Below are 72,089 nucleotides of genomic sequence, written 5' to 3'. Positions count from 1 at the left end.
TGCAACTACAAAGGAGATTCTCTCTACAATTACGCGCTAGCAATAAACAAAATCTACACTAATTACACAAACTACAAGAAAAAAATCAGAAGATTCCAGTGAGGTATCCTCGGCTAAGGGTCGACATATGAAACTTCCCCTTAGAACAATTGTACACGACTGTGGTTAAACTGACACAATATTTTTTAGCTCAACGCAATCTGACTTTCAATAATCCCTACAAAACAATGGCCCTGACTAACATTAACCTATACCTTTCACAAATCACTTACCTCACATAAATCTTCATTACTCGAACTACTGCAATACAACGAGCGCCACTACTGCCAGCTAAATAAATGATTCAAACTACGGAAGGCAGTAACTACTGATAGGGATAGTTAGCAAATGAAAGATATTAATAGAGAACAAACAATGTATTTACCTTAATAGTCATAATATATATAGCAGTTCATGACAAATTACAAAACTCCGCCATCTCTCTCCTCACATCCACCACTGCTGGCGGCTCACCTCCAACTGCGCAACGCTATGCGCTGTTCACATCCAGCTGCCGCTGCCCAACACTACAATTGCAGACAACAATGCAAACTAGCCACAGGCTGCACACAGCACAGCCAGTGATTTTCATATAGGGCGCTACGTAACTTTGCCAATAAGAAAACATAAACAGCCTACTTACATAAAGAAAACATAAACAGCCTAACAGCCTACTTACATAAAGAAAACATAAACAGCCTAACAGCCTACTTACAACCTGAAGTCGCAAGTGTATCGTGACGACCGACATCTCTGGGGATGCTGAAAGACAACATCCTACGCCAATGCCTCACCATAACTGCGGACATGCTTTACAGTGCTGTTCACAACATTATTCCTCGACTACAGCTATTGTTGAGGAATGATACTGGGCATATTGAGCATTTCCTATAAAGAACATCATCTTCGCTTTGTCTTACTTTGTTATGCTAATTATTGCTATTTTGATCAGATGAAGCGCCATCTGTCGGACATTTTTAAACTCTTGTATGTTTTTGTTTCTAATAAAACCTCACGTCATTCGAAACATGTGTGTCAATTTGTACATCTCTATCTACATTATTCCGTGATTTATTGAGTTTTCAAATTTATACTGACTTTTTGATCACTCGGTATATACACACCCCATGCTGAGCCGTTGACGGTGGCCCTCACCGTTCCTTACGCTGAGCATCTTAGAAATCCTCATGGCCGGCCGCAGTGGCCATGCGGCTCTAGGCGCTACAGTCTGGAACCGAGCGACCGCTACGGTCGCAGGTTCGAATCCTGCCTCGGGCATGGATGTGTGTGATGTCCTTAGGCTAGTTAGGTTTCATTAGTTCTAAGTTCTAGGCGACTGATGACCTCAGAAGTTAAGTCGCATAGTGCTCAGAGCCATTTGAAACATTTTGAAATCCTCATGCCTGACTCACCCGCCCCACATTCTTCCAGCATTATCTCAGATTTCCACCTACTTCGCTGAACTTAAGTCATGTATACGAATCTCTTATAAGTTATTGTTGGCGTACACCGCAATACGTTGGAGGCACAATGCCCGGACGTCGAGTGGTCGACGATGTGGATGACTGTCCACTGTATCGTTACCTCCTTTCTGCGTAATTATTGTGGTGTTGAATGAATTTGGTTATTCCGTACAAATCAGTGCAGACTGCTACGTGCGGTTTGAAATATGCGCGCAGGCGTTAGTCGCTACCTACAGCGATGATAACGTAACGTAGCAGTTTAATGTCTAAATATTATTTTTGGAACACCACATATATTTTGAGCGCTAGTAAATGCGTCTTAAATATACGTAGTGTGACTTAATCTCTATACCCAAGCAAAGAGTTATTTATTATTAGAGGAAATGCTACACACTCTTTCAATGAATTAAAACTTAACGTTACCTGCAACTGACCCAGCGATAATATAGAGGATGAACTGATTTATTTTCCCAGCAAATTAAACTAATGTTACACAGAAATGAGGAATGGTAAAAACACCTGCCTATTTTAAAATAATTGTAAGGACTTTCCTTAACTTAATTTCTTTAAGAACTAAATTAACTTTTATTCCTTTGAATTAACTGAAAATATTTTAAACCAGTGGTGAAGCCTCACATAAACCTCTGAATACATTTCGTAATCAAAAACATGTAGTAACTTTAATCTCAAGAACTGACTGTAAAATTTCATAAACCACTTAGAATTATTTTCCTTTGCGAGGGAAGCTCGCAAACACTGATATATTTTTTAGTACACGTAATGGCGGACTCAGCGCCACAAAAACAGTCGAAGCCAGATGAGCAATCGACAGCAGTGTTATTATCTTTAGATAAATTTCCCGTGGAGGGAGAGGTATTTTTGAACGGAAACATAAGATTCTGTCAATTAACAATGTATTGTATCCTTCGAGCTTCCGCCCCGGTAGCTGAGTGGTCAGCGCGACAGAATGTCAGACCTAAGGGCCCGGGTTCGATTCCCGGCTCGATCCGAGATTTTCTCCGCTCAGGACTCGACATACAAGTCGCCGAAGTGGCGTGAAATCGAAAGACTTGCACCCGGCGAACGGTCTATCTGACAGGAGGCCTTAGAGTACAGACAGTGAGTTATACACTCCTGGAAATGGAAAAAAGAACACATTGACACCGGTGTGTCAGACCCACCATACTTGCTCCGGACACTGCGAGAGGGCTGTACAAGCAATGATCACACGCACGGCACAGCGCACACTCCAGGAACCGCGGTGTTGGCCGTCGAATGGCGCTAGCTACGCAGCATTTGTGCACCGCCGCCGTCAGTGTCAGCCAGTTTGCCGTAGCATACGGAGCTCCATCGCAGTCTTGAACACTGCTAGCATGCCGCGACAGCGTGGACGTGAACCGTATGTGCAGCTGACGGACTTTGAGCGAGGGCGTATAGTGGGCATGCGGGAGGCCGGGTGGACGTACCGCCGACTTGCTCAACACGTGGGGCGTGAGGTCTCCACAGTACATCGATGTTGTCGCCAGTGGTCGGCGGAAGGTGCACGTGCCCGTCGACCTGGGACCGGACTGCAGCGACGCACGGATGCACGCCAAGACCGTAGGATCCTACGCAGTGCCGTAGGGGACTGCTCCGCCACTTCCCAGCAAATTAGGGACACTGTTGCTCCTGGGGTATCGGCGAGGACCATTCGCAACCGTCTCCATGAAGCTGGGCTACGGTCCCGCACACCGTTAGGCCGTCTTCCGCTCACGCCCCAACATCGTGCAGCCCGCCTCCAGTGGTGTCGCGACAGGCGTGAATGGAGGGACGAATGGAGACGTGTCGTCTTCAGCGATGAGAGTCGCTTCTGCCTTGGTGCCAATGATGGTCGTATGCGTGTTTGGCGCCGTGCAGGTGAGCGCCACAATCAGAACTGCATACGACCGAGGCACACAGGGCCAACACCCGGCATCATGGTGTGGGGAGCGATCTCCTACACTGGCCGTACACCACTGGTGATCGTCGAGGGGACACTGAATAGTGCACGGTACATCCAAACCGTCATCGAACCCATCGTTCTACCATTCCTAGACCGGCGAGGGAACTTGCTGTTCCAACAGGACAATGCACGTCCGCATGTATCCCGTGCCACCCAACGTGCTCTAGAAGGTGTAAGTCAACTACCCTGGCCAGCAAGATCTCCGGATCTGTCCCCCATTGAGCATGTTTGGGACTGGATGAAGCGTCGTCTCACGCGGTCTGCACGTCCAGCACGAACGCTGGTCCAACTGAGGCGCCAGGTGGAAATGGCATGGCAAGCCGTTCATCAGGACTACATCCAGCATCTCTACGATCGTCTCCATGGGAGAATAGCAGCCTGCATTGCTGCGAAAGGTGGATATACACTGTACTAGTGCCGACATTATGCATGCTCTGTTGCCTGTGTCTATGTGCCTGTGGTTCTGTCAGTGTGATCATGTGATGTATCTGACCCCAGGAATGTGTCAATAAAGTTTCCCCTTCCTGGGACAATGAATTCACGGTGTTCTTATTTCAATTTCCAGGAGTGTACATACGTACAGGCGAGAACGAACGAACAGGTGAAAGCGGAGAAAAAACAGGCGCGAGCAACATGACTCTTGTGTACATACATTACACTTGAACTTGAGTGCTTTAATGGAACGTATTGAGATATAGTATTCTTTGCGATTCATGGAAAATATTTACAATATTCGTCACAGAATATAATCAGACTCGACAAAATAACTTATATTGCTACAAGCAACATTTCATTCGTATCAGTTGAATAAATCGCGTCATACATTAGTTAGGCTTCCAGGTGACGCCACACCACGCGCTTTCCTTTAATCTGATATCAGGGCGTTTTGGAGCCACATTGTCAATGGCAAGTTTATCAACAACCCATCACTACATTTGTATGCAGTACTCGCGTCACTATCTGTGGTAGGAAGGACAAGGGCAAAGAGAGATAGAATATCATGCGTGGTTGTGAGCTTTCTGTTTATTTTAGCAGAACACAGCAAGTCTGATTAAACTTCTATTGAAAAAACACCTCTAGTAGTATTTATTACTATGAAACTGAATAATACACAATCGTAAAACTGTACCAAATCGATTAATAACAAACATAAAATAGAATAATAAAAACTGTGCAAACAATGCAATAAAAGAGTTAAAATTTCTTACTCTAAAGAAACTTTGAGATCTACAATTCAAAACAGAAGAATACCCTGCAAATAAACACCATATTGAAAAATTACTATACCGCCGGATAGTGGAGGTGCGCAAGACGCGCAAGAAACTAACCATATAAACCAGTGTTAAATATTGCGTGCTGAATGGTACAAATAGCGAGAAACTTCATAAAGCTAACAGATCTTAAATCTCCTAGTATTGGCCAGTTCAAAAAGCCAACAGTGCGTACGAGGAGTAAGATTAATAATCAATCAGATGACCGAGCCACACTTGCACAAACACATTTAAGAAAAACAATGAAGCAATTGCTCAGGTGGTATATTACCCGGTTAACACTTTAACAGTTTACATGAGCTAGAAATAAAAAAAAATTAGTAGGTGGGTTTGCAGTAGGCACACAATGATTAAGACAGAAATAAATACGTCGACGATCTGTACAACCCCTTCTTGGCGTCCTGGGATACAGAGATAAAGTGGTGCATGACCACCAGCAGCAGGCTGGCCGTTGGGTTGGCCGCGGACTTGGCTCCGCTTTCGGATGCTGCTCTTGCTCTATCAGCCGGGCGGATTTCACCCAAGTTCCACAAAAAGAAACACAAATGATAACGTAATAGGCAGAGAAATACAGAATTTCGTGCAGGAATTTGGCCAGGCCCTTTGCTGTAGACCGAACGCAGGCGCACGGTAGTCGAAATAACAGCAAAAAGAAAAAAAAAAGCAAATAACTTTTCAGTTAGCTAAAGGAGTGAAATCAACGAAATTTGTAAGGCCAGCAAAATACAGTTACCGAAAAGAAAGTCAGGCTGACAACCACAAATTACACCAAGCTCGCGACACTTGGGATCCACCCAGCTTTCGCTCCCATACAACAAAGTTGGTCGAAAGATTGAACGGTGCACAGATAACTTAGTCATGGTACTGACTTCCTTCTTGCAGAAGAGAGTAGATCGTAACTGAGCGCTCACTGCATTAGCTTTGCTACACCTCGCTTCCAGTTCTTTCACTATGTTGCCATCCTGTGAGAATATGCATCCTAAGTACTTGAAACCGTCCACCTGTTCTAACTTTGTTCCTCCTATTTGGCACTCAATCGGTTTATATTTCTTTCCCACTGACATTACTTTCGTTTTGGAGATGCTAATCTTCATACCATAGTCCTTACATTTCTGATCTAGCTCTGAAATATTACTTTGCAAACTTTCAATCGAATCTGCCATCACAACTAAGTCATCCGCATATGCAAGACTGCTTATTTTGTGTTCACATATCTTAATCTCACCCCGCCAGTCTCTTGTTTTCAACATATGATCCACAAATAATATGAACAACAGTGGAGACTGGTTGCAGCCTTGTCTTACCCCTGAAACTACTCTGAACCATGAACTCAATTTACCGCCAACTCTAACTGCTGCCTGACTATCCATGTAAAGACCTTTAATTGCTTGCAAAAGTTTGCCTCCTAATCCACAATCTCTTAGAACAGACAATAACTTTCTCCTAGGAACCCAGTCATATGCCTTTTCTAGATCTATAAAGCATAGATACAATTCCCTGTTCCACTCATAACACTTCTCCATTATTTGCCGTAAGCTAAAGATCTGGTCCTGACAACCTCTAAGAGGCCTAAACCCACACTGATTTTCATCCAATTGGTCCTCAACTAATACTCGCACTTTCCTTTCAACAATACCTCAGAAGATTTTACCCACAACGCTGATTAAAGAGATACCTCTGTAGTTGTTACCATCTTTTCTGTTTCCATGTTTAATGATTGGTGTGATTACTGCTTTTGTCCAGTCTGGTGGATCCTGTCCCGACTCCCAACCCATTTCAATTATCCTGTGTAGCCATTTAAGACCTGACATTCCTCTGTATTTGATGAGTTCCGACTTAATTTCATCCACCCCAGCTGCTTTACTGCACTGCAATCTATTGACCATTTTCTCCACTTCCTCAAATGTGATGCTATTTCCATCATCATTCCTATCCCATTCTACCTCGAAATCTGAAACATTACTGATCGTAATTTCACCTACATTGAGCAACTCTTCAAAATATTCCCTCGATCTGCCCAAGGCATCCACAGGATTCACCAGCAGTTTTCCTGACCTGTCCAAAATACTTGTCATTTCACTGGTACAGGAAATAGCATTTATAGCTATGGTTACTACCGATGCTCGGCTCACTCGCATCCAGTAAGCCAAATCGGGAGCCCACCAGAGATATCCATAGAACTATCCACTAATAACAGCGTGGAGCCGACAAATAAATTCACCACAGCTGTGCTGCGCCGTCCGGCCGGTCACTGGAGCACACAACACAACACGCGCCCCACACGTCTACAGGTTACCAGTTGGCAGTAACCGAGGTAATAATGGTTCACAGCCCAGAATCCCGCCTGAGTGTCTCTTCCTGGTATCGTTGCTACTACCAGGGCCTCGGCCTGTTAACTACCGAACTTGTACCAGCCATCTAGTTCCGGCACACTACTCGCCTCGCCGCCCGGTTCCAACTCGATGGCCTCACCCAAAGCCAACTACTTTCGCCTTCCCGGTCTCACTACCGTCGCACATGTGATCTATGTATGTTGGCAGGTGGGGATATTCAGCAGCCGAATAACTGTGTGTGCTATTAGCTGTCAATGTGGACTTGCTTCTAAAGGAAAACCATTGTACACAGTTATAATCTTGAAAAATTTTTACGTACTGTGTTCGACTTAAAAGGCCAAATTACTTTTGTTGAAATTATGACATAACTTTCCTGCCGATTACAGCAGCTAATCTTGATAATAGTGAGTGAGTGAAACTAGTATCGAATTGCGCAAAATATGGTACAGCTGAAGGTTTAAAAATGAATCTTAACGCGCATATCTGATCTCCGCGCGAACCACGCCCTCCTGAGGCAATGGTGTTATAACAGAAACCGTGGCGCGAGATATTGTTTATACATCGTATCGGTTGACTGAAATGTCGCTTTAACCAGGTTGTCTATGTTAGTATATACACCAAGAAACGCAAAGTCCCTGATAGAATGTACATCGGCCTGCTACTTCTCTGCCCCGCTCGCAGCGGTCCACCCGAATCTCCTATTTCTCCCACACGCTTCTAATTTCACCCCCATCTCAGCACCGTGCTGTCACGTGGTTCGGAAGTCACATGATTGCATACCTCTTCCGTGATCATTCACACTCCGCACTTGATTTTTGGTGTAACGTACTGGAAGCTCATAGTACTCTCGAACATTCCCCCACGTACCATCGTATCTTTGCCAGCTATAAGCACAGTGTGGTAAACAATGCCCTCACTCCCCTGTTCCCCTCCAATCCTGCCCCTTAGTTAAGGACTACTCTCCCTCCTCCGCTCTTGACATGTGTACGATTTTTCTGAAATGATGAGGCCAGCGACCCGTTTGTGTGCAGACCGAATGCATATTATTTTTTTACTTTTTACATTTTTTTCCTGAATCTAAATTTTAATTCTTGTGTTTGTCCGCCCTTGATATCACGGATCAGGGGCCACATTATGCCTGCCCCTCCTCCCCCTCCATTGGAATGCACTGATATGCCGACCCACACTTGTCGATATATATTACAAAAATACGAAAAAATAATAAAAATTAAAGAAAATGAGTATTAAAACTAATAAAATAAAAGTATAACAATGAAATATCTATTGCTGTCGTTACGTTGACTTAATTCCTTTCCCGACAAGTTCATCGTTGTGAGTGAGGGGTGGGGACAGCGCGGCCAGGCTTCGGGTTGCGACCCCTGCCCACTTCGTCCTTCTGCCCTCCCCGTGACGACTTATTTTCAGTGGTCAGCTAAAAAATAAGATAGATAAAAAAGATCGGTAGAGCACTAGCCCTCGAAAGGCAAATGTAACGGGTTCGAGTCTCGGTCCAGCACACGGATTTAATCTGTCAGGAGGTTCATATCCGCGCATAATCCACTGCAGAGTGAAATTTCATTCTGCAGTGACCGCTTGTTTATCTATAGCTGCATTTCCCAAGACGATTATACCAGAGATCAGTACTCAGTGAATTTACCCTCGTAGTTCCTCCCTTCGTCAACACCGTGGTGGAAATAGTCAGGTGTAGAGAAGCGAGAACTGGGATTAATGGTTGACTTATCCACGTTTGCTATACATGTAACATCATCTGTTGGTGTGGCTTCGAGAAGAGTGTTGGCTGGGAATTATGATTACTGGGGATACGTTCAGTAACTCCGCATTGAAACCGTAGGTAACCCGTGGGTAACCTGCTGGACGGTCGTATGAAAATAAGTACTATCGTTAGCAGTGCGAGCGAGAGTTGTAAGATTGTAATGCTGTGTCGATGGTTTTTCTGGAAACAGTTAATTTAGGTTTGGTAGTTGGTGGCCGCATTGAAAAACTGATGTATAGTATCGGTGGGTTACCTAAAGCTTCCAGGGCAATGGATCTTGTAAGATTGGTGGGGCATCGGCATCTGCAAAATATTAAATAAATAAATATTGAAATATGCCGTACTCTTCGGCTGTATAGCAAGTGTTCACAGGAAAGGCAGAGAGAGAGAGAGAGAGAGAGAGAGAGAGAGAGAGAGAGAGAGAGGGAGAGAGAGAGACAGAGTGCTCCGTATAAGGTAAAGCCTCTCCTTCCTTGCTAAAATAAGCAAATAAAGGATAAAAGGTGTTTTAAGTTAACGCATTTCTGCTAGAAATATTGAAACGATGAACGTAGTCACCTTAGAAGTGCTGAATTGCTGTAAATAATATGCAAAGACTGGTAGTAAGGTTGAAGCTACCGCAGGTTATGTACATTAAAGTATTGTAAACTGCGATAATTCTCGCAGTCATGTTTGTGACAGATACTTATATAAAATCAATAATGAAAGGCAAGACATGCACCTGCCCATGTTAGGCATTAATTCTGCCTGACTCATGTAGTACTATCACCGTCAGAGGGTGGTACGGGACTACAAGTCCCTAAAAGGCAAGACATGGTGCTTCAGGTTGGATCCCTGTAAGTGTTATTTAATACGAGTGCGTTACCGTGTCGTATCGTTACAGTTTTACACCGCGTAACAGCGTTGGTATATAGATATTTCGGCGTTGGTGTCTTAGTAAGGATAGCTGGTAGATTTTTGGTGTGCGTAGTCCTCTAGTGCCGGGCCCCTGTCCATGTCAGGTGGACCCGAGTCTACTATGGAGAGGCTCGCGGAGCAGCCTTCGCGACCCTCCGACCCTTGTACCGCAGCCCTTCGGGGAGAACCGCGTCGGATACGCCGCTCGTCCCGGCCTCCCGTCGCGCACAATGCTCCGCCCACTTCACAACGGGCGAAGGATCGCTTGAATCGCGCCAACCGCCACAAATCGCCGGTTGATACCACCGGCACTGAAACCGATCATCATGAAGACTGTCCTCCGTCGCGTGTCAGGGTCCGTTCATCCGCGTCGTCGTCGTCGTCGTCGTCCGACGATTCACCTGACCGCCTAGTAATTGACCTCTCCCGTAGTGAGGCGGCGAACACATCAGCTCTGTCTGACCACCACCCGGCTGTACCTGCACCTCGCTCTACGCCGTCCCGCCACCGTGGCGAGCCTTCTGGTCACCCCGACCCAGTCGGAAAGTCCTCTGGCCGTCGCTCCAGACGCCCCTCCGCCCACGCGGGCTGTGGTGGCAGCGGATCGTGTTCCGATACCCCCCTGCCGGGGGACGCCGCACCGGATGGTCCTGTGGATGAGGAAATGGCTCATGCTCCCGACCATCCTTCTCAAGAGATCCCGTCAAGCCCTCTGAAGAAAGAGAAGATACCCCTAATTGTGGTATATAATGTCACTAATTATACGAAACTGAACACTGAGCTCCAGCGGCTCATTGTCGGCCAATTGAGAGCTGTTTACCAAAAAGATCATGTGAAATACCTGCTTGACAGTAGGGACGACTATCTTACCATTCTCGATCTCGTAAAATCAAAGGCGATGCCTTACTTTACACACCAGACGTCGGGTAATCGCCGCACCAAAATCGTGATCAAGGACTTGCCACCAGAGGTTACGGCAGAGGAGGTCAAGGAGGAACAGCTTCGACTCGATTTCGAAGATCCTTTGGTCCACCAGTATAGCAAGAGGAATCCAGAGACCAGGGCATTGATTCCCTGCCCTACCCACGTCGTCTCCCTTTCCCGGAGGGAGGACATAGAGCGGATTTACCAAATCCGGTATCTTCTATACACGAAAGTCCGGATTGAATCGTACGAGGGCCGCAACGGGCCAGCCATCTGTCGCAAATGCCAACGTTTACGACATACTGGGAATTACTGCTCCCTGCCGTTGCAGTGTGTTAAGTGTGCTGGCCCACATTTAGTGGAGAACTGCACACTCCCTGCTTTGGAGAAACCTACCTGTGCCAGATGTTTGGGAACGACGCACGATCCCCACCACATGGCATCCTGGAGGGGGTGCCCTGTTTACCAGAAGGCACTAAAGTCTTCTCGTCCGCCCAAAAAGAAACCGAGAACAAATCGACCTCCCCCACCGCTACGGGACATGACCAACTATCCTGTTTTGCGGGGTCAGCCTAGTGCACTGTCCTCAGCAGCCACTCTGGTACCAGCCACTCAGGCACCAGATGGCTCGGTGGCTCCTGTGCCGCTTCCTGCCCGGACTGCCACGACATCCTTTGCTGCTGCAGCCCGGTCTCCTCCTCATTGTCTGTCTTCCGTGACAGCTCCCACTACTCACCAACTACAGGAGCCAGCTGCAGCTCCCTCCAGTCCATCTGTGGCTCTATCTCTGCCCTCGGCCCCTACCTCCACTCTGCCTACTACTACACCTGCACCTGCGCGCCGTAGGGGCAAGCAGACCACCCGGGACCCTCCCCCAGTGGTGGAGACTGATGCGTCTTTTCGGGCGGACATGCGCGAAATCCTCCAGGTCATCTCCTTTTTCACGAAACCCCACATCCGGGCTGTTATTCGTGACACTGCACAAAAAATCCGTCAGTCACAGGACGGGCTCTCCAAGGTAATCGCCCTAGTGGAAGGGCTTAGTCAAATATTGTTGTAATGGCGAATGGACCTCCACACCACCACCAGCCCCCTCGGGATCTTGTCACTTGCATTTTTAATGCCAATGGCATAAAACGTATGAAGACGGAATTGAACACCTTCCTCCATGACTATCGTGTGGATGTTTTACTGGTCACAGAGACACACCTGAAACTGGCAGACGATTTCCGCCTTCGCAACATGGTATGTTACCGCTCTGACCGCCACGACCGCCGTGGTGGAGGCACAGCTGTATTCCTCAACAAAGCTCTTGTCCATACCCAAGAGCCCCTCCAGCCAATGGAACACATAGAGGCCACAGCAGTTACCATCTCCACACGCCTTGGTGTCATTACCTTTGCAGCAGCGTATTTGAGCCCAAACAAGCCGCTGCTGGAAGCAGACCTCCGCACATTGTCATCCTTCGACAGGCTCATCATTGGGGCAGATCTCAATGCCAAGCACCCAGCTTGGCATTCTCGAGTGTCTAACCCCAAAGGCCGGCTCCTCCTTGACCTGGAGGATACTTTATCACTATCAGTCTATGGCCCCCACGAACCTACCCATATCCCAGTCCGTACTAACTGCCAGCCAGACGTTCTGGATGTGGCCTTCTTCAAAAACATCACCGCTCAGTTTTCACTGGAAGTTCTCCACGAACTGGCCTCTGACCATGAGCCAGTACTCTTGCACCTCACCAATGCTGCCCTTTCATTTGATGTTCGTTCCACTGCGACCCTCACCAATTGGGACAAGTTTGCCAGGGTACTAAATAACACCACTCGACACGACCTCAATTTGACAACACCGGCCAATATAGTCCGTGCTGTGGACTACCTTACTGCCAAAATACAGAAAGCAGTGAAACTCTCCACCTCCACTGCACCTCAAAATTTAACACCCCTGGACGACTTGCCCCCTCTGTTACGAGAGCTGAAGGTGCAGAAGAACCGCTACCGCCGGAGGTGGAAGCAGTTTCGTGACCCTCAGGACAAACGCCAAATGAGACGCCTCCAACGCGAATTCAGCCACCAGCTCGCCGAATGGAGGTCTTAACAGTGGGAGGACAGGATGTCCACTTTCCTACTCCACCAAAAATCTGACTGGGCTGTCATTCGCACCCTGCGGCGATCCAAGCCAGCGACTGCCCATCCTATTCGCACAGCAGCGGGCTTGTCTTATGATACCCTGCAAATTGTGGAAACGCTGGCAGATGCGTTCGAGGCCCAAAACCGCCCTCTGGTCCAGGACCTTTCTCCGAACGAACTACAGGAAGAACATGAAGTCCTGACAGCTGTTGCTGCTTTCCGCAACCACCCACCCCAGTCTGCTCCCCGTCTTACGTCCATGGCAGAAATTCAGCGCATCCTTCGACGGAAACGTGGCCGGTCGGCCCCTGGATTGGACGGAATTTTAAATGAACATCTATGCCACCTTCCCCGCACACCACTCATCTTGTTCACCAAGATTTTAAACTGTTGTCTCACATCTGGCCTTTTCCCCCCTCAGTGGAAACAAGCCAAGCTAATTGCGATCCCCAAGAGGTTCAAGGACCCTACTGTCCCCACCAACAACAGGCCCATCAGCCTCCTAAACACTATGGCGAAGGTCCTTGAATCTGTGATCCTTCACCGACTTTCCCAACCTCTTGCAGCAGCTGGGACGATCCGTCCTGAACAGTTTGGATTCACTTCGCACCTCTCTGCTGAACTTCAGGTCCTACGGATCACTGAACATATCAGCAAAGGCTTCAACACTGCCAAGTCGACAGCTGCTGTTTTTCTGGACTTGCAAAACGCCTACGACAAAATCTGGCAAGACAACCTCGTACACAAGATGCTGACACAGACCCCTATACCGGATATTTATGTCAAGATCGTTGATGACTTCCTCCGTGGCAGGACTTTCCTAGTGGCTCAACGGGGAATGCGTTCTGGCATTCGCCAATTGTCGGCAGGCACTCCGCAAGGATCGGTGCTATCTCCCATCCTTTTTAATATCTATGTCAATGATATGCCGTTCATCCCCGAGTGCCACCTTGCACAATACGCTGACGACACAGCACTATACACCACTGGCCGCATTACTGACGCCGTCGTCGCCAGCTTCCAGCGACAGGTGGACGCCACTATCACCTGGTGCCGGACAAACAAAATAGCTCTCAATGCCGCCAAAACTACGGCAGTTTACTTCACGAAACGGCGCCCAGTCCTCCGCCGCAATATCTCGATTGCAGGTGTGCAGGTGCCCTGGTCCCCGACAACCACCTATCTCGGGGTCCAGATGGACCACAAGTTGCTCTTCCACTGTCATGCGGAGTATGTCACCAACAAGGGGCAAAAGCTAACCAGGGTTTTGTACCCGCTCTTTCGCAGTAGGGAACTTAACCTGCATACCAAACTCCGCATTTACCGAACAGTTGTCCTGCCTGCCCTCACGTATGGATCTGCTGCATGGGCCACGATTAGTGTCACCAGGATGCGGACATTGCAGCGCCTACAGAACAAGGTGCTCAGGTGGAGTCTGCACGCCCCGCCACTCACGAGAATTGTCACTCTCCACGAGGAAGCTGATATCGTCCCCCTAAAGACGACCATACGCAACAACGCGCGGCGGCTCTATGAGAAAGTGGATGCCTTGCGGGACACTGTCCATGGGTTACGCCACGTTGGGACCACACTTCCACGCCACTGGCATCGACATCCGGTTCCCCTAACCATCCTAGAGGAATCGGATTCCGACCATGGCTAACGATAGGTCTGGCACGCCCACCACGGACGCATCATTTGGCGGGACTAGCCCCCATTCTACGTCCAATACTTTCCAATCATACCTGCCCACGTTAGGCTAATTTTTTCTGCCTGACTCATGTAGTACTGTCACCGTCAGAGGGTGGTTTGGGACTACAAGTCCCACCGCCACACCTCCAAAGTGAATTGCAGTGATGCAGTCACTGCCCTGTGGATAATTTTACTGCCTCACCAACACAGTTAGACCGCAATAGACCGGTGATGCTGTATTGTAACATATCACAAAAAAAAAAGAAAAAAAAAGGCAAGACATGGTACGGGACTACAAGTCCCACCGCCACATCTCCAAAGTGTATTGCAGTGCTGTGGAAATTTACTGCAAAAGGCAACGTAGTCGCACACCTCACGGGACTACAAGTCCCACCGCCACACCTTCACCTGCCCATGTTAGGCCAAATTTCAAGTCCCACCGCCACACCTTCACCTGCAAAAAAGGCAACGTAGTCGCACACCTCACGGGACTACAAGTCCCACCGCCACACCTTCACCTGCCCATGTTAGGCGAAATTTCAAGTCCCACCGCCACACCTTCACCTGCCCATGTTAGGCAAAATTTTCTGCCTGACTCATGTAGTACTATCACCGTCAGAGGGTGGTACGGGACTACAAGTCCCACCGCCACACCTCCAGAGTGAATTGCAGTGATGGAGTCACTGCCCTGTGGAAATTTACTGCCTCACCAACACAGTTGGACCGCAATAGACCGGTGATGCTGTATTGTAACATATCACCCCGGACTACAAGTCCATTAAAAAAAAAAAAAAAATAAGGCAACGTAGTGGGTATTGTTATGTGAGCAATTTCAGAGTGGGACAGCGACTACGTCTAATTTCTGAAAATTGTGTGTTATGGTTTTAGTATTCCACAGATTATGCACTCAAATCTCGGTTTCGCCACAAGAAAATATTGTGTCTTAAGATTTTAGTATTTCAGAGATTATGCTTGATTTATGCACTCATATCTCGGTTCTGCCACTATAATGAGTCGAGTGATGAATCAATACGCAAGGACATCAGATTCCGTACTGAGAAATAGCATTACGCTTACTTCCTGAAAATCTGTGCCTTTAGTATTCCAGAGGATTTGCTTGAGTTATGCAGTCAAATCTCGATTTCGACACTATGAAAAGTCGACTGTTGAATCAATACGCAAGGACATGAGTTACCGTAGTGAGGAATAGCAATAAAGAGTAGCTCATTAGGCAGTTCAGTTGAACAGAAATACTTCAGTTGATCGACGAAAGAAGGAAGTACAAAAATGATCAGGGAAATTGAAAAATACAAGTCGCTAAGGAAATAAATCAATGGGGGGTTAAGGTAAGCAACAACAAAATGTCTGTATGAAATATATGAAGAAATCGCAAAAGAAATGATTGTTGAAAAACTGACTCAAGAGTAAAACAAAACAACCTACGTTGAAATGAAATGCAAGGATGGAAATATTAAGAGTGCAATGAGAATTCCACTGTTAATTACAGGGGAGAGAGCGGATAGGTGTAAAGAGTACACTGATGCGCTCTATGTGGTGGGAGAGTTATATGATGTGGTTGGAGATGAAACAGAAGTCGATGTAGAAGAGATGCGAAACCTAATATTAGAGTCAGAATTTGAAAGAGCTTTGGAAGAGTTACGATCAAATAATGCAGAAGTGATGGATGAAATTCGACCAGAACGTCTTTAATTATTGAGGGAAGTAAGAACAAAGCAACTATTGACGCTGGTTTGTAGAATGTGTGAGTCTGGCGATATACCATCAGGCTTTCGGAAAAAAATCATACAAGCAGTTAGGAAGACTGCGAGGGCGAGAATTATCGCACAATCAGCTGAAAAGCTCATGTATCCAAGTTACTGACAAGAATGACATATAGAAGAATAAAACACAAATTTGAGCGTGTAGTAGGTGGCACCCAGTTAGGCTTTAGGGAAGGTAAAGACGCCAGAACGGCAGTTCTGACGTTGCGACTGATAATGGAAGCAAGACTAAAGAAAAATCTAGACACGTTAATAGGGTTTGTTGAACTGGAAAAAGTGTTCGACAATGTATGATGGTGCAAGATATTCGAGATTCTGCCGGAATGTGGGGTTAAGCTATAGTGATAGATGGCTAAATACGTACAACATTTGAAAGAGCCAAGTTCACTATGAACTTGCGTTTGTAAATGATATTGTATAGAGCATGACGTATAATTAATTGTTCAAGGAGTTTTTTGCATTAAACTACACCGTTCACTAGTTCATTATCATTTCATATTTCTGGTAGAACCATCTCATTTACTTTTCTGTTAGTTCAGCTACTTTTTGTAATTATTCTCCAGAACGACATTTCCTCAGATTCGAAGCCAGCTTTCCGCTGCTTTGATGACGTCCAGGTTTCGCTTCCCTATGTCACCACACCCCTTTGAAAGGCCATTATAAACATTTTCTTAGATTGGAGTCTAATGTGCTTGTTCAGCAGAAGTTTCTTCTTAATTTGGAAGATACTCTCGCACAGAGTTCTTGTCCTCGACGCGTATATTGATTTCCTCCAGGCCGCTACCGAGATTGTGAAATTAGAGTACTTCCTCAGATTGCTCACTGCCTATTCTTAAAAAAATGGCTCTGAGCACTATGGGACTTAACATCTTAGGTCATCAGTCCCCTAGAACCTAGAACTACTTAAACCTAACTAAACTAAGGACATCGCACACATCCATGCGCGAGGCAGGATTCGAACCTGCGACCATAGCAGTCCCGCGGTTCCGGACTGCAGCGCCTAGAACCGCACGGCCACCGCCGCCGGCTGTGGTATTTAGTTGTAGTTTTCGTATCTTGATTGAATACCCTAAATACACTCTAAGGCAAAGAAAAGAAATAAAATCAAAGCAAAAATATCACCACGAAGTAGCTAGCCGGCTGGGGCGGAAATCGATAGATCAAATGGTTCAAATGGCTCTGAGCACTATGCGACTTAACATCTGAGGTCATCAGTACCCTAGAACTTAGAACTACTTAAACCTAACTAAGGACATCGCACACATCCATGCCCGAGGCACGATTCGAACCTGCGACCATAGCGGTCGCGCGGTTCCAGACTGAAGCGCCTTGAACCGCTCGGACACACCGGCTGGCAAATCGGCAGATGTGATGTACACGTTGATACTAATACATGATACAATTTCAGGAAAACGGATGATTTATTCGAGAGAAAGAACTTAACAAATTGAGCAAGTCAGTAACGCGTTGGTCCACTTTTGGCCCTTGTGCAAGAAGTTATTCAACTTGGCGTTCATTAATGGAGGTTTTGGATGTCCTCCCGAGAGATATTCCGCCAATTTCTATCCATTTGGCGCATCCAATCGCCATAATCTCGAGCCAGTTGGAGACCCTGCCCGTAACGCATCAAACGTTCCCAATTACGGAGAGATCCGGTGACCTTGCTGGCCAACGTAGTGCTTGGGAAACACGAAGACAAGCAGTGGCAACTCTCGCCTTGTGCGCTCGGACATTATTTTGCCGAAGGGGAGCCCAGGGTAACTTACCATGAACTCAGTAAAACGGGACATAGAATAATGTCGACGGAGCACTGTACTGTAAGGGTGTAGTGGATGACAATCAAACGTGGCCTGCTATGAAAAGAAATGACTCTCTAGACCGGCACGACTGGTTGTGGGGTCGTATGGCGGGCAGCATGCAGGTGAGTATCCCAGTGCTGTTTGGGGTTTCTCCAGACCCGTCTTCTGCCTGGAACCTCTTTCAGTTGAGAGGAATTGTATCCAGTGATGAGTCCCGTTTCAGAATGAGCCCCAATAACAAGTGTAGATGTGTCTGGAGACGCTCCAGACTTCAGTGGAATACCAGTCTGACTGTCGCCCACCATACGACTTAACAACCAGGAGTAACTTTCTCATGTGCCATTTATTTTCATAAGAAGACACCTTTGATCGTCATCCGTCGCACCCTTACAGTACAGCTGTACGTCGACGATACGCTGCGCCCTTGATGACAAACCAATGTGGTCTTACATTTTATCAAGATACTGCCCGCCAGCAGACGTCGAAAGTTTCAATTGCCTGTATCTCTTTTTCCCAAAGTCTACCTTTGTCAGCAAGGTCGCCGGATCCCTCTCCAGTTGAGAACATTTGGAGTGTCATAGGCAACGCCCTGCTGCCAGCTCCGGATTTTGACGATCTAACGCGCCAATGGGACATAATTTGCACGATATACATCAGGAGGACATGCAGCAACTCTATCAATCTGCGACAGGCCGAATAACTGCTTGCATATGGGCCAAAGGTGGACCAACACGTTATTGACATGCTCAATTTGTGAAGCTCTTTTTCTCGAATAAATCACCCAATTTTCTGGAAACTGTAATTCAGCCGTGGCGGTTTGTATCCGTTCCGTTGTGCATGGAGGTCATCCTCTTTAGTTTCCGGCTGTCCGAGTCCGTTAGGCTTTCGTTCGACCGCTGCTGAAACTTATTGGATGATGAAACATGGTCCGACTGCAGGGTCTGACGCTTTGGGCATATGCGTGTTTGTACCCGCCCATGTATTAGATGAAGGAAAGGAGGTTGAAAACCGTAAGCACTTTTGAGAGTTATAGTAGCACGACTCTCTGTGCCTTTCACTATTTAAATGCCGCTTATTTCAATTCCGAAGTTTGATTTCCTCTGAAAGCTAACGCTAGTTGGTAACGCTAATACTATTAGAGGTGTTTGTTTTGATTAAGTACGTTTGATTAGCACACCCTCACAGGGTGCCTAATTATCTATTGTATGAGATCGACCTCACTGGTTTATTGTGTCGCTAATGCAACAAATTTTTAAAGTGCACTGCTCTCTTATATTATCTGCTGGTAAGTATCATTAACAGCAGATTCAAGGTGCAGCCGTACCCTCACATACATTTTCTCTTAATGATTGTAGGCAGTAATTTTTAAATCTGCTTTATTTGCATTATTTGTGCTGACAAGCACGGTCCATGCATTCGTGACGTTGTCTCAATACCCGTACACGTCCATCCGGTCGACGCAATTTGCAAGGAGATTCGTCCGACCGGGCAACATGTTTCCTTTCATCAATACTCCAATGTCGGTTTTGACGGGGGAGGCAAGGTGTAAAGCCTTTTGTCGTGCAGTCATCAAGAGCAAAGCCCATATCAATGACGTTTCGTCGAATGTTTCACACGCTGACCCTTGTTGATGGTCCAGCATTGAAATCTGCACCAATTCGCGGAAGTGTTGCACTTCTGTCACGTTGAACAAATGTTTTCAGTTGGTCCTGTACTTGCAGGAACTTTTTCCACCCTCATCAGTGTCTGAGATCTGATGTTTTACTGGATTCCTGATATTCACGGTGAAATGGTCGTACGGGAAGATTCCCACATCATCGGTTCCTCGCAGATGCTGCGTCCCATCGTTCGTGCGCCGACTATAACACTACATTGGAACTCAGCCGCACGGAGTGGCCGCGTGGTTTGCGGCACCATGTCACGGATTGGGCGGCTCCTCCCACCAAAGGTTCGTCCTCCTTCGGGCATGCGTGTGTGTGTTGTTCTTAGCATCAGTTAGTTTCATTGTCTAAGGGGCTCCGGAACGCCCTATACTTGCAATGTTAAAATAACGCTTATAAATTACATCTTTCCTCACAAAGTATTTGAGGTAGGAAGTTGAACTTTTTACAGATTATTTATTGGAATATGGGATACAACTTAACACAGGGATCTTACAAAATTTTAGTTCAGATATTAAAGATGATTTTTTTTCAATTGTAATGAAAATTCACAACACTTTTTTGCAATTTTTTATTTATATATTCAAAAATATACAGTTTTTTGGAAAATGGCTGTGTTAAATTATGCAGAAGGTACTGTGTAACATTTACTGAAAGTTTGAAACAAATATGTTTGGAAGATCCTTAGAAAACATTTAATTAGTATGAGAAAATAAAAGTTTTGGGAATCGAGCGACAAAGATTTGATTAACTTTTTAGTGCATACCAGGTCCATAGGATGGATTATCTTCATCCTCTGCAAACTCCTCCTCCAGCTTCCTCTTGTTCCTCCTCCTGTTTACTCTTGCTTGTATTTCTAGACTCTTTACAGCCCTGTATGCAGCCCGAAGGCGTTCCTTGTCTAAAGCAAGCATCGCTCGTACCATGTTAGAACCTATCTTCATTCCCATATTTCTAAATACCTTGCACCTTACAATGTTGCCATCATTGAAAGTCGCAACAGCATCATACACACCAAAGTGAAGTGTTTCTATTCCAACAAATACAGTCTTGGGGATTCTCGAGCATATAACACTATTTACACTTTCATTGGGGTTTTGAGTTTTTCCGTGAATACACTTTTTCAACAGTTCAGGTGCTGCTAAGTCTCTGAAAATAGGTTAGCCACAACACATACTTTATCTCACATCACTAAAATGTACCTGATGAACACGGACGTTAATAATAACACCATTTGACAGCAGTTTAACAGCGCCACAGTGGGTCACGCCCATGTAGAACACATTTCAAAAAAAAATTAAAAATAGTTGTAGTCTTCGGAATTGAATAAATTATATATCTATTAAAAGGTAATAGTCTGCAGATTCAGAAAACGCAAAAAAGTAAAAATTGAACTTTTCATGATTTTGAGCCTTTCCGGAGCCCCTTAAGTAGTGTGTACGTCTAGGGACCCATGAGCTCAGAAGTTGGACGGTAGGAATTTACATACATTTGAACACTTGAAACCAACTTAAATCTTGATATCCCCGCCATTGTAGTAGCAGTAACCGATCTAACAAATGCTCCAGACACTTGTCTTATATGGGCGTTACCGCCTCAACGCCGTGTTATGCCTGTTTACGTATCTCTAAATTTGAATACGCATGCCTCTAGCATTCCCTCCCGCTCTTCATTATATATATACATGAAAAAAAGTTTTGCATTATCCCGGTTCCCAGGGCTCCTAAAGACAGACGTCGACTGTGGATATATTATCACACACACCGCTCCACTGAGTGTTCAGAGGTGTCACTAACCCCGCCCAAAAATGTAAACAACCATTCATGAGCAGCGCTTGTTAGTCTGAGGGGGTCCGACAGCCGATCACTTACAGTCATTCCACCAGGAAGGAGTTACACACCTCATGTTGTCTATAGTTCAACCGTGCCTAGACGGTCAGTACCGCGCTTCTTTCGCGAGTCGTGCCCTGAGGAAGGCCGTTGCAATTCGGCCGAAACGTCGGTTTTAGTTTATTATTGTTGTTAGTTTTTAGCAATGACGCGGCATAATACCCAGAAGAATTTTAATCACTGTGACACCGGCCGCGGAAGCCTACGTTCTTATAATCTGCATTGGATGTATTTTGCTGCACGCGCTAGGCGGGTAATTATAGCAGTTTAAAGATTCCATTGTGTCTAACAATGTCTGTATGTTGGTACCCAAGACGACTTAACTGTCATGTGTTCAGTTGAAAGGTGGCTACACTGAGTCACAGCGCCAGAGATTGCGCCAAAGAGTATTTTTCCGCCGCCTCCACTGGCAGTAGTAGTTCAGAGGTTACCGTGGGCAGTGCTTGTTGAGAGGATGTCGATAGCAGTACTAGTCGAGTGCATGTCGTGTGCAGTTGTTCTGTTCGGCGAGACAGCAGATGCTGTTCGATTGGGGATGTTGTAATGATCTCAGTGTATTTTTCCTCAATATATATGAAGGTAACAAAAATTTTTTTGTTTCAAATTTCCTAAATAACAATGCCTCTTAGTTACAGGTTCAGTCAACAAAGCATCTGGCTTGTGTTCATGTATTAGACTGTAATTCTGGTTTCTATATGCAATTATAGTATTTCTGATCTCTTTTTAATTACTTCATTGTAAATGGTGTTTAAAATATCTAGTGGTATAGAGGAAGAACCGTGCCAGATGCGTGTACGTTGAATCACACTTCCACACACAGAACAGTTACACTTGTGCTTTTTTGTTTCGTAGCTTTTATAGTTGCTGGGGACTTAATTAATCAACTGTGTTAACGTAAATTTCCTTTCATTCTTTATTGTTATTCTCTGCAGTCAGACTGCGTACTAATACTACTCAGGGCCAACCGGTTACGAGACTTCGTAACCGGACATACAGCTACTAAAAAATATTTTCATTTAAAATACACTCCTGGAAATTGAAATAAGAACACCGTGAATTCATTGTCCCAGGAAGGAGAAACTTTATTGACACATTCCTGGGGTCAAATACATCACATGATCACACTGGCAGAACCACAGGCACATAGACACAGGCAACAGAGCACGCACAATGTCGGCACTAGTACAGTGTATATCCACCTTTCGCAGCAATGCAGGCTGCTATTCTCCCATGGAGACGATCGTAGAGATGCTGGATGTAGTCCTGTGGAACGGCTTGCCATGCCATTTCCACCTGGCGCCTCAGTTGGACCAGCGTTCGTGCTGGACGTGCAGACCGCGTGAGACGACGCTTCATCCAGTCCCAAACATGCTCAATGGGGGACAGATCCGGAGATCTTGCTGGCCAGGGTAGTTGACTTACACCTTCTAGAGCATGTTGGGTGGCACGGGATACATGCGGACGTGCATTGTCCTGATGGAACAGCTAGTTCCCTTGCCGGTCTAGGAATGGTAGAACGATGGGTTCGATGACGGTTTGGATGTACCGTGCACTATTCAGTGTCCCCTCGACGATCACCAGTGGTGTACGGCCAGTGTAGGAGATCGCTCCCCACACCATGATGCCGGGTGTTGGCCCTGTGTGCCTCGGTCGTATGCTGTCCTGATTGTGGCGCTCACCTGCACGGCGCCAAACACGCATACGACCATCATTGGCGCCAAGGCAGAAGCGACTCTCATCGCTGAAGACGACACGTCTCCATTCGTCCCTCCATTCACGCCTGTCGCGACACCACTGGAGGCGGGCTGCACGATGTTGGGGCGTGAGCGGAAGACGGCCTAACAGTGTGCAGGACCGTAGCCCAGCTTCATGGAGACGGTTGCGAATGGTCCTCGCCGATACCCCAGGAGCAACAGTGTCCCTAATTTGCTGGGAAGTGGCGGTGCGGTCCCCTACGGCACTGCGTAGGATCCTACAGTCTTGGCGTGCATCCGTGCGTCGCTGCGGTCCGGTCCCAGGTCGACGGGCACGTGCACCTTCTGCCGACCACTGGCGACAACATCGATGTACTGTGGAGACCTCACGCCCCACGTGTTGAGCAATTCGGCGGTACGTCCACCCGGCCTCCCGCATGCCCACTATACGCCCTCGCTCAAAGTCCGTCAACTGCACATACGGTTCACGACCACGCTGTCGCGACATGCTACCAGTGTTAAAGACTGCGATGGAGCTCCATATGCCACGGCAAACTGGCTGACACTGACGGCGGCGGTGCACAAATGCTGCGCAGCTAGCGCCATTCGACGGCCAACACCGCGGTTCCTGGTGTGTCCGCTGTGCCGTGCGTGTGATCATTGCTTGTACAGCCCTCTCGCAGTGTACGGAGCAAGTATGGTGGGTCTGACACACCGGTGTCAATGTGTTCTTTTTTCTATTTCCAGGAGTGTAATTAAGCCCCCATGCACAGTGTTGTAATTAGCTTTCTCCCTCCACTGTTAGTTAAACTATTTCGTTAAGGAAGGAAAGAGCAAATCTTATGTTTATTAAAAATTGTGTAAAAACAGTAATTTTACGTATGTAATAATGCTTAGCGAAAGTCATAGTTCAGGTTAGTGCGAATTATTCCTCTGTCATTAAAGGGATTCAATATAATTTCAAAATAATTTGCTGTTCGTTTATAAAGTTATCATGAAAGTTATCATCACTGTTAGATGATATTTGTATATTACAAAACTTACAGTGACACGCCTTGATCTAGTCTGTGGGCAGTGAACCATATTTTCTGGAAGCAGAAAAAAGTTTACTTTACGAAAGTAAAATAAATTGAGATGGAGCAGTTTGCTGCATAGCGATTTACTGCAGATACATGCAATTCAGCACTTGTGCAGACATAGAGGAGTTATCCATTGCGTCGTAACAAATAATTGTAGGATATGAATGGAACTTATGAAAGAAAAATTAGAGACACTATTCATTTATAAAATTTCATATAAATTCAGTAAAACCGATTCTATAATAGGGCACATTTTTGTTAGACAGCAGTGAGACACTGTGTGTGACCGTTTTACGAGAAAGTCATTGCATTATTTATAAAGATATTACATATTCAATCGATTTAAAAGTAATCAGATGAAATTTTAATGGACTTAATACAGATGAAAATTAATTTGAACGGGTATGCAGATGTTAGAAAAAAGGGTATCAAAAACGATTCTTGATCAGAATTCGTAATCGGAATTTTAAAAGATACTTGAGGAGCTTTAAACACACACAGTTTACAGTCAACACGTTTCGCCTTTATAAGTGTTTTCTTCTTCCTTTTCTTTCATCGTAGTCTAGGCAATAGGCCTGTTCTGTCATCTACGTACCCAGCTGTCTTTTTCTTGGTCACCCTACCGATCTTGCACCTAAAGGTCTGATATTTTGGCTTGATTTGGTGGTCTTGAATCTGGCATTCTTTGCAAATACACTCCTGGAAATGGAAAAAAGAACACATTGACACCGGTGTGTCAGACCCACCATACTTGCTCCGGACACTGCGAGAGGGCTGTACAAGCAATGATCACACGCACGGCACAGCGGACACACCAGGAACCGCGGTGTTGGCCGTCGAATGGCGCTAGCTGCGCAGCATTTGTGCACCGCCGCCGTCAGTGTCAGCCAGTTTGCCGTGGCATACGGAGCTCCATCGCAGTCTGTAACACTGGTAGCATGCCGCGACAGCGTGGACGTGAACTGTATGTGCAGTTGACGGACTTTGAGCGAGGGCGTATAGTGGGCATGCGGGAGGCCGGGTGGACGTACCGCCGAATTGCTCAACACGTGGGGCGTGAGGTCTCCACAGTACATCGATGTTGTCGCCAGTGGTCGGCGGAAGGTGCACGTGCCCGTCGACCAGGGACCGGACCGCAGCGACGCACGGATGCACGCCAAGACCGTAGGATCCTACGCAGTGCCGTAGGGGACCGCACCGCCACTTCTCAGCAAATTAGGGACACTGTTGCTCCTGGGGTATCGGCGAGGACCATTCGCAACCGTCTCCATGAAGCTGGGCTACGGTCCCGCTCACCGTTAGGCCGTCTTCCGCTCACACCCCAACATCGTGCAGCCCTCCTCCAGTGGTGTCGCGACAGGCGTGAATGGAGGGACGAATGGAGACGTGTCGTCTTCAGCGATGAGAGTCGCTTCTGCCTTGGTGCCAATGATGGTCGTATGCGTGTTTGGCGCCGTGCAGGTGAGCGCCACAATCAGGACAGCATACGACCGAGGCACACAGGGCCAACACCCGGCGTCATGGTGTGGGGAGCGATCTCCTACACTGGCCGTACACCACTGGTGATCGTCGAGGGGACACTGAATAGTGCACGGTACATCCAAACCGTCATCGAACCCATTGTTCTACCATTCCTAGACCGGCAAGGGAACTTGCTGTTCCAACAGGACAATGCACGTCCGCATGTATCCCGTGCCACCCAACGTGCTCTAGAAGGTGTAAGTCAACTACCCTGGCCAGCAAGATCTCCGGATCTGTCCCCCATTGAGCATGTTTGGGACTGGATGAAGCGTCGTCTCACGCGGTCTGCACGTCCAGCACGAACACTGGTCCAACTGAGGCGCCAGGTGGAAATGGCATGGCAAGCCGTTCCACAGGACTGCATCCAGCATCTCTACGATCGTCTCCATGGGAGAATAGCAGCCTGCATTGCTGCGAAAGGTGGATATACACTGTACTAGAGCCGACATTGTGCATGCTCTGTTGCCTGTGTCTATGTGCCTGTGGTTCTGTCAGTGTGATCATGTGATGTATCTGACCCCAGGAATGTGTCAATAAAGTTTCCCCTTCCTGGGACAATGAATTCACGGTGTTCTTATTTCAATTTCCAGGAGTGTAGAACGCTCTTACTTCTGCATGTTTTACAATCTGATACAGATCCGACAACACACAAGTCTCCCTATCGAGTTATATGCTATCATTTGTAACATTTGTTTTCGAAATTATAATTTTTCCGAAATATTACATATAGAAATATGACTGATGCATGAATATAAACTTAAATTCACCGAGTTTGCATCGCGGCTATTAGCTAGCTTTATGAATGAAGTGCCTTGACAAAATGACGTCAGAGTAGAAAAAGAGCTTTTGTGTATTCGAATATGTGAGATATTACCCTTTACAACGGTGCACCATGCATTCAGAAGAAGTTACGGAAAACAACCGCCATCTAAACAGAGTGGTATACGCTGGTATCGACAATTTAAGAACGTTGGTTGTACCTATAAATAGAAAAGTGTCGATCGACCAAGTGCGCCAGATGCCATTGAGCCTTGAGCAGCCGCTGGTGAAGTACCAGTACAGCAGCAGTGCAGTAGGGTCTCGCATATTTAGGTTTCATATTTGTTTTGTAGTTTGATTCTTAATTTCTTTCCGAGTGTTTGTGCGCTTGCATATTTAATTACAGAAAATCCTTGCGTATTCTCGTATTTGAGAGGAGTTATATTGCTTATTGATAGCTGTAAAGTATAAAGTCGCGGAGTCGTTAGTCAGTTGTTTGTTTTGGACAGCCAGTGCTTTCTGTTTATTTCGTAGATTCAGTTAGCAGCAGACAGAGGCCAGTGCAGTTTCATCTGTGCTTGCACAGTGACGTGTGCGAGCAGCAGTAGCAGAAACTAGTCGTATATTCAGTTTTTCGTATTAGTTCCGCTAGTTTAATTCAAATTACTTTTAGTGTTTGTGTGCTTAAGTGTTGAAATTTTTCGGCTCTTTGCGTACTTTCAAATTAGAAAGGGGTAGTATCAAATTTTAATAACGGTAGAGTGTAATATTGCGTAGGCGGTTGTCATTTGTACTAAGACAGGGGTAGGATCGCATTGTAATATCTGTATAGTGGCGTAGTCGTGGTCATTTGATTGCTTAGTTCTTAAGTAATTGTTCATATATCGCAGCTCAATCTGGCGCTGGTGACGCAACTGTGCAGTTGCTGATTGCTGTTTTATTTGTCGCAGCTCTATACGTCCAGATATAAGCAGAATGGATAACGTTTTTCGCGTGCTGTGTGTGGGCGCATGGTGTGGGGAGCGATCTCCTACACTGGCCGTACACCACTGGTGATCGTCGAGGGGACAATGAATAGTGCACGGTACATCCAAACCGTCATCGAACCCATCGTTCTACCATTCCTAGACCGGCAAGGGAACTTGCTGTTCCAACAGGACAATGCACGTCCGCATGTATCCCGTGCCACCCAACGTGCTCTAGAAGGTGTAAGTCAACTACCCTGGCCAGCAAGATCTCCGGATCTGTCCCCCATTGATCATGTTTGGGACTGGAGAAGCGTCGTCTCACGCGGTCTGCACGTCCAGCACGAACGCTGGTCCAACTGAGGCGCCAGGTGGAAATGGCATGGCAAGCCGTTCCACAGGACTACATCCAGCATCTCTACGATCGTCTCCATGGGAGAATAGCAGCCTGCATTGCTGCGAAAGGTGGATATACACTGTACTAGTGCCGACATTGTGCATGCTTTGTTGCCTGTGTCTATGTGCCTGTGGTTCTGTCAGTGTGATCATGTGATGTATCTGACCCCAGGAATGTGTCAATAAAGTTTCCCCTTCCTGGGACAATGAATTCACGGTGTTCTTATTTCAATTTCCAGGAGTGTATTTTAACCAGCTTTCTCGATTAGACTCGATCTTCTCATTTACAGCATATATCCCAAGTCTGCCCTTATGTCATCACTTCTTAGACTATTTAATACTGTATAGTCCTTAACTCCTCTTAAAAATTTCATTTCTGTTACTTGGATTCTACTTTCTTTCTTTTTAGTGGTTGTCCAAGTTTCACGTACAAACAGTAATGTGGGGGCCGCCCTTACCCTATAAAACTTGATTTTTGTACCTTATGTCACTTTATTTCTCAAGGATCTATTGATTTATTGTTACATAATTATATGATATTGCAGCAGTTTGTTGTCAATGTCCAGTTTGTTCTGGTAACTTATGGTTCCCAGAGAATTGGGGTAACAGAGTTGTTCAAAGGTTTTGTTTTCTGTTATGATCGTAGTCCTCAGCGGTTTTGTCCCTTTAAAAACGATCACTTTTGCTTTTGGAATGAATGGTTTCCTGCTATATTCGTTAGGAAGTTGGTTCAGACCATAGATCGACGTTTATAGCGGAATCTCGGTATCCTGTACAACTGCAAGATTTTCTGCAACGAGCTTAGTTTTAAAAATATATGACTTGATACTCTGAAGCCCTTATCAATTTGTTGATTCCACGTTTCACTCATATCGTCAATGTAGGTATTAAAAAGTGTGGGCGATAAGCTACATATATGTCGAACTGTTGGTTTACCAGTATGTCTTCTCACATAACATCATTGGTCTTCATTCTTATTTTCTTCCCTCAATATAGAATTTCTGCCAACGACCTTACCACAGTGGTAACACAGGTTCTTGTCAGATCACCAAAGTGAAGCGCTGTCGGTCTTGGCTAGTATTTGGATGGGTGCACCCCAGATCTGCTGAGTGCTGCTGGCAAGCGGGATGCAGTCAGCCATCCTGAGGCGACTTGAGGAGCTACTTGATTGAGAAATAACGGCTCCGGTCACGAAATCTGACAATGGCCTGGAGAGCGGCTTGTTGATCACATGCCCCCCTGGAACAGCATCCGATGAGTTCTGAGGACGACACAGCCGCCAGTTGGTACCGTTGGGCTTTCAAGACCTGTTCGGACGGTGTTTGTTGATGCAGGCTTCCTATCACATTTATTATTTGGTGAGGACATGCACTCTTTTGTGATATGGTCCCCAAGATTTGCCTTTCCACATGATTGAGGGATTTCTATAAGTCTATAAACGTGATGTGTACTTCCCTATTGAATTCTCTTCGTTTTTGTATTATTTATATAAATGTGGAAACATAATCGCTATAGGATCCCGCTCTTCTGAAACCATTATGTTCTTAAGATTCTCGGCAATAACTTTGCAAGTACTTTGCATCGTAGTTCTGGTCGACACAGGCACTGCAGTGCCGTAAGTACCTTAATGCGAGGGATAAGGAAGTACTAAAAATGTGGGTGTCCCAGGCAGGGCTTCCACTTGTAATGATACTTGAATCATGTAACCATTACGGCACCTCACCTCAACCTCTCGATACCAGCAATATTCTACTGTTTTTCCGTAAAGTAGTTAACATATTTCTGAGACAACATTCAGATTTGATTTCATTAATGTGGAGGTACTTTGACACATCGATATGTTTATATTGCAATGATATTATTCTTATGTGAATTCTTTCTTTTGTCACTATGATCTTTGACGTACTTGTAACTCTGATTTTTGGGCGCGTAAGCGGTTATTAGAGAGTCAAGTCTTGGTCGTCATGTTGCAAAGACGCAAATTGTAGTCAGTTTATAAAATGTGAACTTTAACAGTGAGGAAGATGTTTTCAAGTATGTTTTATATTGTGTAGTGATGTTCTGTGAGTTACGTGATATAGCAACAAACGTAATAACAAACAAGTGTAACTTAAATTCGGAGTGCTGATTACTTTTTTACATCACCATTTTCTTAACATACAAAAGTTTAATCTTCAAGAATGGTTTGTGAAACACATCTATGAAGCTTTTGAATGTCGCAGAATAACACCTAGGCCTCTTTGCATCCGAGCTTGGAATCATCACCACCTAGATTTTCGACGATTGAGGCATGATTTTACAACGAAACCAGCGTGGGAAACACGAAAAGATGAGTGCCTAGTTTATCCATTATTTCATGAAATGACTTTATTAACTGTGCTCTAATGACACCTGCCACATATTATGACTTTGTTGTTGCCCGAAAATGCAGTATTTAGCAGCGTGAGCAACACCACAATCATAATTAATTTTTTATCTTTGTTGTGGTAGGATTGTTAGACACTGTCAGAGATTTTTCATACTATCCAGCTGACCCATGTGAATCAAACGTGTGTGGACTGCGCTGAGAGCCACCCGGATAAGCACTGCACGAACAAGTGGGGGTATTACGGAGACTATCATTGTGTGAATCACCGCCGATAGCGATATTACATTAAAACATTGGAAAGTCGAAGGCAGAGCAATACTGCAACTCACCATCATAGCGGCACGCCCATCTGGATGGGGGAGGAAACAGTAGAAGGTAAAAACGTTAGGAGAAGAGAAAGCTTGGAATACATCCTACAAATAATTGAGGACGTTGGCTGCAAGTGTTACTTTGAGATCAAGGAGTTGTCACCAAAGGGAAATTCATTTTGAGCTGGATAAAATTAGTCAGAAGACGACGAAAAACATGTAATTTAAACTACACTGTCAGGCATCTCCAGAGATATCTGGAAAAATCACCCAATCACCAGGATTGTGAAAATCAACTGTGACGGGAACGAATCTCCATGCTCAAGCTCTACAATCGCCAAAACTCACTGGTTCTACAGATTTAACTTTGTGTGACTCAATCAGACTCCTTCGTCTTACCACAGACAAGAATTTGAATTGGAGGTTATACATAAACAGTGGGGTCAAGAAAAGTTATGGCGTATTTCATCAATTACACTGGATGTTCAAGAGTGGATTACTATCAAACAACGCAAAAGTGACAATATAACAAACCATCGCAATTACGGCCATCTTGTGAGGTTCAGAATCGTGATCAACAGCCAGCGACAAACACTTGAAAATACTGGAGACTCTTCAATCTAGAATTCCACGAATTGTAACGGACCCCAACCCAAAACTCTGTGCACACATGTTAGGTAACAATTAGGGCATTCTTGGACATATTGCCGCATCAGTTCTGGAGAAAACATCCTCTTCGTCTGGAGCAACTGACTGTCTTGGCTTCTGCTGTCGTGGCCTCATATAGACCATGGAAGGATTCTGATTGGTCGGCAATTACGCCCTGCTGCCGTAGATGGTGCCTACCTTTGAGCTGGTGAAGCCAACGTTCCCACTGGAGCCTGAAATATGCGGCTAATTTCGCTGTTTCTTCCCAGCATCCACAGCCCGCTTCCACACACCTCTCTCTAATCTTATACACGCTGTCCCAGCTGAAGCCGTTCTCGCACAACCTTCTTTCCACCACCTCTTTACTAATAGCAGGACAATATGAAGATGCCTGGGACAAAACATTTGTTTCAACAAACAGTAATTTTAGAGTTTATTTGTAACCCTGTTCTCAGCAACTGCTGATTTGAATGTGGTATAGATGTTCCGTACAGTGGTCGGAAACGGTAAGGATGGTTTTACAAATACAGTAGATTCCGCCCTCACAAGGACAATTTAAGTTCCAGGGACCCTGAGGCGAAGATTTTTTTTACCAGACGCTGTATCTCCTTCGTCTTCTTAGGTGATGGGAAACTTGTCTTATTCCTCGTCTGCCTAGGACTCTGCCTTTTTTGCTACATGTAGCACTGTATAGAGGAAAAAGCGTAGTCGGTGGCACACCAAGTCACCAATACTTTCACTTCATAGTTTCTCAGAGAATACCATAAACGGGCTAGGATCTTACTGACTGGAGTAGAATTGTCTTCACTGATGCGTCGCGCGTCATACTGAGCCCCTGTGACCAGTGAAGATGGCTCAAATGGCTCTGAGCACTATGGGACTTAACTTCTGTGGTCATCAGTCCCCTAGAACTTAGAACTACTTAAGCCTAACTAACCTAAGGACATCACACACATCCATGCCCGAGGCAGGATTCGAACCTGCGACCGTAGCAGTCGCGCGGTTCCGGACCAGTGAAGAAGTGTCTGGAGACACCTGGACTGTCGTCCACCATACAGTCCGACAACCAGGAGTAATGGTCTGGGGTGTAATTTCTTTTTACAGCAGGACCAGTTTGGTTGTCATCCGCTGCACTCTTACAGCAACAGTGATATGTTGACAATATTCAATGCCCCGTTTTGTTGCCATTCATGGCGAGTATTCCTGGGCTTACATTTCAGTAAGATAATGTCCGACCGCCTGGGGAGAGATTATCCTGCTAGTCTTCGTGGTTGGTAAATCCTACTTTGGTCGCTGGATCTCTCCGCAGTTGAGAAGTTTGGGGCATTATGCGCAGGGCCCTCCCACCATTTCCGGATTTTGACGATCTAACGCGCCAATTGGACAGATTTTGACACGATATTCCTCAGGAGGACATCCAATAACTCTGCTAATCAATTCCAAGCTGACTTAGCGCTTGAATAGGGGTAGACTTACACGTTACTGACTTGTAAAATTTCTGAAGCTCTTTTTCTTTACTAAATCATCAAGTTCTTTTGCAGTTGTTTGTCTGTACGTGTAGATCATATACACCGATTTTCATTCCATTCGGATAATTCCTTCATGGTGCATCATTCGTTTTATCTTCGAGTATGTTTAAACTGCTCTCTTCTTGATTGGATGGTCGGAACTCTGTGTACTGTGTGGGTTGATTGGCTGCGACGTCCATCCAAATTCTGTAGTACCATAATATCTGACTACGCCAGTTTTCGAAACTTCTGGCAGATTAAAACTGTGTGCCGGACCGAGACTCGAACTCGGGACCTCTGCCTTTTGCGGGCAATGCTCTACCATCTGAGCTACCCAAGTACGACTCACGCCCCGTCCTCACAGCTTTACTTCTGCCAGTACCTCGTCTCCTACTTTCCAAACTTCACATAAGTTCTCCTGCGAACCTTGCACAGCTAGCACTCCTGGAAGAAAGGATATTGCAGAGACATGGCTTAGCCTCAGCCCTGGGGATGTTTCCAGAATGAGATTTTCACTCTGAAGTGGATTGTGCGCTGATATGAAACTCCCTGGCAGATTAAAACTGTGTGCCGGACCGAGACTCGAATTCGGCACCTTTGGCTTCGGGGGGCAAGTGCTCCACCATCTGAGCTACCCAAGCTACGCCACCTTTCCTTTTCCCTCTGTTTCGACTGTGAATAGGACGTCTGGGTGCATGCTGTTTATGTTTCAATGTTTTCGATGAAACAGAGCTTGAACGTCATGTGACCATACCATAAATGTACCATTGATAGAATAATGAAATATTGGTGGGTGAAATACAGACAAGTACACATTCCTCAAAATTTTCCATGAAGGTGTTGCGTTATGATGGACTCCACACTGCAAGAAGTAGGTTGCCATCTCAGCATACTAGAACAGTTTCATTGTTTCAAGAGGAAACTACTCGGTGGCCAGTTTCAACATGATCCACACAAACTCTTGTATGTAGAGAACCACAACTGAGCTGCATAAAATATTGTTGAGGTTAATTCTTTCTTGCTTCATTATATCAACATTTTCGAGATTTTAGTGTGATTTTCGCAGCTCCACTGTTTTTCTGCTGTAAGGCAGATCAAGGTCACATTGATGGGTTTTCTACCTATGATCCCCCAACAGTGATGGTACTTTGTCATGATATGCAGTAGTATCAAGAACAACTGTGGCATTTCCCTTGTTAGCAGGAAGCATAACCAGCTCTAAACTCCCCACAATGTATGGAATCCCTCCAAGTCTCCTCTGCTAATGTTAAACCTGTGAAGCATGGCTGTGGCTTAACTGTGACTAGTAGCAAATAGATAATCGGCATCGCCCTGGTAAAAATGCCACACTGCCTGCTCCAATCCACTAAAAATATCCACAGTAGGTACAGAGCAAGGCGCAGGTGCAAAACTATTGCAGCCAGAGTCGGAATCGTACTCATGAAACAGCAGTTCTGTCCCAGGCTCTTACATACAAGGATGCAGCTGTTAAAGTAATTTTACGTATAAGATTGTGAGAGAACATCTTAAATCACAACAATGGACATAATCCCACTGTGAGAGGAAGTGAACTCTCAGCGCTGAGGAGAAACAGAGGTTAGCCAAATTGCTTGCCTACTGGAGTGGTGGCGCCAACAGCGTAGTCGATGACACTGTCTACGGCCACATGACCTTATTGTCGGCCAGTCACAGGTCATCCAGCGCTATATAAAGACACCACAGCAGAAGCCGTGACACCTATATATATCAAACTCATCCCTCCGAATAACAGGACTTATCCTCCACTGAAAACTAACACTGAATGTCCAACTCCTCACCATCCAATATGAAGCCTAAATCCGACTAAAACTGCTAACATACCGCACATGGGGTCTACACAGTTCTTACCACTTCATTCGTCCCATCCTCACATACGCCAGTGTTTCCTGGATTTCCGCCTCCCCTTAATGCTAGTCCCTTGCAATCCAGCAGATATATGCAGTTCATTTCACCTTTCAGATTCACCTCGTATCCTCAACTTCTATCCTATATCAGCTCTTCCACTTCCTTCGCCATTTTTGGACCCAGTGCATTATTCCCAAAAGCCAGTTTTGGGACCTAATATCCCAACCACTAATCACCAATCCAGGTATACTGCTATGCCACTGCATTCATGTTCCATCTTCCAAGCAAATTCATCCCTTATCTATCTTCTCCCGTCGGGATTTCAACCAACTCCGACTCTGCACATTGAAATCCGTCCCGAGGTATATCCGTCTTTCCAATCCCAGCTTCGGTACTCCACGTCACTCCATTCTTCTATTGTTCTGCCTCCCCTTTCTACCAGCTAAACTGACTTCTAGTCACTACCTGCGATTCCACAGGGCCCAATAGTTATATATTATCAATGAATCTCCGTCATGACCGTGACCATTTTTTCATGCATCACTAAGCATCACCGTCACACCATAGCAGCGCTCGCGTTATCATCAGTGATTATATTTCAACTGTAATATAAAATCATCTATGATGTTTTAAGAAATCACCAATATTATACAATAATGTGTGTTTTTTTTAAACTTCATTTATTGTCACGTATTTTATGTAAAAACCATAAATCTTGTCCACCAGTGTGCTTTATGTTTTAAAAGCATAATTGACTGCCCTCTGTTTCTAAGTATTTTAAAACATTATTCCGAATTGTGTAACATTTTACTGACGTGCAGTCGGTGGCGAATATAGAAAAACCTCAATGATGGGGCGCTAAAGATATCCTGAGCTGCCTTTACTTTTACCGTAATAATTAATAATCAAGTCACATGCAAAGTTTAAGAAATCTTATTCAAACTGATTATACACATCTAAAAGGCAATACCATCTTATGATATAAAAAGTTACAATTGTGGTTCTCTTCCTTAAATGATGAATTCTATGATCCTATTCTTCCTGACAAATTGGTTAATTATATCGTAAGTAGGACAATCAATGCCAAGGTGAGTGTTCAACACGCCGGCGGTTGTGGCCAAGCGGTTCTAGGCGCTTCAGTCCGAAACCGCACTGCTGTTACGGTTGCAGGTTCCAATCCTGCCTCACGCATGGATGTGTGTGATGCCCTTAGGTTAGTTAGGTTTAAGTAGTTCTAAGTCTAGGAGATTGATGACTCCCATAGTGCTTAGAGCAATTTGAACGATTTGAGTGTTCAACAGAGCTAAGCAATTAAGTTGATCCTCCTGCATTGTCGACGTCAGTCATGTCTTCGTACGCCGCAGTGTTAAAAAATTTGTTTCTACTGTAGCAGGTAGACAAGCACAGTTAATCACTGATTCTATTTATGTATCAGATCATGACCGTCAAGTTTCAGTATTGTGAGGGCAAAAGTATGTTGAATTTTAAATGATAAATATTTCCTTCAGTAAGACTTCTCTCATGTCAGTCGTGACATGGTCCAGTGTTGGAACAAAAACAGCTGTTCTCCAATATGTCATTATGATCGCAGTTTTCCCTGTATCTTTGTCTGCCTGTAAGACGAGGAACACTCATCTCCACATCTAGCTCTTCTATAACTGCTTTCACTTCTTCAAGAATACGAGCAAAGTGGCTATCAGCATTATCTATCATGCTGACTGGAAAGGAACGAACGAAACGAATAGCGTGCGGGCTGACTGGCGGGGGTGGCGCTGTAGGAAATGCCGTCGGCCCCGCAAAGGGGGGGGGGAGGGGGGCAGGGGAGCGCGAACCCCGCGCCCCCTCCATATATCCGCATGTGCAGGTTTATTCGCTGCCAGCACTCCTCTTCATGAGGAACTGAAATGAAAAGAAAAAAAAAAAAGCGCTCCAGATGGAGATGATAGCGGCCACAGTCGAAAGCACCAGGTTTTTCTCAGAACTGCCCAGGCAAGAAGTCAGAGAATATTTTATACAAAAGTGCCGCCGTGAAATACTGCGTTCTTATATTTAATTATACATGTGAATAGAAAGCAAGGAATATTCATCTGCGTACGTGGCACAATTACACGACATTGCAAAAAATGTTGAAATGTGTGTGAAATCTTATGGGACTTAACTGCTAAGGCCATCAGTGCCTAAGCTTACACACTACTTAACCTAAATTATTCTAAGGACAAACACACACGCACCCATGCCCGAGGGAGGACTCGAATCTCCGCCGGGACCAGCCGCACAGTCCATGACTGCAGCGCCTTAGACCGCTCGGCACACGGAACTGCAGAATCTCCAGAAGAGATACATTGTTTAACATACGTAAAACAGCGGCTGTAGCAACGATATTGTTTGAGTGAGTATGCTGAACACTTACTAAACAACATATCAAAAAGAACAGAAAATACAGAGAGCAGATTTCTGAGAGTAGCGCCCGGCTGCACGTTACCTGATAGGCAGAAAAATTAATGGAGAATGAACAGAAAGAGCATGCAACAAGAATAAAAAAGGCAGCATAACAAGGATACTGTGAAATATAGGCCGAAAGAATGCAGCTGGAAAATCGATCGGCCAAAGGAGCGATGAACACAGCAAAGTACTCGAGCGTGAAACAAAGCAGAGACGTTAGAATCGTTGATGTTGCTGAGGATGGTGTAGTATCCGATATATCTGCAATGAACGAAACAACGACGAAAAATCCAAGAAACAGGTCTACTGTAAGAGCAATTAGTCTTGTTTCAGAGCATTCTATAAGGGATCCAAGTCTACGTACGTCTATCGCTACTGTGGGGATCGACAGTTTTCCGGCTTTCGTAGCGTATCTCACGCTCTACTTTGTAGAGTATACGCGATGTGAGGGCCAATAATTCACTTCTCTGCCTCTCCGACCTCCACGTGACATGAAGTAGGCTGAAGCAGAAACATGTGATGGCAATGAAAACTACTGCTCGTCGGTCAATCTGACGCGTGTTTTCGTTTGCTGTGTTGTCTTCACTAACAGCAACACTTATTTTCATGAATACGTTGCAAACTGTTCATGCGCGTGCTGGCTTTCAGAATGGAATCCGGTCGTTGGTAGGCAAATTGCCAGTTGTGGTGCATCTGTATCTAAGAGTATTCCCCCTGATGTGAGTAATCGATGGCTGACGTTACATTTGGTCTTTCGCTGTCGTGATTCCAATAGGCACGCTGCGTTAATTGGAATTTCTGACATAACGCACGAATCGTTCCGGTATGTATTCTAGGCCACGGCGCAATGGACAGCACTCATACCACCCGTTGCTCCGTCATTAATCTTCCAATAACACGACACGGCATTTCGTCGAGTGAGCGTTTGTTGACAGCTCTGATGCATCTATTGCAGCTGACGTCATGACACTGCGTATTTAAACGTTAACATGTAATTTATTTTCCGATATATTGTCACCGTCTAGGAAAATATTTTTCTTTCATTATTGTAACAAGGATAGTTAATAACCCTGAATGTCATGTGCAAATTTTCTATCAGATCATTCCACATGCCGCTTTGTAACGCTTTCTCGTACCTAATAAAAATTATTCGTGTCATTTGGAAGTCAGATCTGGAAGCTGAAGAGATTGAATGAGAGTCCCCAACCGTTATTTCCACAAACCTGTTGTCTTCTAAGGTTCTGTCCGCAGAAGACAGCTCGTAGGTCGTGGGATATTCTTCGGCAGAGGTTGCTGTGCTGTCATTTGTAACCTGTGATTGTGTTTTTTATGGGAGGCCACTTGCCCAGGTTAGTGTCCTTATCTACGGAGAGCGAGATCTGTTGTACTCACAATGTTGGTAGGCGACAGTTGTGATTACTGTATCCTGTTTTCTTGTTATTCAAATAATCACACATTTTACACTGTATTTTACAACATCCGACATAACTTTCTTAATTGTACGGTAACGTTTCCATGCACTTCCGATATAGAGTACAACATGTCCGTACTTCGTTTCCCAGGCGCACCAAAGCGACCCGAAGGTGTCCGAAGCACTTCGGCTGCAATTTCGTTACTCTTAAGTTTCTCAAAACTAGTGAAATTTAATAAACAAAAACGGTAGATACGTAGGGTAAGCATGAGAAATTGTCATACAGAAAACTGGGTTAAATACAATTAAAAGTACGTAAATAATTGATAAGAAAAGTTAGGCGTATTGGCGCCTAACACCCGAATGTGCCGACTAATCAGAAACAAGTTCAGTACTATTGGCGGACTCTCCCACGGGACTGGTGCATACTGTGCCATCCATCGCTTGTAACTCACTCCACTTTTGTACCATGCGCTACTTCACGTGTATCAAGTTGCACCAAGGCGAGCTTCTAGCAAGATAAAATACTAGCTGCCACAGCCAGGAATACCAAACTTATTTAATGTACGGAATTACACTTACTTCGGGTTTACTAAATGTGAAAAGTAGTGTTGGTATTATCTGTGCCCCAAGAATTTTAGACCAGAAAATTTACATAAGGAACAGCTGACAAAAATATCTCAGCCTTTTCAATATCTTTTCGGTTTTTTACATCTAGCGTTTCCTTCCTTTTTTCACACAATGTAAAATGGAAATCAGTTCAAAAATGGTTCAAATGGCTCTGAGCACTATGTGACTTAACTGCTGAGGTCATCAGTCCCGTAGGACTTAGAACTACTTAAACCTAACTAACCTAAGTACATCACACACATCCATGCCCGAGGCAGGATTCGAACCTGCGACCGTAGCGGTCGCACGGTTCCAGACTGTAGCGCCTAGAACCGCTCGGCCACCTCGGCTGACGGAAATCAGTTACCATCTTTGTCAAATGCAGTTAACATTATTCTCCCAATAAGATCTTACCAAGCAAGCAATGGAACCATGGAACACCATTTTGAACCGCACTTTTCTGGTTTCATGAACTACAAACGTTGCTTCCAAATCGAAAAATCCTCATTCGTGCCCACATTTAAGTTATTTTCCATCATTCACACTTACTTATGTTTCGAAGATGTTGTTGTGACGACAAGATTTGGGAAGATCACCAATCTAAGTGTTTTCTTTTGTCTGAGGATTTTGAAACTGCTTGAGCTGCTGACATTTATAGGTTCAAAACTGGCAGCAGAACACAATTACTTTTATGTGTTTCAGGCTTCAAAATTAACGAGGTGTCACTGAAAGTGTGCAAATAATTGCATCGACTGTGAAGTTACGGGATGGTAAGGGAGAATGGAGCCTACATTAAAGGAAATTTCAGAAGAAAACAGATAACAGGAAATAAGGCAGAGCGAGAACATGTGCAGCTGGAAATGAAACCTATTATTGCACGATCAAATACTTGAAATGCATATTTACCTTTTAGAAGTCAAAGATTACAGCAGTCAACCAAGACCACGCACTGTGAAATAAAAACACGTACAGCAGAAAAGGACAGCAACGAGTTAAATTAATGGCGAGGCAAGTAGACAACGCTGAGTCGAAGGTACCAGTTGCTATTGAACTGTGGAATTCACACTAACGCTTGAGGGTTCCTTCACAGTTAAATATGGAAGCCTCTTGCCAGTCCATAAGTATGACACGTCAGGTGAAAGTATTGCCAGCAAAATTGCTGCAGAACGCTTGTAAGATAAGCGTATTTCATGTCGATCATGTAGCTACAAAATGAACCACATTACTAATTAAGACATGGACAAAGGCATGAATAATAATCCACAGAAAAACAGTATTAAGAGGCTCCGGAAAGGCTCAAAATCATGAAAAGTTCAATTTTTACTTTTTTGCGTTTTCTGAATCTGCAGACTATTACCTTTTAATAGATATATAATTTATTCAATTCCGAAGACTACAACTATTTTTAAATTTTTTTTGAAATGTGTTCTACATGGGCGTGACCCACTGTGGCGCTGTTAAACTGCTGTCAAATGGTGTTATTATTAACGTCCGTGTTCATCAGGTACATTTTAGTGATGTGAGATAAAGTATGTGTTGTGGCTAACCTATTTTCAGAGACTTAGCAGCACCTGAACTGTTGAAAAAGTGTATTCACGGAAAAACTCAATACCCCAATGAAAGTGTAAATATTGTTATATGGTCGAGAATCCCCAAGACTGTAATTGTTGGAATAGAAACACTTCACTTTGGTGTGTATGATGCTGTTGCGACTTTCAATGATGGCAACATTGTAAGGTGCAAGGTATTTAGAAATATGGGAATGAAGATAGGTTCTAACATGGTACGAGCGATGCTTGCTTTAGACAAGGAACGCCTTCGGGCTGCAGACAGGGCTGTAAAGAGTCTAGAAATACAAGCAAGAGTAAACAGGAGGAGGAACAAGAGGAAGCTGGAGGAGGAGTTTGCAGAGGATGAAGATAATCCATCCTATGGACCTGGAATGCACTAAAAAGTTAATACAATCTTTGTCGCTCGATTTCCAAAACTTTTATTTTCCCATACTAATTACATGTTTTCTAAGGATCTTCCAAACATATTTGTTCCAAACTTTCAGTAAATGTTACACAGTACCTTCTGCATAATTTAACACAGCCTTTTTCCAAAAAACTGTATATTTTTGAATATATAAATAAAAAATTGCAAAAAAATGTTGTGATTTTTCATTACAATTGAAAAAAAATCATCTTTAATAACTGAACCAAAATTTTGTAAAATACCTGTGTTAAGTTGTAGCCCATATTCCAATAAATAATCTGTAAAAAGTTCAACTTCCTACCTCAAATACTTTGTGAGGAAAGATGTAATTTATAAGCGTTATTTTAACATTGCAAGTATAGGGCGTTCCGGAGCCCCTTAATGAGGATGTGTAATCTGGGATGCAGAAAAGATGATGTGTGTTATTTATCTTGTACTCTACTTGCTGAAAGTAATTACATTTTCAGATTTAGTCCTGGACAGCGGTAGATAAAAACCTGAGTGTCGCCCGTCGTATGGTCCAACTACCAAGGATGATGTCCTGGGGTGCCATTTCTTTTCATAGCAGGACTCCGAGGCATCCTTACAACACTGCGGAACGTCGACGATATTCTACTCCCCGTTTTGCTGTTCTTCATGGGAAGCCATCCTGGGCTTACATTTCAGCAAGGTTATGTACCACACCCCCGCACATGGCGACAGTTCCTATTGCTTATCTTCGTAGTTGCCAAATCCTTGGCCAGCAAGGTCTCCAGATCAGTCCGCAGCTGAGCGCGTTTGGAGCATTACGGTTAGGGACGTCCAATCAGCTCGATATGTTGAGACCGAGCGAGGTGGCGCAGTGGTTAGCACACTGGACTCGCATTCGGGAGGATGACGGTTCAATCCCGTCTCCGGCCATCCTGATTTAGGTTTTCCGTGATTTCCCTAAATCGCTTCAGGCAAATGCCGGAATGGATCCTTTGAAAGGGCACGGCCGATTTCCTTCCCCATCCTTCCCTAACCCGAGCTTGCGCTCCGTCTCTAATGACCTCGTTGTCGACGGGACGTTAAACACTAAATCTTCTCCTCCTCCTCCGATATGTTGACCATCTAAGGCTCCAATTGGACTGAATTTGCCACGACATCCCCCAGGAGGACATTCAACAACTCTGTCAATCAATGCCAAGCCTGCTTAAGGGCCAAAGGTGGACCAATGCGTTATTGACTTGCTAAATTTGTGAAGCTCATTCTCTTCAATGAAGCATCCAATTTTTCTGAAATTTTAATAATTTGTTTGGCTGTAAATGCACATCACATCTACCGATTTCTGTGACATTCACAAAATTCCTTCGTGGTGCGCCGTTTTTAAGTCTTAGAATGTATCTCCGCCGTTTTTATGCCTTAGAATGTACCCGCGCTAGGTTCGTCTCTGTCTCATTGCTGGTAGACTAGAGGGCGCTGGAACACAATAGTGTGGGCGTGAGCAGACGCTGACGGCTTGCTTGCCTGTGCTCGGCTAGCTACAGGGGAAGTGACTGCCTGCATCAGTGGTTGTTGAAGGGACATGCGAGGGCTCCATTCTGGCCGAACGTTGCTCGAAGGTGGCAGGGGCCTCGTATGTGGAGTGTTCTCGTCGCCGTCACGTCAGCTGGAAATTAAACTGACGCTTAATCGACCGTTGAAGGAAGCACGTCTGCTCGAGGGAATCGGTGGCTGCACACGTTGTGAACCATAGTGAGGTCCTCTGGTGACAGGAATTAAATTTTTGCTTAGTACCTTCACCCTAGTTCCTGTCGCTCTTCCTCGATTTTTGTGTTATTCCACAGCTCTCGTACTGTGCGCCAAAGGTGCTCGTTGGTTTTTATCATGTAATTCACGTTTTCACGAATTGTTGTGGATATGCGTCAAGTCTGAGTGTACTTGCCACATTACTGATTGGCATGGGCAGCCTTAATTTCTGCTTATATTGGCATTTCGTGTGAATCCAGCCGTTAATGCTGACCCAGTTTACTTTATGTTCTGGCCTATTGAAGCGTATGTACGGTTTATATATAAGTTCAGTATTAATTAATCCTATCTGTTAGTGTATGTTACAGGACAGATTAGCCATTGCTTAATGAATTGTTTGTGAGCGACTTCAATGTGACAATCATCAAATAACTTAGATATATATTTTGGTAATTTCACTGTCCAGGTGTTTACATCAATTGCGTGTTACTTCTCATTTGCAGTCTTGTTAAACTAACATCCTGAACATTATTTGTCGAAATTGCGTTTACCTTGCCTCTTCTGTTTGTGTACCTATTCTGATACTAATTTACAGGTAGAGCTATCGATAGAATTAATAATCGCACAGATTGGGACACGTTAAAAACGTATTAGGCAGACAGAGAGCAGTACGTCTTCTGCCTTCAGTAAAGAATAAAGATATGGCGAGATTCGGCCCTCACAGTACGGTATTCAAGTACCTAAACGTAGTGTTATGAATATTCTAGAAGAAACCGAAGTTTACAGCTTCATTAAATATCATACTCACGACTTAATAGTCAAACTGCCTTAAGAAATTGAAGATATTCAGGTAATTTACAGTCTAGTGCATCTGGAAGTGAGAGAAAGTGGCATGGGATAAGGACGCGTTACGTTTCCCACCTGATAGGAGTTTACTGCCTTACATTTTGTACAGAAATGTGTGTACCCTGAACTCATAATATGTACGGTATTTACGTTTTGATTTGGTACTTTTTATTATCTTCTTCATTTTACTTATTTTTAGAATGACTTATCTTAAGTGAAGTATTGTACCAGCTCTTCATAAATGCTGTGTAACAAGTTCTCTCAGTGCTCCCGATGTCTTATATTGTATTGTCAGCTTTGGCAAGTATTGTGCGCGATAATGAGGGAGGATCAATTGCTGTCCCATACATTTTATTTTTGTAAATTAATTTTTTCTTCTATATTTTATTTCATCGTTAGAGTGTGTCTAGTCGTATATAATTCATGTAAGCAGTGCATCATGTTACTGTATTATTACTTTTCCACTTTACCGAAAGCATTTTATGCTCTTTCGAATTTATTATCATACACTGCTGAAAAAAAAAATAGGGAACCGGGAAGGGCGACATCGATTTTGATACGATGATGGGATATGGTACCTGGGCTATAGTAGACGTATTGATAATGGTTTCAGCGTCGTCCACCACCAAATAGCATACTGGCAAAGCAGCCAGAGCGCCATCTGTGTCTACCATTTAATAGAGAATGCTCACAGCTAGAAGATTCCGTCTGGTACAGACGTGCGAATCAAGCAGGGAGCCATGCCATGGAGACGCACTGATGTTTCCTACAGCCAGAAAGGGGTCAAATTTTTGGCTTCCGTGCTGCGGGATGGTCCTTTCGGAGAAATCGAAATCAGCGTATGACTTGGTTGGCCGGGAGGCCCCTATCAAATGGCTCTAAGCACTATGGGACTTAACATCTGAGGTAAAACGTGTGCATTTCGTCCCGCATTTAGCATTTTCTTAAGCTGCATAAGAAGGCCACACCCTAACCAAAGGAGACAATCCCATACTGTGAGACCACCTAACCATACCTTATGTTGGAACTGCGCATGACGTCACTTAGCTTCTCCAGGCATTTGCCAAACCCAAACGGCCATCACTCTGCTACAGGGTACAGCTTGACTCATTACTCAAATTCTCCTGTTTACAGTCATCCTCTGTTCAGTTGTGTCACTCTTTAAACAACCTCAAGCGTCACTTGGCGTAGACTGGAAAATGTGTGGCTTGTGAGTAGTTGCTCGATCACTGTAGCCCGCTCTCTCACTGTGCAGGTGGGCTGCCGGTGGCACTTTGGACCTCACCAGTGGCTCCCTCCGCTTATTTCATTCGATTTTGTACAACTACCGTCAGCAATGTTCTACGTTCCGTGTCAGTCAGCACGTGACGTCTGCCTCTTCTTCGTTTAACTGTGATTGTCCCTTCACATTTCCAATTTACAGTCACATCACCAACAATCGACTTGGCAGCCTTAGAAGGCTTGAAATGTCACTGACTGAACAGTTGCTCACAAGGGAACCTCCCCATCGCACCCCCTTTCAGATTTAGTTATAAGTTGGCACAGTGGATAGACCTTGAAAAACTGAACACAAATCAATCGAGAAAACAGGAAGAAGTTGTATGGAACTATGAAAAAATAAGCAAAATATACAAACTGAGTTGTCTATGCGAAAGATATGCAACATCTAGGATAATCTGCGTTCAAGAGCCACGTGGTCCCGTGGTTAGCGTGAGCAGCTGCTGAACGAAAGGTTGACAGTTCAATTCCACCCTCGAGTTAAAATTTTAATTTCTTATTTTCGCAAAGTTATGATCTGTCCGTTCGTTCATTGAAATCTCTGTTCACTGTAATAAGTTTAGCCTGTGTTTTGCGACCGCACCGCAAAACCGTGCGATTAGTAGACGAAAGGACGTGCGTCTCCAATGGGAACCGAAAACATTTGATCGCAAGGTCATAGGTCAACCGATTCTTCCACAGGAAAACACGTCTGATATATTCTATACGACACTGGTGAAGGCATGTGCGTCACATGACAGGAATATGTTGTCGACCCACCTAACTTGTACACTTGGCAAATGGGTAAAAAGATTCTTCTACCTTGCCCGATTTAGGTTTTCTTGTGGATGTGATAATCACTCCCAAAAACGTGATGAAAACATAGGAGTTTGTCACATAAACGGAAAATAAAATATTAAATTTTTCACTGGAGACAGGACTTCAGCCAAGGACCTCTCGTACCGCAGCTGCTCACGCTAACCACGGGACCACTGCACCCCTAAGATAGGGCCATCCTTGATGTTGCCTATCTTGCAGATAGTCTACTCAAATTGTATATTTTACTTATTTTTTCATAGTTCCACACAACTTCTTCCTGTTTTCTCGATTGATCTGTGTTCAGTTTTTCAAGGCCTATCCACTGTGCCAACTTATAACTAAATCTGAGGGGGGGGGGGGGGCGGGGTGCGATGGGTAGGTTCCCTTGTCAGGTGAGATCCCAAGAGTAGTCCAGGTTCAATGTCACCGATCTGTTCTGACCGACCCATTCCGCCATTCAGGGTTCTCTAATAAAAACACTGTACTACCTGCCTCTGTTTATAGTGATGGGTGCACCCTTCGTGGCATCTAGCGGTCAATTCCGCATTAAACAGGGGTGTCCAGATTCTTTTCATCAGATAGTATATGTGAATATAATATTTCATTCAAGCTCTATTCGAACCTAATACACCCCTGTTTCGGTACATCAGCTACAATCAACGAAGACTTGGATGAATTAATGAGCAAGGTACGTAGTCTGCGTCAGTGACAGGCCGTGCTAGGGGGGGATTTCAGAGTACATTTCAGCTGCAGTCTTTCTGCCGGCACCTCGCTGCTCGCTACAGGCACATCGCACCTTACTGCCTGCGTGGAACTCCGTTGCATTTTCGCTGCAGCCTAGCTGCTCAATGCTGGCCAGGGGTAATTAATCCGCAGCTGTTGACATAGCGAGCAAAGTGGTAGCGGAGTGAATCACAGTACTGCTGGAGTGATCTTGAGATAGCCGATCGCGGCTGAAGTTTAACGACATACGGCGATAGTCGCGAGCCGAAACGCATACGAGTTTCATATCATCCGGCGAGGATCGTAGCGAGCTGCGATGGTGCGGGTTAAGTGGGCCGCTAACACAAAGCGCGCTTGATTCATTATCGCTGTGGCGGGCAGCGAACACCAAGGGGACAGCATAAACGCACCCTTACCTACAGAGGCAGTGGTGTGGCTATGAAGAATATTCACGCAGGGAGTCAAATTTGGTGAACTGTATGAGTTGTCTGTCAGACCAGTCGTCTCGGCCAGTTATTCCCGGTGCTGACGATTTTAGCGTGCTGGAAAGGTATGCTGGGACTTGACTTGGAATATAGATGAGGGTCACCATTGGGAGTAGGTACCTTGCAACACATCAGTGACGTAACGGGTAATCTGACAGGTGCCAGCAGTCACAAGTGAATAATAATTTTCGTCCCCCAACACCACTGTTATGACGGAATAATATTACGATCGGAAACATAGGTTACCTAAATGCTAGATAATAACCAATTACAAAGGCTTGTGAAGAAGAAAGAAACAGATGTAGTGAACATTGTGCCTTCTCGCATTGAAAGGCAGGAATAAGCACAAGTGATAACAAATTTAATAACGATGATGATGATAGGGGCCCATACTCCTTGACAGAGCGTAGGGGACGACGCAGAAGACCCGAACCGCCGTACTAGACCTAGCGGAGGTGGTTTGCCATTGCCTTCCTTCGACCGTAATGGGTATGAGTGATGATGATGAAGACGACACAACAATACCCAGTCATCTCGAGGCAGGGAAAATCCATGACCCCGTCGGGAATTGAATCGAACCCGGCATCTCGTGTGCGGGAAGCCAGAACGCTACCGCAAGACCACGAGTTGCGGACAATGGTTCAAATCTCTCTAGGCACTATGAGACTTAACATCCGAGGTCACCAGTCCCCTAGACTTAGAACTACTTAAACCTAACTAACCTAAGGACCCCACTTACTGCCCGAGGCAGGATTCGAACGTGCGACCGTAGCAGCAGTGCGGTTCCGTATTAAAGCACCTACAACCGCTCGGCCACAGCGGCCGGCTGCTAAGGACAACTTAGTAAGAGACATGCACATATCATGTTACAGCACTCGTGGTATCTTTGGAGAGCTGATGAGAAAATATATCAGCTCAACTGCACAGAACAGCGATATGATATCCCAGACCGATGCTAAACCGCAAGTGTTAGTTTGTAATCAAGCCGCAGTAACAAATATACGGACATCCAGCAATATGTGGTCCTAGAAGTACCATAGCATCGTAATAAACGTTAAAAACTCCTAATATATTAACAATTACTTAGAAAAAAGTTATTAATGTAGTAACAAAATAGTGATAAATGTGAAATTAAAATTAAAGATATAAATTACTGGAAGCGGTAAGAGATGTCACCAGTCGGAATTGGCGAGTAGCAAGGAGAGACAATTGCCGAGAAAAAGACATTATGAAGATATTCTTGCCAATGATTTACATTTATTTCTTTTGTACAATTATTAATAAGACCAAAAACAGTCATTACTACACTCCTGGAAATGGAAAAAAGAACACATTGACACCGGTGCGTCAGACCCACCATACTTGCTCCGGACACTGCGAGAGGGCTGTACAAGCAATGATCACACGCACGGCACAGCGGACACACCAGGAACCGCGGTGTTGGCCGTCGAATGGCGCTAGCTGCGCAGCATTTGTGCACCGCCGCCGTCAGTGTCAGCCAGTTTGCCGTGGCATACGGAGCTCCATCGCAGTCTTTAACACTGGTAGCATGCCGCGACAGCGTGGACGTGAACCGTATGTGCAGTTGACGGACTTTGAGCGAGGGCGTATAGTGGGCATGCGGGAGGCCGGGTGGACGTACCGCCGAATTGCTCAACACGTGGGGCGTGAGGTCTCCACAGTACATCGATGTTGTCGCCAGTGGTCGGCGGAAGGTGCACGTGCCCGTCGACCTGGGACCGGACCGCAGCGACGCACGGATGCACGCCAAGACCGTAGGATCCTACGCAGTGCCGTAGAGGACCGCGCCGCCACTTCCCAGCAAATTAGGGACACTGTTGCTCCTGGGGTATCGGCGAGGACCATTCGCAACCGTCTCCATGAAGCTGGGCTACGGTCCCGCACACCGTTAGGCCGTCTTCCGCTCACGCCCCAACATCGTGCAGCCCGCCTCCAGTGGTGTCGCGACAGGCGTGAATGGAGGGACGAATGGAGACGTGTCGTCTTCAGCGATGAGAGTCGCTTCTGCCTTGGTGCCAATGATGGTCGTATGCGTGTTTGGCGCCGTGCAGGTGAGCGCCACAATCAGGACTGCATACGACCGAGGCACACAGGGCCAACACCCGGCATCATGGTGTGGGGAGCGATCTCCTACACTGGCCGTACACCACTGGTGATCGTCGAGGGGACACTGAATAGTGCACGGTACATCCAAACCGTCATCGAAATCATCGTTCTACCATTCCTAGACCGGCAAGGGAACTTGCTGTTCCAACAGGACAATGCACGTCCGCATGTATCCCGTGCCACCCAACGTGCTCTAGAAGGTGTAAGTCAACTACCCTGGCCAGCAAGATCTCCGGATCTGTCCCCCATTGAGTATGTTTGGGACTGGATGAAGCGTCGTCTCACGCGGTCTGCACGTCCAGCACGAACGCTGGTCCAACTGAGGCGCCAGGTGGAAATGGCATGGCAAGCCGTTCCACAGGACTACATCCAGCATCTCTACGATCGTCTCCATGGGAGAATAGCAGCCTGCATTGCTGCGAAAGGTGGATATACACTGTACTAGTGCCGACATTGTGCATGCTCTGTTGCCTGTGTCTATGTGCCTGTGGTTCTGTCAGTGTGATCATGTGATGTATCTGACCCCAGGAATGTGTCAATAAAGTTTCCCCTTCCTGGGACAATGAATTCACGGTGTTCTTATTTCAAATTCCAAGAGTGTATTTACCTTGGGGTTGACATTGTGACTATGTTGTCAGTGTGTCAAATGACTGACGAAGACGCTGGGTCCTAGGCTGCTGAAGGTCTTGAAAGCAGTGGCTCAAAAATCCATAATTTATTTTGTACTTTTACATCATTACTGCGTCGGTATGGGAATACTAATACATCCATGCCCAATGGACAGAGAGCTGGTAGCCGGCCAGGCAGCTGCTATTAACTGGCCAGGTAGCTGCGAGATGTGCTCGCGCCCCTGCTTTGTCCATGCCAGCACTCGGTGCCTGGTGTACACCCCTGATGCGTTAGCCACTCCACTGACGTCAGCGGCGCTTGGCGACTGACAGGAATCTTTCAGAGATAGCCAGCTCTGTGATGAACGGCCGTACATGCGGGACTGAAGTTTACAGCGAAGAGGTGCGCCCACTGCGTTGTCTTAGTAGGCGGCTGCTGTTTGCGGGGTGTGACTCAGTGGCCCTGGGTAAGAGACCGGCTGCAGTTGGAGTAAGCCGGGAAGCGCCGCCACAGTGTGGCATCAAGACCAGACGTCCGGCTTACTGCAGGACGCTGGTCCTGCGACTGAGATTTGAATCCGTGACTGCTGCATCCATGTCGATTCCTTGTCCGTCGTAGGTCCTCGTCATGGTAGGCTGCTGGGCTGCGAAAGATTCTAAACAAAATGGACAGCTGTTTATCCCAGACAGGAGGACACCTGGTGTGCCAGTGCATCACTTCTGATCACGTACTCTGCTACACTACTGAAGCCACGATGATGACCATTCCCTTACCTGTGCCAAGTGCTACTACTGTGCTAGCAATGAATGAACATCGTTGTTGTTTTAGCCCAAATGACGACACGTCATACTCACTAGCTACCAGTGCCTAATAAAAAATTCCTACTCACCTTCTCACAGATTTTGCTCTTAAAAAGGTAGCGGCGGTGTAGTAGTCTTATTTCCTTGTCTTGATAGCGTACGCGCAACGCCGCTTATAGCTTTTGCGGTAGATACTTCATTTAAATGATTAGTATTGCTCTAGTAATACGAGTTCTGGCACAAATTAGTGCCGACGATACGAGGGGGAGCTAATAGCTCGTGGCTTAGAAGAGGCGACCAGGTAGTCATCCCGCACAGGCAGCCAGGGTGATTTACTGGAAATGTTGTGAAAGGTCAGCTCTATATGCTGGATTTCGGCGACGACTCACAAGCATTTGCTACTGTCTTTTCGATACTCGGATTTTTTTCAGAATTGTGACATAGACAAGCGAGTAATACTCAGCAGTGAATATTACAATAATGACTCTTCGATCATACGATCTTTGTCGGAATTTCGTTTCATGCTATAATTTTATTAAATGATGTTTAATATTCCGCAAAATGGATCGTTGGTGTGCTATTAGGCTTACTGGAGTCGAATAATAGCTCAGATTTTATATTTGGTGCACTACATTCAGATTAAGTGTCACCTAAAAATGTTTAGGTGGCCCATATAAGTACTGGGATGTCTAAGCTTTTTGGCCAGTCGCTGTTAAATGCTTGGGTACCTCCAGACGCAGCAGAAGATTCATTCATGTGTTCCGCCACATTATGGTGAAGTGGTAACTTACAGTAATATAAAAATCCTCAGACCCACGTTACATGCCAGCCACTGCTAAAATCCAAACATATTATAAAACAGGATGTACACTGATGAACCTAAACATTGTGGCCACTGCCCACCGAGATTCTGAATGCCTTCTGGTGGTGTTTCGGGCACGTGACGCAGTAAGGAAAGAATGTAAGCGGAAGAGAGATGACTGGCCGTCATTATAGAGATGATAACTACATTTACCTGATATGTGGATACTACGCAAGCCACCGTGCAGTGCGTGGCGGAGGGTTACCCTGTACGACTACTTGTAATTTCCCTTCCCGTTCCCTTCGCAAATATACAGAGGGAAAAACGACTATCTACAGTACTGCTCATTAAAATTGCTACAGCAAGAAGAAATGCAGATGATAAACAGATATTCATTGGACAAATATGTTATACTAGAACTGACATGTTATTACGTTTTACGCAATTTGGGTGCATAGATCTTGAGAAATCAGTACCCAGAACAACCACCTCTGGCCGTAATAACGGCCTTGATACGCCTGGGCATTGAGTCAAACAGAGTTTGGATGTCGTGTACAGGTACAGCTGCCCATGCAGGTTCGACGCGATACCACAGTTCATCCGGAGTAATGACTGGCGTATTGTGACGAGCCAGTTGCTCGGCCACCATTGGTCAGACGTTTCCAATTGGTGACAGATCTGGAGATTGTGCTGGACAGGCCAGCAGTCGAACATTTTCTGTGTTCAGAAAAACCCGTACAGGATCTGCGGTCGTGCATTATCCTGCTGAAATGTAGGGTTGCGCAGGGATCCAGTGAAGGGTAGAGCCATGGGTCGTAACTCATCTGAAATGTAACGTCCACTCTTCAACGTTTCGTCAGTGCGAACAAGAGGTGATCGAGACGTGTAACCAATGGCACCCCATACCATCACGACGAGTGATACGCCGGTATGGCCATGACAAATACACGCTTCCAATGCACGTTCACCGCGATGTCGCCAAACACGGATGCGACTCACATGATGCTGTAAACAGAACCTGGATTCATCCGAAAAAATGACGTTTTGACATTTGTCCACCCAAGTTAGTTGTTCAGTACACCATAGCAGGCACTCCTGTCTATGATGTAGCGTCAAGGGTAACCGCAGCCATGGTCTCCGAACTGATAGTCCATGCTGCTGCAAACGTCGTCAAACTGTTCCTGCAGTTGGTTGTTGTATTGTAAACGTCCCCGTCTGTTGACTCAGGGATCGAGACGTGGCTGCACGATCCGTTACAGCCATGCGGATAAGATGCCTGTCATCTCGACTGCTAGTGTTACGAGGCCGTTGGGATCCAGCACGGCGTTCCGTATAACCCTCCTGAACCACCGATTCCATATTCTGCTAACAGTCATTCGATCTCGACCAACACGAGCAGCAATGTCGCGAAAAGATAAACCGCATCGCGATAGGCTACAATCCGACCTTTAACAAAGTCGAAAACGTGATGGTATGCGTTTCTCCTCCTTACACGAGGCATCACAACAACATTCCACCAGGCAACGCCGGTCAACTACTGTTTGTGTATGAGAAATCGGTTGGAAACTTTCCTCATGTCAGCACGTTGTAGGTGTCGCCACCGGCGCCAACCTTGTGTGAATCCTCTGAAAAGCTAATCAATTGCATATCACAGCATCGTCTTCCTGTCGGCTAAATTTGCGTCTGTAGCACATCATCTTCGTGGTGTAGCAATTTTAATGGCCACTAGTGTATACGCCTCCTTACGAGCCTTAATTGGAAGAATCCTAAGGAAATGCAATCCGAAAACAAAGGAAGTAGGTTACAGTACGCTTGTTCGCCCACTGCTTGAATACTGCTCACCAGTGTGGGATCCGTACCAGATAGGGTTGATAGAAGAGATAGAGAAGATCCAACGGAGAGCAGTGCGCTTCGTTACAGGATCATTTAGTAATCGCGAAAGCGTTACGGAGATGATAGATAAACTCCAGTGGAAGACTCTGCAGGAGAGACGCTCAGTAGCTCGGTACGGGCTTTTGTCAAAGTTTCGAGAACATACCTTCACCGAAGAGTCAAGCAGTATATTGCTCCCTCCTACGTATATCTCGCGAAGAGACCATGAGGATAAAATCAGAGATATTAGAGCCCACACAGAAGCATACCGACAATCCTTCTTTCCACGAACAATACGAGACTGGAATAGAAGGGAGAACCGATAGAGGTACTGAAGGTACCCTCCGCCACACACCGTCAGGTGGCTTGCGGAGTATGGATGTAGATGTAGATGTAGATGTAGATTCCTGTCGATGCATTTTTGTAGACGCTGTGACAGTTTTTGTATACCCATGTGATACCAGCTCGCCGCCATGCTGTTTAGAAAGTTATGAACCTCTTCTTTCACCTCGTCGTCGGAGCTGAATAGCTGGGACTACAATTAACGCTGACAAGTACTGCGAGACTCTGAAAAAAATCAAACGGGCAGTTCAGAACCGGAGAAGAGGAATGTTGAACAAGGGCGTATACATTCTCCCTGACAACGCTCGCCGACACATCTCTCGGCAAACCGTTGCTCTCCTGCAACAGTTTCAGTGGAACACCCGCCCACCCAATAGTACTGACTTGGTGCCCAGTGACTGTCACCTGGTCCCTAGGTTAAAAGAACATTTGGCCGGAAAGCGATTCAGCTCCGACGACGAGGTGAAACAAGAGGCTCACAACTTTCTGAACAGCATGGCGGCGAGCTGGTATGACATGGGCATACAAAAACTGCCACAGTGTCTACAAAAATGCATCGACAGGAATGGTGATTAAGTCGAAAAATAGCTAAATGTTGGGATTACCCTCGTATATATAGTCTGAGTGTGTTTCTGTGTGTGTGTGTATTATAGTCTGTTTACAAGAATCCTAAGTTGTAACATGACGAGTGCGCTGTGCTTAATGTTACCAAAAGCAACTGGTCGCGCTGTATATGAAAGTTGAAATGAAATGATCACGTGGTATTGTTGGTCGTGAGGCTCTATCGGGGCAGTTCGGCCACCAGGTGGAAGTCTTATTTCAGATGACGCCACACTGGGCTACTTCCGCGTCGGTAATGAGACGATGATAAGGACAATACATCACCTACTCCCGAGCGGAGAAAACTCTCCGACGCAACCTTGAATCGAAACCGGGCCCACTTCGTGGTAGGCAAACACGTTACCACTCTTCTAAGCAGGCGGACTATATGGGAGACGATTCCTAACGTTACATTCTTAAGCCCTTCTACTGCCGGTATAAACCCATCTGTCTGTTTGGTGCGCTCCTTATCCTCATTCGTGCTCTACTGGTTTGGACGTTGGCGTGCAGCTTGCATAATGCACAGGATACTGTTACGTTCTTATACTGCAGACAGTTTTTGCTGAAACCTTTCAGCATAAGTTAAGCCCGTCCTGCTGACGTCCTGATGCCGGCCTCGCCTTCCGCCTGGAGTTGCGCCGACAGCCAACGCGCTCTTAATCAGGATGGCGGCAAGTTCTCCAGAGCCTGGTGTGTGCCAAACAACGCACTGCCAGCACCTGCCGCATCCCGTGCTCCAAACTCTGCGAGGGCCAACAGCTCTTCGCATTTAATGAAGTAAAATTAAACAGTAGCGCAGGCGGGGCTGAGCGAAGCACGAATTCATTACGAGTGTGAAGTCGCCAGCGGGGAACTAGACTGTGATAGACATTCTCAGACCTCACAGTGAATACAGTGGGAACAGCTAAATTTATCCTCTGAACTTAAAAATGAGATACAGTCATTATGTAATGAGTCTGAGCAAAGTACGCAAAGTAATTGGTCGTTTCTATGGGAGACCGTGTTGACGCGGTGTAACAGCGCCTCTATTCGCGATAACAGCCCCACGTCAATCGAGACGCCACAAGTTTCTTCACGTATTCAATTCAATCCATTTTAATTGCCAGAGCCGGCTGTTGTAACCAAGCGGTTCTAGGCACCTCAATCTGGAACCGGGCGACTGCTACGGTCACAGGTTCGAATCCTGCCTCGAGCATGGATGTGTGTGATATCCTTAGGTTAGTTAGGTTTAAGTAGTTCTAAGTTCTAGGGGACTGATGACCTCAGATGTTAAACTTCTTAGTGCTCAGAGCCACTTGAACCATTTTTAACTGCCACAACTATGGTACTGTTTCCTGCAAACTCCGACATATTGTTATTACAATACTCTATATTGTTCCACTTGCTTGGGCAATCTTTAAGTCTACACATACGGTATGGGAGGTAATTGTACTTTTTATGATGTTGTTGTTGTTGTCTTCAGATTCGGCATATCTTAAGTTCCAATTTAGTCGTGCCTACCATTCTCTACTATGGAGGAAAGGTTTTTTGTTAATATACTACTTCGCTCTACTGATCTGTTGACGTTATTTTGATTTTCAGAGCATAATTTGATTTTAGAGACAAGTCGAGGAGTTACTTTTTTCGTATGCGACGTGCAGTTAATTTAACTGTAATTCAAAGATCTTTGTCTTTTACAATACTGTTTGCAAACCACAATCTCTTGTCTGCATTCCCTCTCTGACTGGCTGACTGGATAGAGGGCAACTGAAAAAGACGAGATCATAGTAGTCATGAAACTTCCTGGCAGATTAATAGTGTATGCCGGACCGAGTATCGAACTCGGCACCTTTGTCTTTCGCGGGCAAGTGCTCTACCATCTGAGCTAAATTTATTTTCCTACAATTGTTGAATTGTTGTTAAGAAACATTTTGTCCTCTCGGGAAAATATCGAACTGAAGTAAAGTCAGAAATATTGTACTTTCTGTATGATGAAACTAAAGTCACTCCTCAGTATATGTATATGAGTGTGAAATCCACTGGAACACAGTTGTGGTTTGTGGTTAAACCACAGGAACTTTTAAGGTGAATATTTCTTTTTTTGTCTGTCATAACGACAAGACAGTTAAACTTCTAGAGTATTAAATTCTTTACATGTAGAAATTGATATGTGTTGGTAGTACATATGAGATACGTGTTTTATTTGGCGACGGTTTCTTTGGAATCATAACTTTGGTTTGCTGTCCGTGCCCTGTGCTCCCTTGTTACTTTTAGATAAGGAGGATAAATGGTAAAATCTCTTCTCTTGTCCATGGATTGGTGAGAATCTCTTGTTTTTCACGAATTGTGTGTTGTTGAAAGACACGTATTGACTCTTCTCCCTCGTCAAAGACATAGTAGAGGAAAGAATGTATAAACCATTTGAGTGATCTTGTCTTGCACGCTGGAAATGCTTTAACGTACATGTATGGCAATTTCTTGCTGTTGATTTCATTAGAATTCGTTGATAACAATGTCGCCGATTTAAAAACTTCCATAGATCTGCAATTGTGGTGCAGCCTACAGTTCGGTGTATGGCAGAGACAATCAATCCACAGTGTGGGCAGCATGGTTGATTAGTCAGCTTTATTTTGTGGCGTCGCGCAGCTGTTGGGATTAAATCATGTATAAACATGTAAGGAGCGGAGTGCAACCGCGAACTCATGGATTTGTCGGCAAAATTTGACCAGACCATTTTCCAGTTTTAGTCTTTATGTTTCGTCTGGTTGGCCGTAGGAGATGTGTTGTTTCCAATGGTTTCTAATATGTTGTTCGTTGTATAGATCCGTACATTGAGAGCATGCTCTAAAACAGGTGTAGCAGTTGGAAAGGTGCGAATTATAGTTGCTGACATCCTCCTGTCACTTCTATTTCCCGCAATACCACATCCAGCTTTCAGTAGGTCCGACCGATTGGCTGGCAATTTCAGAGTATTCAACACATTTTTAACTATAAGGGCTGAACATTTTGCCTCACAGTCTATTAAGGCTAGACCGCCCTCGGTAATTGGTTTCGTCAGTTGATCCCTGGCTACCCGAAACAAATGACCTTTCCAAATGAACCTGGGCGATATATTTCCGATCGCATGGTATGTTTTGAGCAACATACCACATCTTCGATAGGGCTAGCATGTTGACGCATTCGATCCTTTAAATGACGTTTAATTGTCGCACACTATCCGCTAGAAGAGCACCTCTCAAGTTGTCGACCATTCCTTTAAAATTGACGGCAATTAACTCGTCGATGTTTTTCCGGAATTTCACTTCTAACACTTGCATTTCATCACATTCGGTGAAGGGATATGGGATAGAATGAGCACTTTTACTTAGCCACAAGAGCCGTGTTTTTTCGTTGTTCATCTTCGCCCCTGCTGCTTCGTGATAATCTTCCATTATTGATGATATTCCTGCGATGTCTTGGAGTTCAGTAATTAATAGGGTAACATCATGAGGGTACGCGTTCACGGTGAATCGCTGTGTGCTCACTTGTAATTCTGGGAGCGTTTCACTGCTGTTACGAAGTACAGGTTCTAAGGAGACGACGAACAGAATTATCGATGAAGGACCAACCTGGCGGACAGATAATTGGATTTGAAAATCGTCGGCGAAATTCCTGGTGGTTTGCACCTTGGAAACCAGGTGGTATTGATTCGGTAGCAACAAATCTGTTCTTTCTGGTGGGTACCTGAAATGCTATAGCACACGTCTGAGATACTGATGACGGACATTATCGAAAGCTTTTTCTGAACCTATGCTCAAAAGCCCTAGTGGTTGTGCAGGATGCTGCCATGACTAGAAAGTTGTATCCCTTAAGGAGCAAATGCCATCTGTAGTACTGTTGTTAGGCACGATACACGTCTGTTCTGGTCCGAGGACGTCTGGAAGGGTTGGCTTTAACCGTACCGCTAAGACACGAGAAAGTATTTTCGAGTCAGCACCTAACAATGTAATCGGTCAGAATTCTGTTATCCGCCGTGGAATCGGTTTATTGGGAACAAGCAAGATAATTCCTGGTTCCTTTTCGGAGCTGAGGCGTCAGAATCGCTGTTTCTCCCTCATGACATGCATGAACCCTTTCTTAATAATTGACCAGAAGGATTAGTAAAATTCATAGGGGATACCATCTGCTCCTGGACTCCTGCACTTTGGCAAGCCTTTGAGAATATCTTCAATTTCTTCTTCAGTGATTGGTGCGGACAACATAGTGGTAATTTCGTTTGTTAGAGAGGACGTACAGTTACGTAGGAGACATGCTGTTCTGAGAGCCAGATGGCTGTGCTCTATACAGTCATTGTAAATGTTCACCGATCCCTACACGACTAATAAATTCGTCCCCATATGGATACAGTACATTATAGAGAAACCTCTGGTTGCACCTTTTCCGTTCTCATGTGAGATGCTAAAGACTCCATTTCTCATCTGGTATACGACCGTAATCCTAGCAGGTTGGAATAGTCCCTTTCTTTTCCTGCAGTTCTAATATTTCTGTTTTGAATTCTTTTAAATCACTTACTCGATCCTCGCCGTAGTCTGCTTTTGTTTGCAGTTCACGAGTGATAAGGTAGTAGTATCGATGTCATTTCTCCTATTTTGATTAATCCTGTAGGCGACGTTGATACATAGTCTACGGATACCAGGTTTTACAAGTGTCATCCGCCACTCATTAGCGTTTGAAAGAAACGTTTCAGACTAATCCACGATCTGTAACGGGCTCTAAACTCTGTTTTGACCCAAGGCATATGGAGCAGGGTACAATTTAGTTTGCACGAACCTCTGAAAAATATTTTGGGACGTGGGAAACCCTGTATGCTAGCTGATACACCGTGATGGTCGGAAAAGCTGACAGGAATTACGTCGTAATCTAGCATGGTTATGCCCGCTGTGATATACACTCCTGGAAATTGAAATAAGAACACCGTGAATTCATTGTCCCAGGAAGGGGAAACTTTATTGACACATTCCTGGGGTCAGATACATCACATGATCACACTGACAGAACCACAGGCACATAGACACAGGCAACAGAGCATGCACAATGTCGGCACTAGTACAGTGTATATCCACCTTTCGCGGCAATGCAGGCTGCTACGCTCCCATGGAGACGATCGTAGAGATGCTGGATGTAGTCCTGTGGAACGGCTTGCCATGCCATTTCCACCTGGCGCCTCAGTTGGACCAGCGTTCGTGCTGGACGTGCAGACCGCGTGAGACGACGCTTCATCCAGTCCCAAACATGCTCAATGGGGGACAGATCCGGAGATCTTGCTGGCCAGGGTAGTTGACTTACACCTTCTAGAGCACGTTGGGTGGCACGGGATACATGCGGACGTGCATTGTCCTGTTGGAACAGCAAGTTCCCTTGCCGGTCTAGGAATGGTAGAACGATGAGTTCGATGACGGTTTGGATGTACCGTGCACTATTCAGTGTCCCCTCGACGATCACCAGTGGTGTACGGCCAGTGTAGGAGATCGCTCCCCACACCATGATGCCGGGTGTTGGCCCTGTGTGCCTCGGTCGTATGCAGTCCTGATTGTGGCGCTCACCTGCACGGCGCCAAACACGCATAAGACCATCATTGGCACCAAGGCAGAAGCGACTCTCATCGCTGAAGACGACACGTCTCCATTCGTCCCTCCATTCACGCCTGTCGCGACACCACTGGAGGCGGGCTGCACGATGTTGGGGCGTGAGCGGAAGACGGCCTAACGGTGTGCGGGACCGTAGCCCAGCTTCATGGAGACGGTTGCGAATGGTCCTCGCCGATACCCCAGGAGCAACAGTGTCCCTAATTTGCTGGGAAGTGGCGGTGCGGTCCCCTACGGCACTGCGTAGGATCCTACGGTCTTGGCGTGCATCCGTGCGTCGCTGCGGTCCGGTCCCAGGTCGACGGGCACGTGCACCTTCCGCCGACCACTGGCGACAACATCGATGTACTGTGGAGACCTCACGCCCCACGTGTTGAGCAATTCGGCGGTACGTCCACCCGGCCTCCCGCATGCCCACTATACGCCCTCGCTCAAAGTCCGTCAACTGCACATACGGTTGACGTCCACGCTGTCGCGGCATGCTACCAGTGTTAAAGACTGCGATGGAGCTCCGTATGCCACGGCAAACTGGCTGACACTAATGGCGGCGGTGCACAAATGCTGCGCAGCTAGCGCCATTCGACGGCCAACACCGCGGTTCCTGGTGTGTCCGCTGTGCCGTGCGTGTGATCATCGCTTGTACAGCCCTCTCGCAGTGTCCGGAGCAAGTATGGTGGGTCATGTTTTGCAGGGGGCCACAGAAGGGTGTTGCGTGTTTCGAATCTATAGCCCTGAGGACGGAATTAAAATCTCCTATGATTATGATCTCGCCTTCCATCAGCCTCAGATAATACGGGACATCTCCAGAAAAACTTTGCTCTTGCTGCTCTGTTATTTGAACCGGAGGGAGCGTAGAGATTGAAAAGGGTTTCCCCATGCAGAACGCCTTTGACGATGCGTCCTCCTGGTTCTTTTTCTACGTCCTGTAACTCTAATCCATCCCAGGTTAAGGTACAGCAACCCCTGCCGCCGATACCAACGTTGTTATAGACATTATATGACGGAAAGGAACCTATCTCATCGCAAACGACTTCTTGCAAAAAGGCAACATCGATGTCATTAGTTCGAAGAAATTTTCCCAAGATATTGATCTTGATCCTACCTTTCAAACTTCACCTTCCGCGAACTCTGCAGAACTAGCACTTCTGGAAGACAAATATTGCGGAGACATGACTTAACCATAGCCTGGAGGATGTTTCCAGACTGAGATTTTCATTATGCAGTGGAGTGTGCGCTGGTATGAAACTTCCTGCCAGTCTAAAACTGTGTGAAACGAGGTACTGGCATAATTGAAGCTGTGATGACGGGTCGTGAGTTGTGCTCGGGTAGAACAGATGATATAACACTTGCCCGCGAAAGGCAAAGGTCCCGAGTTGGAGTCTCGGTCCGGCGCACAGTTTTAATCTACCAGGAAGTTTCATATCAGCGCACACTCCGCTGCAGAGTGAAAAATCTCATTCATAGCAATCTCCTTCTCCAGATTCATAGTTTGGCCACTTACTATATCCCACTGGATGCAAATGTGGTTGGAAGTTCCCTCCACAAGTATCGAACCATGTTGCCTCTATAACTGTCCATAACTGCGGAAATGTTTCTGGTGAAGGATCTGGTGCACAAACTGATCTCTCGATAATGTCCCATAAATATTCGATGGGATTCGTGTCGGGCGATTTGTCTGGCCAAATCATTCCCTCTAATTGTGCAGAACGTTCCTCAAACCAAACGCGAACAACTGTGCCGGGTGACAGGACATCGTCGATCGGAAATATGAAATCCATGAATGAATGGCGTCGAACGGTCTCCAAGTAACTGAACATAACGATTGCCAGTCAACGATCGGTTCAGCTGGACCAGAGGACGCAGTGCATTGCATGTAGACACAGTACACACCACAATGGAGCCACCAGCAGCTTTCACAGAGCATTGTTGACAACTTGGGTCCACAGCTTAGTGGGCTGCCCCACAATCGAAGCCTACCATCAGCTCTTAGCAATTGAAATCGCCGAGTGTTTCCAATCATATAGGGACTCGTGGACATGTGTTACGACCGCAGTAGAGGCCCTGCGGGCGACGTCGTGCTGTTAGCAAAGACTCGTGGACATGTGTTACGACCGCAGTAGAGGCCCTGCGGACGACGTCGTGCTGTTAGCAAAGACTCGTGGACATGTGTTACGACCGCAGTAGAGGCCCTGCGGGCGACGTCGTGCTGTTAGCAAAGGCACTCGCGTTAGTCGTCCGCTTTCACAGCCGTTCTTTTTTTTCTTTTCTTTTGAACCATCAGTCTGGTTTGATGCGGCCCACCACGAATTCCTCAAAAAGAAATAAATAAATAAATTCAAATGTGTGTGAAATCTTATGAGACTTAACTGCTAAGGTCATCATTCCCTAAGCTTACACACTACTTAACCTAAATTATCCTAAGGACAAGCACCCATACCCATGCCCGAGGGAGGACTCGAACCTCAGCCGGGACCAGCCGCACAGGCCATGACTGCAGCGCCCCTGACCGCTCGGCTAATCCCGCGCGGCACGAATTTCTCTCCTGTGCCTACTTCTTTATTCCAGAGTACCACTTGCAAGCTACGTCCTCAATCAATTGCTGAATGTATTCCCGTTTCTGTCTCCCTTTACACTTTTTGCCTTCTACAGCTCCCTCCCCTCTAGTACCATAGAAGTCATACTATGATGTCTTGAAGCCCCCACATACGCTACTGCATGCTTCACAATCACCCTTGCACAAGCGTGCTTGCTCAAGCGTGCACAAATTCCTCGCACCTCCGCACGCATCACATTGTTTTCATAGGAAAATGTCGAGCACAGACGACGATGCGCTTGCTGTTGCAGCCTTTTTGCTAGTTTTACGGAAAAAACAACAGAGGAAACGCGGTATGTGGAGTAAAGAGTGGCTTAAAAAACGAAAATCGTGTTCTCCTATAAATTTACGTAGTAAATTGAAGATATATCCTCGTGATTGGCATAATTACCTCAGGATGAATGAAGAAACGTATTTGAATCTTTTGTGCCTCGTGACGCCTTATGGCTCAACAACAAAAGATGCTACCATTCCAAAAGTCTACTGAAGGAAACATTCCACGTGATGTTAAACATGCAGAGAGGAATTTATGAACTACTTTGCGAATGAAGGACAAGTTCGTTGGCAACATAATTTTGTGCATTAGCAATAAAAAAAATTTAAAAGAAAACAATGTGTATTGCTGTACAGTATAAACAAATAAAAGCATAGGCATATATCTAAATTGTAACAGTGCTACTGTAACTAAATACCACTACCAACCTATCTCACTTACCTCTATTCCCTGTAAATTACTCGAAGAGCATCTTGGTGTCTCCTGTTCATTCAGAAAGCTGGAAAGATCAAAGTACCACAGAACAGGTCTGTAAACTTCGTCTGCTGCAGCCCCTGATTTGTAAGTGCTGTCACGTTTCCTTTTTTCTCGTCTGTAATTCGTTCGTAATGTATTAATTTTCTTAATAACAGTATCTTTAGTTGATGATGGCTCTATTTCTTTGTACTTTGTGGGAAGCACCTCATATACCGCGTCTCTTTTCATTTTATCGTGATATTCTTTACTTTTAATATTCCATAATATTCCATATTCGGAGCACCTAATAAATTCCTCCAACACTTCACAGTCCGACATCAGAACGAAGAAGGAAACGACACAAAATTTAAATAAACGAGGCCTCTCCACAGTCGGTGTCCGAATGGCAGATGTGTGCTTGTTCAAGCCTCTGTACTCTAGGCACACACGAGCAAGCATGGAAACGCTCGGAGGCTTGCACAAGCACGCATAATCGAAATTCGGTCAAGCGTCAAGCTGCTTGTGCAAGGCTGATGCTTGTGCCTATTTACCCTACACACGGTCAAGCAAGCTTGCACAAGCACGTTTGATCAAGCGTGATTGTCAATCATGCAGTAGCATGTATGGGGGCCTTTAGCAGATGTCCTATCGTCCTGTCCCTTCTCCTTGTCAGTGTTTTCCACATATTATTTTCCTCTCCGGTTCTGTCCAGAACCTCCTCATTCCTCACCTTATAAGTCCTCCTAATTCTCAACATTCGTCTACAGCACCACATCTCAAATGATTCGATTCTCTTCTGTTCTGGTTTTCCCACAGTCCATGTTTCATTACCATACAATGCTCTGCTCCAAACGTACAGTCTCAGAAATTTCTTCCTTAAAGTAAATGCTATGTTTGATACTAAAAGACTTCTCTTGGCCAGGAATGCCCTTCTTTCCAGTGCTGGTCTGCTTCTGATGTCCTCCTTGCTCCATCCGTCATTGGTTATTTTGCTGCATAGGTAACAGATTTCCTTAACTTCATCTACTTTGTAACCATGAATCCTAACGTTATGTTTCTCGCTGTTCTCATTTCTGATACTTCACCTTTCTTTCGTCTTTCTTCTATTTACTCTCAGTCCACATTCTGCACTAGTTAGACCTTTCATTCCATTCAGCAGATCATGTAATTCTTCTTTACATTCACTCAGGATAGCAATTTGATCAGTGAATATTATCATCAACATCTTTCACCTTGAATTTATTTCCACTCCTGAACGTTTCCTTTATTTCCTTCATTGCTTCTTCGATGTACAGATTGAACAGTAGGAGTTGAAAACTGCATCCCTGTCTTACACCCTCTTTTAATCTGCGCACTTCGTTGTTTCAATAAATTTTTTCTGGGTTTCTGACAGCATTGGTCGACCACACTTGTTATTCCCTCTTGGCTCTTGAACATATTGTAAATTACTCGTCTCTCCCTACAGCTTACCTCTATTTTTCTCAGAATTTCTAACATCTTGCACCATCTTACATAGTGGAACGCATCTTCCAGAACGACACTTCCTATGAACGTGTCTTCATTTTATTTTAGTCTTGCTTTCATTATCAACTGCAACGTCAGAATTGCCTCTCTAGTGCCTTTACCTTTCCTAAAGCCAAACTGATCATCTAACACGTTCTCAATTTTCTTCCGTTCTTCTGTATATTATTCTTGTAAGTAGCTTGGATACATGAGCTGTTAAGCTGATTATGCGATAATTCTCACACTTGTTAGCTCTAGCAGTCTCAGGAATTGTGTGGATGATATTTTTCCAGAAGTCAGATGGTATATCGCCAGACTCATACATTCTCAACACCAACTTGATTAGTCGTTTGGTGGCCACTTACCGCAACGATTTTAGAAATTCTGATGTATCTTATCTATCCATTCTGCCTTACTTGACCTTCAATCATCTAAAGCTCTCTTAAATTCTGATTCTGATACTGGATCCCCTATCTCATATGTATCGACTTCTGTTGATAAGTCTTGGCTAACCAGCAGGACAGGACAGGTAGTTTAAATTGTTGAAAGGGGCCAAAATAAGGGGCTGTCAGTTACACTCGAGCATACATCTTTATTATTTGATCAAACATTTCAAGAGCCCAAAAATAATTTTTTTTAATGTGCAGCTTTAATATTTGAGACTTTATTACTTTAATTTATAAACGGCTGAAGACCACTAACTTGAAATGCAATCATAATCAGAAATTTAAAAAGCAAGCCTTATCTTACAACAGCTATTTATTTAGGCTGAAGACCCAAAGAATCAGAGATCCTCAGAGCAAACAATTTGAATTCAAAATCGGCCGAAAGCTCAACACTTAAGATTAAACAACATTAATTAAAAAAACATGGCCTTACGTAAAACAGTTCTAAATTACGCAAAACTGAACTAAAATAAAATTTTTAAAGGCAAAGATTCATCCTAAAACAGTTCCTTAGTTAGGTTGAAGGCCCAAAGAATCAGACACTTCAAGAGCAAACAAGTTAAATTCAAATCGGGCGAAGGCCCAACACTTAAAACTACACAGCATGAATTTTGTTAAATACCAAAGGCCGTACGTGAAACAGTTCTTTAATTTAGGCTAAGAGCAAAACAACTCAAACTCAAAATCGGCTGAAGGCCCAACACTTAAAATTCAATAACATTAAAATTTTTAAAATGCGATAGGCCTTACGTGAAACAGTTCTTTGAACTAGGCTGAAGGCCTTGAGAGCAAAATAACTCAAAATCAAAATCGGCTGAAGGCCCAACAATTAAAACTGAACAACATTAAAATCTTTAAAATGGCAAAGCTCTTAAGTGAAACAGTTCTTTAAATTAGGCTAAAGGCGTAAAGAATCTTATGCCTTAAGGGCAAAAAAAGCTTAATTAAAGAAAAAACGGTTAGAAGCCATACAAGTAGAGACAACACGAACAATTAAAGAAAAGGGCAGGACACCCAAGGGCACTCAGATGTTCTAGGGTCGGCCTGGAATTCAAACACTAATGCACGTGTAGGCGAGACAGCCAGCTGGGCCAACCATTCACGATCCGATGTCAACCTAACTGACAGATAGTCAATGGACCCACCGACAACACAACTTCCACTTCACCCAACCAGGGCACTACAGGGAGTTCAACGGAACAACGTAGAAGATGTTGGCGCCCACAACCAATCGTACACGCAGCTGTCAAACTGCTCACCGTGCTGGATAGCAACAATACAATGAGGAAACGACATTGCCTGAAATTACGTCGACGGTCATGGCAGGTAACCGGAACGTTAACGGCCACAAGGCAGAAGCTTCCACCGGTGCACTTCAGTTCAAATAACGAAATACAGTGAAACTCCACCGGAGGGTGGCTAGAATTTTCCAACACGAAAACCACGTTGTTACTCGCTGGAATATCCCAACAGCAGACAACGATCTCCAAACGACACAATGTGGCCAGTCTTGACTTGTAGGTAGATTAAATCAAAACTCAACTTTCGTGTCCAGGGTTGGTGAGCCAAGGACCTCGTAGCAACCGGAACAGCCTCACACACTACGAAACTGCGTAGAGACCGACAGCGGTCCCAGCAAAACTACGTCCTCGCTGCTCCACGCCAACCGACCGACTCGTCGCACAGCGCCCAGCCACAAACTATAAGCGCCAGGCCAAAGATAGTCCAAGGTGCGAATACCGATACACACCGCTGCTGCCACCCGCAGAAGGAGTCGACAACAGCATAAATGCGACAACTGCGGGAGACTAAACACAGAATCGCAACCAAGCTTCAATCCAGAGCATGGCGTGAGCCAGCCACGGCTCACCATTCGTTCTTCTGTCACATCAGACAAGTCGTTCCCCTCATAGAGGCCGTGGATGTATACTTTCCACCTAAGCGCTCCTCCCTCTGCATTTAATAGTGGAATTCCCGTTACCACCCTTGCTTTTAGTTTCACTGAAGGTTGTTTTCACTTTCCAGTATGCTGAGTCAACCCTTTCGACAATCATTTCTCTTTAGATTTCTTCACATCTTTCATACAGTCATTTCTTCTTAACTAACATTTCCTATTTATTTCACTGCTCGGCGACATGTATTTCTGTATTCCTGAATTTCCCTGAACATTTTTATACTTTCTTCTTTCATCGATCAGCTGAAGTATTTCTTCTATTACTCAAGCTTTCTTCACAGTTACCTTCTTTGTACCTATATTTTTCTTTCTAACTTCTGTGACTGCCCTTCTTAGAGATGTCCACCCCTCTTCTTCTGTACTGCCTACTGGGCTATTCTTCATAGCTTTATCTACTGCCTTAGAGAACTTTAGTGCATCTCGTCATTCCTTAGTACTTTGGTATCCCAAATCTTACAATCTTACAATCCAGTATGTGATTTCCGAATCTCTTTTCGGACCATGATGTAATGTAACTGACGTCTTTCCGTATCATCCGGCATTTTCCTAGTATACCTCCTCCTCTTGTGATTCTTGAACAGAGTATTCGCTATTACTTGCTGAAAATTATGACAGAACTCACTTAGGGTTTTTCCCCTTTCATTCCCTGTCGCAAGATCATATTACCCTGCAACCATTTCTTCTACTTCTTCCCCTACTGCTGCATTCCAATCCCGCATGACAATCAGATTCTCATCTCCCTTTATGTACTACATACCCTTTCAATATTCTCATATACTTTATATATCTCTTCATCTTCAGCTTGCGTCATCGGCTTTTATTCCTGAACTATCGTTGTCGGCGTTGGTTTGTTATCGATTCATAACGAATCCAACTCTCATATCATTTTCTGATGCTGTTGATATTACTCTATACCCAACTGATCAGAAATTCTTGTCCTATTTTCATTTCACTTCACTGACCTCCACTATATCTACACTCCTGGAAATTGAAATAAGAACACCGTGAATTCATTGTCCCAGGAAGGAGAAAACTTTATTGACACATTCCTGGGGTCAGATGCATCACATGATCACACTGACAGAACCACAGGCACATAGACACAGGCAACAGAGCATGCACAATGTCGGCACTAGTACAGTGTATATCCACCTTTCGCAGCAATGCAGGCTGCTATTCTCCCATGGAGATGATCGTAGAGATGCTGGACGTAGTCCTGTGGAACGGCTTGCCATGCCATTTCCACCTGACGCCTCAGTTGGACCAGCGTTCGTGCTGGACGTGCAGACCGCGTGAGACGACGCTTCATCCAGTCCCAAACATGCTCAATGGGGGACAGATCCGGAGATCTTGCTGGCCAGGGTAGTTGACTTACACCTTCTAGAGCACGTTGGGTGGCACGGGATACATGCGGACGTGCATTGTCCTGTTGGAACAGCAAGTTCCCTTGCCGGTCTAGGAATGGTAGAACGATGGGTTCGATGACGGTTTGGATGTACCGTGCACTATTCAGTGTCCCCTCGACGATCACCAGTGGTGTACGGCCAGTGTAGGAGATCGCTCCCCACACCATGATGCCGGGTGTTGGCCCTGTGTGCCTCGGTCGTATGCAGTCCTGATTGTGGCGCTCACCTGCACGGCACCAAACACGCATACGACCATCATTGGCACCAAGGCAGAAGCGACTCTCATCGCTGAAGACGACACGTCCCCATTCGTCCCTCCATTCACGCCTGTCGCGACACCACTGGAGGCGGGCTGCACGATGTTGGGGCGTGAGCGGAAGACGGCCTAACGGTGTGCGGGACCGTAGCCCAGCTTCATGGAGACGGTTGCGAATGGTCCTCGCCGATACCCCAGGAACAACAGTGTCCCTAATTTGCTGGGAAGTGGCGGTGCGGTCCCCTACGGCACTGTGTAGGATCCTACGGTCTTGGCGTGCATCCGTGCGTCGCTGCGGTCCGGTCCCAGGTCGACGGGCACGTGCACCTTCCGCCGACCACTGGCGACAACATCGATGCACTGTGGAGACCTCACGCCCCACGTGTTGAGCAATTTGGCGGTACGTCCACCCGGCCTCCCGCATGCCCACTATACGCCCTCGCTCAAAGTCCGTCAACTGCACATACGGTTCATGTCCACGCTGCCGCGGCATGCTACCAGTGTTAAAGACTGCGATGGAGCTCCGTATGCCACGGCAAACTGGCTGACACTGAAGGCGGCGGTGCACAAATGCTGCGCAGCTAGCGCCATTCGACGGCCAACACCGCGGTTCCTGGTGTGTCCGCTGTGCCGTGCGTGTGATCATTGCTTGTACAGCCCTCTCGCAGTGTCCGGAGCAAGTATGGTGGGTCTGACACACCGGTGTCAATGTGTTCTTTTTTCCATTTCCAGGAGCGTAGTTTGAGCCTTTGCATCTCCTTTTTCAGATTTTATAGTATTCCTCCACGTTCAAGCTTTTGACACTCCACTCCCCGACTCGTTGAAAGTTATCCTTTCTTTGGTTAGTTATGCTTTTCCTCATGGTCTCCTACCCCATTTCAGTCCCCTTCCGCAGATCCGAATGCGGGACAATTTCGGAAACCTTTGCCAATGGAGAGACCATTATGACACTTTTTCAAATGCGGGCCACATGTCCTGCGGATACACGTCAAGTGTCATTGATCCAGTGGTTTCTGTTGCATTCTGCATCCTCGTGTCATTGATCATTGCTGATTCTTCCACCTTCAGTGGCGGTTTCTCTCCCTAAGGACAAGAGAGTATCCTGTAGCTTTGTCCGCTCCTCCACCCTCTTTGACAATGCCGTTGGCAGAATTAGAGTGACTTCGTATGCCGAAAGTTTTAGGGCGCCAGTGCTGACTAGTTATCAAAGATTATGCAGTAGCCAGATTCGAACCAGTGACCGATGATTACTAACCAAAGTCGCTACCACCAGACCGCTTGTGATTCCTGCATCAACGGCAAATTTCGCCGCAATATCCGACGGATACGTTCGTCGTACGTTCTACATTAATTTTTGTAGTTATTTCACGCAGTATTGCTTGTCTGTTAGCACTGACATACGCAAACACCGCTCCTCTCGGTCGTTAAGTGAAGGCCGTCGGCGACTAAGCTGTCCGAAGTGAAAGGTAATAAATACCTGAAAGTTGGCATTCTCGGCATACTCTTGATTCAGTGCATTTTGGCATATTGAACTCCCTAACGATTTCCGAAACAGAATTTCCCTTGCGTATAGTTACCATCCCGTGTTCCAAAGTCTGTTAACTTCCATCGTAAGGTAGTAATATTGTGAGAAATCTTTTCACATGGATCGACTGTGTTCAAATGACTGCTCTGGTGTACGCCATACTACCGCTATTTGTGTATGTGCATATCACTTCCGCATGAGTTCTGTCACCCGACCAGCCTTTCATCGCTTCTAAAGTCCTATTCTGTCACTCCTCTAATCAGTTCGCTCGTTGATGGTGTTTTATTACAAATGTGAGCTCCTAGGATGTCGTATACTTGATCATAATGTTCACGCCACAGCAAATACGACGCTGGTGTGTAATGTACAACATATCTTGAAGTATATGTATCCCGCGGATACTACACCTTCTAGAAGTAACAAATTATTCAGATACTGATAGCCATGTTTCATTAGCCGCTCCAGGTTGTTCCAGATATTTTTAAGGGATAAGGTTCGGGTTCTTTTGGGGTATAGTTGAAGAGTGGTAGGCCTGCGTGTTCGCGAAATTAGGAGCATATGCCACCGCTGCTGTTGTGGTCTTGGAAATATGAGAGTCCATAGAATACTCGTCACGAGGATGTAGACGGTAGGATAATGAAAGGACCTGAAAAAAAATCCTGGTTCGTGTTCATGGTAACGTGAATGAGAGGGCTCAAGGAATTGTTCGAAAAATGCTCTCAAATCACCCTCTGACAGGTACTTATATGTGGACTGCAGAGTAATTATGTAAGTTTAGATTGAAATAGGCACGTATAATGAAAATTGTGAATTTTAACCTATTATCCGAGAGCATAAGTGGTGGTGGTTGGTGGTTAGTGTTTAACGTCCCGTCGACAACGAGGTCATTAGAGACGGAGCGCAAGCTCGGGGTAGGGAAGGATTGGGAAGGAAATCGGCCGTGCCCTTTCAAAGGAACCATCCCGGTATTTGCCTCAAACGATGTAAGGAAATCACGGAAAACCTAAATCAGGATGGCCGGAGACGGGATTGAACCGTCGTCCTCCCGAATGCGAGTCCAGTGTGCTGACCACTGCGCCACCTCGCTCGGTCAAGAGCATAAGTGATTATACATTACAGAGATATACGTGTGAAAGGACGCTGCTATGCAGCTATCGCTAAGGCAGAGTGAGTAACAAAGAGCTTATGTTGGGTCGTGCAGTAGTGGGCAGTTGCTGCTTCAGTAGCAGGTGTAGCGCGCCTGTTGCGTGTCTGTTGCGACGTTCCGGAGTGGGCAGTCGCTTACTATTAAATGTTCAGTGCAATAATTTCAGTGTTGCGTATTAATGATTTATGGCATAAATAAGGACGCTACAAATATTATTACGAAATTTTGATGAAGAATCTTTCTACATATTGCCACATCGATCTACAATAAGGTAATCAGTATTCATGTATTTATGAGCTTTTGTTGTAGAACGAATTTTATTGAGACCAGCTTTGTATGTAACTCCCAGTTTATTTCACACCGTTTATTGATTTCCACACAGGGAGCACTTTTGTACTTATTCAGATTTACGGGGCCGGAGTAAGATCTAGTACATGTGAATGTACTTACCTCTAATTTCCTGTTACCGCGCACTGGTTTTAATCGGTTTGGGTTTACTGGTATTGCTTTCTTGCTAATAGACAGATTGCTTAAAACAGGGTCAGGTAAATATACAGATACACGTAATCAGATATGAAATCAACATCTACATCTACATACATACTCGGCAATCGACCATACGGTGCGTAGCGGAGCACAACACTTGAGATAACTGTTCTTTGTTAGCCATAAACATCGCACCGTAGTTTACACATAAAGGTTACAAGACGTAGATTAAAACATCACAGAACC

Source organism: Schistocerca cancellata, unplaced genomic scaffold (genome assembly GCF_023864275.1).
Source record: "Schistocerca cancellata isolate TAMUIC-IGC-003103 unplaced genomic scaffold, iqSchCanc2.1 HiC_scaffold_1101, whole genome shotgun sequence".
NCBI classification, from domain to species: Eukaryota; Metazoa; Arthropoda; class Insecta; order Orthoptera; family Acrididae; genus Schistocerca; species Schistocerca cancellata.
The sequence above is the reverse complement of the archived record's forward strand: the minus strand, read 5'-3'. Positions refer to the sequence as shown.